The 72,089-nt window shown below is 41.1% G+C and overlaps 2 protein-coding genes across 2 annotated transcripts in view; one reads left to right on the top strand and one right to left on the bottom strand.

Annotated features, from left to right (window-relative positions):
• Nucleotides 1-21,179: 21,179 nt before the first annotated feature.
• actr2.S (ARP2 actin-related protein 2 homolog S homeolog) lies at nucleotides 21,180-48,097 on the bottom strand. Its single transcript, NM_001095724.1, is given in 9 exon segments — nucleotides 21,180-23,059; nucleotides 25,187-25,319; nucleotides 26,817-26,962; nucleotides 30,223-30,372; nucleotides 31,283-31,419; nucleotides 32,562-32,634; nucleotides 33,933-34,148; nucleotides 38,951-39,061; nucleotides 47,993-48,097. Coding segments are annotated over 9 exon segments (1,185 nt in total). The 5' UTR covers nucleotides 48,041-48,097; the 3' UTR covers nucleotides 21,180-22,888.
• Nucleotides 48,098-69,580: 21,483 nt separating this feature from the next.
• The window catches only part of rab1a.S (RAB1A, member RAS oncogene family S homeolog), a 26,889-nt gene continuing 24,380 nt past the window's right edge, over nucleotides 69,581-72,089 (top strand). Inside the window, exon 1 of the mRNA XM_018264838.2 lies at nucleotides 69,581-70,098. Within this exon, the coding sequence (XP_018120327.1) occupies nucleotides 70,076-70,098 (23 nt within the window). The 5' untranslated portion in view covers nucleotides 69,581-70,075. The remainder of the gene's footprint in view (nucleotides 70,099-72,089) is intronic.

Raw genomic sequence — 72,089 nt, 5'->3', positions numbered from 1 at the left:
TAACAGTGGATAATAGTCTCTGGGAAGGGAGTGTGACTGTGGGATAGCAGGTATAGTAGGGAGAGATGGTGTCTATAGTAACAGTGGGATAATAGTCTCTGGGAAGGGAGTGTGACTGTGGGATAGCAGGTATAGTAGGGAGAGATGGTGCCTATAGTAACAGTGGATAATAGTCTCTGGGAAGGGAGTGTGACTGTGGGATAGCAGGTATAGTAGGGAGAGATGGTGTCTATAGTAACAGTGGATAATAGTCACTGGGAAGGGAGTGTGACTGTGGGATAGCAGGTATAGTAGGGAGAGATGGTGTCTATAGTAACAGTGGATAATAGTCTCTAGGAAGGGAGTGTGACTGTGGGATAGCAGGTACTGTATAGTAGGGAGAGATGGTGTCTATAGTAACAGTGGATAATAGTCTCTGGGAAGGGAGTGTGACTGTGGGATAGCAGGTATAGTAGGGAGAGATGGTGCCTATAGTAACAATGGATAATAGTCTCTGGGAAGGGAGTGTGACTGTGGGATAGCAGGTATAGTAGGGAGAGATGGTGCCTATAGTAACAGTGGATAATAGTCTCTGGGAAGGGAGTGTGACTGTGGGATAGCAGGTATAGTAGGGAGAGATGTGTCTATAGTAACAGTGGATAATAGTCTCTGGGAAGGGAGTGTGACTGTGGGATAGCAGGTATAGTAGGGAGAGATGGTGTCTATAGTAACAGTGGATAATAGTCTCTGGGAAGGGAGTGTGACTGTGGGATAGCAGGTATAGTAGGGAGAGATGGTGTCTATAGTAACAGTGGATAATAGTCTCTGGGAAGGGAGTGTGACTGTGGGACAGCAGGTATAGTAGGGAGAGATGTGTCTATAGTAACAGTGGATAATAGTCTCTGGGAAGGGAGTGTGACTGTGGGATAGCAGGTATAGTAGGGAGAGATGTGTCTATAGTAACAGTGGATAATAGTCTCTGGGAAGGGAGTGTGACTGTGGGATAAGAGGTATAGTAGGAGAGATGGTGTCTATAGTTACAGTGGATAATAGTCTGCTGGGAAGGGAGTGTGACTGTGGGACAGCAAGGTATATGTCGGGAGAGATGTGTCTATCGTAACAGTGGATAATAGTTCTGGGGAAGGGGAGTGTGCTGGGTTTGGGGGGGGGGGGGGGGGGAAATAAAAGGCAACTATGGGTCTAGTAGGGAGAATGTGGTCTATAGTAACAGTGGATAATAGTCTCTGGGAAGGGAGTGTGACTGGTGGGACAGCAGGTATAGTAGGAGAGATGTGTCTATAGTAACAGTGGATTAATAGTTCTGGGCAGGGGAGTGTGACTGTGGGATAGCAGGTATACGTAGGGAGAGATGTGTCTATAGTAACAGTGGATATAGTCTCTGGAAGGGAGTGTGACTGTGGGATAGCAAGGTATAGTAGGGAGAAGTGTGTCTATCAGGTCAACAATGGCATAATAGTCTCTGGGAAGGGAGTTGTGATGTGGGATAGCAGGTATATAGGGAGAGATGGTGGTCTATAGTAACAGTGGGATAATAGTCTCTGGGAAGGAGTGTGACATGTGGGATAGAGGTATACGTAGGGAGAGATGGTGTTCTTAGTAACAGTGGATAAAATAGTCTCCTGGGAGGGAGTGTGACTGTGGGATAGCAAGGTATAAGAGGGAGAGATGTGTCTATAGTAACAGTGGATAATAGTCTCTGGGAAGGGAGTGTGACTGTGGGATAGCAAGGTATAGTAGGGAGAATGTGTCTATAGTAACAGTGGATAATAGTCTCTGGGAAGGGAGTGTGACTGTGGGATAGCAGGTATAGTAGGGAGAGATGGTGTCTATAGTAACAGTGGGATAATAGTCTCTGGGAGGGAGTGTGACTGTGGGATAGCAGGTATAGTAGGGAGAGATGGTGTCTATAGTAACAGTGGATAATAGTCCTCTGGGAAGGGAGTGTGACTGTGGGATAGCAGGTATAGTAGGGAGAAGATGGTGGGTCTATAGTAACAGTGGATAATAGTCTCTGGAAGGAGTGTGACTGTGGGATAGCAGGTATAGTAGGGAGAGATGTGTCTATAGTAACAGTGGATAATAGTCTCTGGGAAGGGAGTGTGACTGTGGGATAGCAGGTATAGTAGGGAGAGGATGGTGTCTATAGTAACAGTGGATAATAGTCTCTGGAAGGGAGTGTGACTGTGGGATAGCAGGTATAGTAGGGAGAGATGGTGTCTATAAGTAACAGTGGGATAATAGTCTCTGGAAGGGAGTGTGACTGTGGGATAGCAGGTCATAGTAGGGAGAGATGGTGCCTATAGTAACAGTGGATAATAGTCTCTGGGAAGGGAGTGTGACTGTGGGATAGCAGGTATAGTAGGGAGGAGATGGTGTCCTATAGTAACAGTGGATAATAGTCACTGGGAAGGGAGTGTGACTGTGGGATAGCAGGTATAGTAGGGAGAGATGGTGTCTATAGTAACAGTGGATAATAGTCTCTAGGAAGGGAGTGTGACTGTGGGATAGCAGGTACTGTATAGTAGGGAGAGATGGTGTCTATAGTAACAGTGGATAATAGTCTCTGGGAAGGGAGTGTGACTGTGGGATAGCAGGTATAGTAGGGAGAGATGGTGCCTATAGTAACAATGGATAATAGTCTCTGGGAAGGGAGTGTGACTGTGGGATAGCAGGTATAGTAGGGAGAGATGGTGCCTATAGTAACAGTGGATAATAGTCTCTGGGAAGGGAGTGTGACTGTGGGATAGCAGGTATAGTAGGGAGAGATGTGTCTATAGTAACAGTGGATAATAGTCTCTGGGAAGGGAGTGTGACTGTGGGATAGCAGGTATAGTAGGGAGAGATGGTGTCTATAGTAACAGTGGATAATAGTCTCTGGGAAGGGAGTGTGACTGTGGGATAGCAGGTATAGTAGGGAGAGATGGTGTCTATAGTAACAGTGGATAATAGTCTCTGGGAAGGGAGTGTGACTGTGGGATAGCAGGTATAGTAGGGAGAGATGGTGTCTATAGTAACAGTGGGATAATAATCTCTGGGAAGGGAGTGTGACTGTGGGATAGCAGGTATAGTAGGGAGAGATGGTGCCTATAGTAACAATGGATAATAGTCTCTGGGAAGGGAGTGTGACTGTGGGATAGCAGGTATAGTAGGGAGAGATGGTGCCTATAGTAACAGTGGATAATAGTCTCTGGGAAGGGAGTGTGACTGTGGGATAGCAGGTATAGTAGGGAGAGATGTGTCTATAGTAACAGTGGATAATAGTCTCTGGGAAGGGAGTGTGACTGTGGGATAGCAGGTATAGTAGGGAGAGATGGTGCCTATAGTAACAGTGGATAATAGTCTCTGGGAAGGGAGTGTGACTGTGGGATAGCAGGTATAGTAGGGAGAGATGGTGTCTATAGTAACAGTATAGTAGTATAGTCTCTGGGAAGGGACCCTGGCTATGAGATAGCAGGTATAGTAGGGAGTGATTGCAAGAGCTATTACTTCATATTGGTGTGACCCAGCCTGTCACCCATCAAGTTCTATTCAACTGCAGCTAAAATGTCATAATTGAGTTCCCAGCGGGATGGCACTTGTGTCGCTTTGTTTTCCGAAGTCGCCCGAAGTTTCTTCGTGAGGCGACTTTGGAAAACACGCCACAAGGGAGATTGTCGCCCTGAAGAAGAGGCGATTAGTCGGCAGGAGTTTGTACAGAACATTGCTACATTTATTCCTATGAGTGGAAGGTGCCATTGTGATTGACTCAGCAGCTCCACTAGTGGAAGGAGCAGAACAAGACATTGACCGATTTCTATGATGTCGATTCGATTAGATCCTGAGTCAGATTCCTATGGTGGATCTCAAGACGATACTTAGACAAACATTATGGCAGCTTTTAATCTCTTGAAGTAACAAGATGAATGTGATGTGAGCGCATAACCAGTGACGCAATTATAGAGGAAGCAGAGCGGCAGTTGCAGGGGGCCCGGAAAACTGGGGAGCTCCGACTGTGGGACCTGCTTCCTCTATAGCTAATAAAACCCCTCCTCCCCAGCCGCTCTCTTACCTGCAACGCGGGAGTGGGCGGAGACAGGATGTGGGTGGGGCTGACTCAGGACAGGAAGTGGGTGGGAGGATGGGGATTGGAGTGCGCCAGGCCCCTCTGAAGATTTTCTTGCACTGGCGCCCGGTGCTCTCTAGTTACACCACTGCCCATAACCCAAAGTTATAAACGAATAGCAGAGAACAGTAAGATACAAATAGGCTCTATCCTTACTAGGGACTTATATGTCACTGCCACAGGAAGTAGGAAGTTGTGTTGGTTTTAGGGTTAGTGGCAAAGCAGAGGACGTAGAGAGAATGGGGAGATCTGAAATATCTGTTCCCCCATTGGGGGCAGTTGTAGAAGAACCACAGCACTTGCTCATGTCTTTGATTTCTCGTTATCCCTCGATTCCTCCCTGATCTTCATGAAGACCCCCGTGTCCATCTTGTACCCTCCTCACTTTTCTACATGTCGTTGGATATTACATTCTCAGTTGGATTCCGTTTATATCCCCTTCTGTCCACAGTGAAATATGAGGGTGATTATTATTATTCTTTCTCTTTCAGTCGATACATTGGGATCTGACCCTTTTATTGTGCGTAGACCAAAACATAGAAGGTGAAAGGCATCAACCAATAAACAATATGGCAGCTCACATAATGGCTATGCAGAGATATATATATATATATAATAAGTGCAAGATAAACCCCTACAATGCGGTTGGTACTTGTTTTAACCCTTTTATTGTCTTCAAATCTGTTCTTTTAAAGCCGAACGCTAAGAAAGTTTCACCTCTAAACAGGAAGTGCTTTGATCATATTGATCCGCAATGGCAGGTCACTTCCTGCTGAGTGCAGAGGCGCAACTGTCCCCCGGCAACCTGAGAGTGGAGTGGGCCTCCCAGAGCTACTGCTTTTCCTATATAGCAATGGCCAGCCATCCTGTGCTGCTCAGTAACTGCCAGTTCTACTTCTCTTCGCCAGTTCTTTCCCCATCTCCAACCATTTCATCATTTAAATGGATATATCGCATTCCCCCGACTGGCAACCACCCGCCCCCTATGTATTGTTCCTTAATGTTAATTGCTAATGGGTTTAAAGGAGAAGCAAACCCTAAAGTTAAAAAACTCCTACCCTACATAGACCCTCCTCCCCCAGCCTAAGTGTTACCCCAGACAAATGCCCCTAAGTCTTTACTTACCCCTCTATGCAGATTCTGTCCAGTGGAGTTCAGGGGCGCCATCTTCTTCTTTTCGGTAATCTTCGGAATGAGACCAGCGAAGCGACGCATGCGCGGTTGGAGTGATTTTCTGTTTCACGACAACTGCGCATTCACCAAAACGCACAAAAATTGCCGAAGCGCCAGTCTCATTCCGAAGAAGACCGAAGCGGCTGAAGATGTCGCCCGTGAACTCCGCTGGACAGAATCTGCACTGAGGGGCAAGTAAAGACTTAGCGGCATTTGCCCAGGTTAACACTTAGCCTGTGGGTAGGAGGGAGGGGGGTCTATGTAGGGTAGGGTTTTTTTAATTTAAGGGTTTGCTTCTCCTTTAAGGCATGTGCTTTGATAGAGTCCTATAGCAAGTGGCCATTTACACGCAGGGGCTCCACAAACGTTCCTTGTGCCGGACATTAACAACCTGGAGAAACGATTTCAGATTTTATTTTTGTAACCGTAGTAAAGGGAAAGTTAACCTCTCGTTCTCCGTGTCATGGACATATAACCCTCTCCATTTTGTTTTCCAGCTCCAATTAACAAATGAAAGTGCCTAAACCATATATTCATTATGTACCTGTAAATTAAAAAAAAAAAAAAAGTAAACCATGTTGTAGTAATTTTTTATAAGCATTTTTACCTGTGTAAAAAAAGGAAAAGCAAAAAAAAAAACAATAAATATACATAAATGTGTAATGATGTACATTTCGGTTACCTTCTTTTTTTTATTGTTTTTAATATGTATGATCAATGTAGTTACTGCTTTCCAGAACATACCATGTAAATACAAATATATAATATGAAAAATACTCTCTGACTTTCAGCTCATTTTTTATTGTCCAGGTTCTAATCGTCGGTCGCGATTGGGGGGCAATGTGCCTATTCACTGCGTGGGATTTTTTGCATGCCATAGGCTATGTACCTTATGTATCATACAAAATGTGATGTAAACAGGGATATTCTGAAACTATTTACCATTGGTCTTTTTTTTTTTTTCTTTTTTTTTTAAAAGGGATACTGTTTTTTACTGTTTTTTTTTTTCCAAAATGTATCAAGTAATAGTGCTGCTCCAGCAGACATCTACACTGAATTTGTCTTTCAAATGAGCAAACGGAATTTTTTTATATTTAATTTTGAAATCTGACATGGAGCTAGACATATTGTCAGTTTCCCAGCTGCCCCCAGTCATGTGACTTGTGCTCTGATAAACTTCAGTCACTCTTTACTGCTGTACTGCAAGTTGGACTGATATCACTAATACGAATACAAACAATAATAATAATAATACAAACATCATGCCACCCTGTGGCCACTAGAGGCCGGATTTTGCTGAAGTCTATGGATGAGACTGAACTGGATGATGAGTTGAGTGTAGGTTAGTGGTGTGTGTGAAATGCACAACCGCATGTGATGAGCACGACTGATACAACCTCACACATTGTACTAATGCGACTGAACCATCAGCAGGTAAACACACGTGTGAGACTCTAAGCACCAACCCAATATCCCTGAGCCAATGGAAATGCACAGACTTGTGACTTACTGGGGTTACTCAGGGAAGCCCAATGGCAGGAATATCATGAAATTCCATCAAAACAAAGACCAATGGAAACAAACAGAAGGGACTCAGTAATCTAATGGCAGGTAGAAAAACAAGAGGGGAAGGTAAAAAAAGAGGAACCCAAAATAATAACCAACTAGGCCAATTAGATGTGACTTAGAAAGGCAAAAATAAAATAAACACCTTAACAATAGGCAAACTGAGTGGATAGACGAGATATGAAGCCAAGAATGGAAAAGCAAATAAGTGTCGAGGTAATTAAATAGAATGAGCGAGAATACGTTTTATTCAGACTGGAGCCATGTTTATTATGGGTGGCAGGTTGAATGCAGCGCCAGGACTGAGCGGTATTTAAACATTTGAACCAGTTGAAAGACACTGGGGTCATATGTGACCGTTGAATTAATAGGCACAATGGGGCAAATTCACTAAAGGGCGAAGTGACTAACGCTGGCGAGAATTCGCCAGCGTGAAGTCATTTTGCGACTTCGCAAATTTACTATCAGTCACCCTGGCGAAAATTCACCAGCGATGATAGCCTAGCGCAACTTTGCACCCTAACGCTGGCGAAGTTGCACTCTGGCGAAGGGGGCGAAAATACGCAAATTTACTAACATTGGTCTTTTTCTGAACGTGACGTTTACCTCGCCAGGTTAGAGCAGGCGAAGTGCAATAGAGTAGATAGGAGTCCCAAAAAACGCTGGCGTCTTTTCCTTTTTTAAGGGTGATAGGCTGAAAAAAAATCCAATTTTTTTTGGGGGCACCCTCCTTCCCCCCTACATTTCCTAACATATGGGACATAAACTATACAGTGGGCACATGTGTAGGGCAATATAACAACTTTATTTTATGAAGGTTTCCCAGGCTTGTGTAATGTAATGTATTGGCTGCTACATATACGTCCATTGTACTTTAACCTGGCGCCGTATTCAAATGAGGCATCGTTCGCGTAAAATCGCTTTGCTTGATGAATTATCGCTAGCGCAACTTCGCTACCATTCGCCTCCCTGAGCGCAAATTTGCATTTTAGTGAATTTGCGTAGCACTGGCGAAAATACGCCTGGCGAAGTGGGGCGAAGCTGGCGCAACTTCGGATCTTAGTGAATTTGCCCCAATGTTTGCACTGAAACAGCAAGATGGTAAATGCTACCTGCAATCTGGTTGCTATAGGTTACTAGAAATACACCACTTGTAGCCCTCATTAGCTCTCCAGGTATTAATTACAGATATTTGGTTGCTATGGGTCCAATTTACTAGTTAATAAAGGGACAGGTACACTGAAGGTCCACAGAAGCCCGACCATCAAAAAAGGAAGAAGTAATAAAAACTAAAAATCTGTTTACCATTATTATTATTGTTATTATTATTACGTTACACACAGCCCTGATTAAATGAAAAGTGTAGGCACAAAACATGTAAAGCTGCATTAATAATGGTATAAATAAAAGTTGTTTTTATTTTTTAACTACTTCATTACGTCTGGCTTTTGTGCTTATCCCTTTATTTTACAGTTTCATCCGCTCCCCTAATCTGAGGGTCTGGGACTGGAGCACCTGGACCACATTATGATACTGGTGAGTCAAGTAACTATGTGTTGTGTTTAGTGACTTTTCTGTTGGTTTTCTCTGCACCCGACCCATTATCAATATATATTAAAGAAAATTAAGTTTTATCAGAAAGGTCTATATAAATACACCAGTAATCCCTCAAAGTAATGCTGCTCTGAGTCCTCTGTCAAACAGCACATTTCTCTCCTTCTATTGTGTACTCATGGGCTTCTGTATCAGACTAACTGTTTTCAGCTTAAACCTCCAGGGCTAGGGCTTGAGCATGCTCAGTTTGCTCCTCTCTCCTCCCTGCTGTAATCTGAGCCCAGAGCTATGAGGGAACAGGGAGAGGCTCAGGCAGGAAGTGATGTCACACCAAGCTAATATGGCAGCTGCTATCCTAAACAAACAGAGTTTCTAGAGCTTTTTATGTAAAACATTCTACAGAATAAATATGCATTTTAGCTTGTACTATTTCAGCTGATCTATTGGCAATAAAATGCCTCCGTAGCTTTCCTTCTCCTTTAAGACATTTGGTGCATTCAGCTACTAAAAAATGTCCTTTAAATATACCCATCATGGGTGCTTAAGAGAAAGTAACTCTATGGAGCTGATATTCTTCTGGATAAGGGAAAGCCTATGAATGATCAGGAGCCTAAACACAAGTGAGTTCCCAGCCTCAGATTAATGAAAGAAATGAAACCTATGGAGGGACATTTACTATAAGAATAATGTAAATCAGGAGAAGACTCATAGGGGGGAATTCACAAAAGTGTCGGTAAAAAAAGTAACCTAGAAGTGGCGGTCGACAAATTTGTAAAATGTCGTATGAACGGCAAATTCACAAAGGCAGATGTTACCATCTCTGAATGTCTCGTAAGTCTGACAATTTTCTAAAATGACGTATATCTTTTCATCGTACAAACGACATTTACCAAGACTTTTTAAACGACAATTTGTCTGACATTTTTATTTTGGAGAGCCTAAAGTGTCTGAAAAATTGTCGGTAAAAAAAATGAGTTTACGAGTAATTCATAAAAATGTCGGGAAAAGGGGCGCCGAAAAAACCACGCCCACTTTTAACGACACTAATTCAAAAGTGTCGCACATGTCGGAAAATTGGCGGAGAAATGCTCTGTGAATTTGTCGGCTGTTGCTACGACCCTTTCTACGACATTTTAAAGACATTTTTTCATTCCCGACACTTTTGTGAATTCCCCCCATAGAGAAGCCCTAATGAAGGTTGTCCAATGAGCTGCTCTTCCCTGACTACCAGTTTAGATGTTATAACTGGGACAAGAACTGGATGGACAGCAGGACTGCTATGGGGAAATAAGAGAGAGAAAGGGCAGAAACCAGTGAAGGCCAAGAACAGCCCAGGGATATCAGAAACAGGGGTCGGCTAATAACATACCTCCCAACTGTCTCTTTTTCGGAGGGACAGTCCCTCTTTTGACAGCTCAACCCGCAGTCCCTCATTTGTACTGGAAAGTCCCTCTTTTCTCTGCACTGAACAGCCAGAAAAAGAAACAAAGTTTCTCACTTAATTGGCTTTTAGCAGAGAGCCCAGAACAGCTAACAGGTGCAAATAAGATACTTTGTAACAATTTTGAGACACAAAAACACAGTTTAGATAAGGAGAAATATTTTCAAACTTTCATAACCTGCCAAATTTTGTAAAACAAACATGGTAATTAGGGGGTGTGTCCACAGAAAGGGGTGTGGCCCAAAAAATTGCTGTTCTACGTGCGGAAAAAAATTTTTTGTCCCTCTTTTTACTTCCAAAATGTTGAGAGGTATGTAATAATGTCCCTAATTTCAACCTGCTCCATGTTGTTTGCTCATATTTCTACACCTTTTCGGCGCTATTTATCAGGGTTAGAAGTTTTACTGACTGTATCCAGGTTTTAAATGTAGAGACAGTTATAAAGAGCGAGTTACAAAGAGCAAAAAGCTCAGTTTTGACCCTTTTCGTGCCATATCCCCATTGAGAGATACAGTATTGCGCAACCTCCTGCATGGGGCACAATTAGGGATGATTATTGTATAGACTATTTAATACAATAATTCCAAGACCTACTTGGCTAAACTGAAAGCAATTTGTCTCTAACCTCCAATCAAAATCATTTCATTCGTTACCCAGTCTATGTACAGGGTAATCATAAGGGCTGGGACACACTGGGCAATTTGGGGAGATTTAGTCGCCTGGCGACTAATTGCCGCGACTTTCCACAACCAATCTTCCCTGAATGTCTCCCCTCGCTCTGCGCCTGGCTAAAATGAAAAATCGCTTGCGCTAATCACACGCGGCGATTCGTTTTCCGAAGTCGCCCGAAGTTTCCTCGTGAGGCAACTTCGGGCGACTTCGGAAAACGAATCTCCGTGTGTGATTAGCGCCGGCGACTTTTCATTTTATCCAGGCGCAGAGCGAGGGGAGGCATTCGGGGAGAAAAGTCGCTGCGATTAATCGCCAGGCGACTACATCTCCCCAAATCGCCCAGTGTGTCCCTACCCTAAAGGTACTAACGTGCTATTTTGAAAGGCAGCCCCACATTTGTAAATAAACACCCAGCCGGACTGTGATGTTTTTGTTGGAGCATCTTAATTGCCCATTCCCTCAATCATCTGATCCAAATTTCCTGGTGTGACTGCCTACAAAATTAGGATTTCTTTTGTTCTAGTCAAGAGTGAACGCTCCAGCTGTCTTGGCTTTCCCTTGTTGTGTCCATATATATATAGGGCTGGACTGTTGGGGAACGTGGGTGCCTATAATTTAGATGAATTCAATCAATGCAAATGCGTCTGCAGCCAAGTACACTGGTCCCTGTTAATTCACATTTCTGCCTAGACTAGTTCCAATGAGAAGGAGGGTCACATCTAATCAGAAGCAAAACAAGAAACAGGCAAACTTTTTTTAGCTGTTGCAGAACTACAACAACATCTAAACTGAACATTGCAGGGACTGGGGTAAAAGGAAACCAGACACCATGATCAGCTTCAGGCAAGAAAGAGTCAGGAAAGCTAATCACTAAAAAACATTTAAAATAATGCTGATTGGAACAGGTTAGTCTATAACATACAAAAAATGTATGTAAAGATGAACTTTGCCTTTAACATGCTTTTATCTCTGTATGACCCCCAAATACTGTGCAGGAAGCACTTGTAGCGCTATAGTAAACTGACTTGTGCTAGGGCCGTTTACTCTACTTTCCTTGGTGGGCTGAGACCACAGATGAGCTCTCTTTCTCAGGGGTAAGCCCTCACAGCGGGGTGGAGGCAAGGGTGTAGTGTAACTGTAACTGGGCGCGATAGCACAATGATGGGCGCCAGTAGTTCTTTAACAGTTGAACAAAGAACTGTATTTATTGAACAATAGCACATAGATCATTTAGCACATTGATCCACAATGGAGTATAAAACATACACAGCAGCATAAAGGAAGCATATACTCACAGCACGTATAGGCTGAATCCCCACAGGCTAGGGAATATACAGCAGAGAGTAAGTTGACAGCATGTGATGGGTATTGCCCAGTTTTCAGGATATCTTCCAGTGGCAGACTAGGGGAACTCCTGACATCCCTATCTCAACACTTGGTTCCCTACTCTGGGTCAGTAATACCCTGGGATCTTAATCCCTCTAATCTCCTCGGCGGAGCCTTGAGCTGCTCAACTAAATAACCTCTCTATCACTCCTAGAGCGATCTATTAAACGAGTATAGCTGTCTAATTACTAGGGCCAAGGCGCCTAGGGTCAGCATCACCCATTCCCTTCCAGCCTGCTTGGTTGGGCTAAAGCAATGGACCCAGAGCACATGGTTCCTAAACCTTTTATACTCTGGCACAGTGCCATCTGGTGTACACTGTGTGAACTGCAGGGGTTACATAAGCACAAGGTCCCCATAAGGACCCACTGAGGTGTCCATATTACTAGGGATGTGCCTGTCTGTAATGTGTAAGGGTGTCTAAGATTTTCACATCCCTACACACTTAAATAGTTTATTTATTTTCATAGTTTATTTACTTTATTTTTTTATGAATGATTAACCTCCCCTATTCAGACTCCATCCAGCCTTCAACTAACAATTGGGCCAGGGCGACTGACCCCGACAACCAAAATATAAATCGACTTTGAGAGTTCAGTTTTATTATTATGTTTAATTGTTTATATATATATTTTTTTTTTTTAGTGTTCTCCTTCTGCCCTTCTGTTCTGACTTACAAACTGTTGCCCCATTGCTGGGGTTCACTGGGCTGGGCAACTGCATTTACGAATAAGTGAATATTAACTTTGCAGCTGTTTTCTCCATTACTGAGAAAGTGGGGGGAAAGGAAAGTCTTTTTATTAGATTAAAATATCATCTTTCATTTCTTTGAGTGTAGAGCTCAGGGAACCCTGGAATAAGTCGCTCTGTTCTTCCATTGCCTTGATGCTAGGGTTGCCACCTTTTCTGGAAAAAAATACCAGCCTTCCTATATATTTATCTTTTTTCCTTAATAATAATATTGGGATCAACCATCACTTTTACTGGCCAGGCCAGTAAAATACCGGCTCGTGGCAACCTTAGCTGGGACTTAGGCTAATGGGACTGTGAATCGAGTTGCCACCTGGCCGGTATTTTACTGGCCTGGCCAATAAAAATGTTGCTTGATGCCAATGTTATTTATAAGGAAAACCCACAAAAACATAGAAAGTCCGGTAATTTTCTCCAAAAAAGGTGGCAATGCTGTGAAACAGCCGAGGGAAGGTGTCAGCCGCTAGGTACACGACAGCCAAGAAGTATTACACAGAAGCTACAAACAGCATCATTTATTTATATAGAATGAACATTATTTATTTATAAACATGAGAAGAATCATCCTGTCACCAGTAAAGACAGCACTAGAAATGGCTTCCTGTTTACTTCCTGTTTACTTCCTGACTTCTGGATCTTCCCAGCATCCTTCCTGCCTCTGTTATAAACTTCCTGTCTCCTGCACCTGTCGTGCTTCCTGCCCTTCTCCTGCCTCTGGAACATCTTGTTTTGCTTTTATTATTTTCCATGAAGTTGTTTTGCCTCCCTGTTATCCTTTTCTTTCCTCCTCCTTCTCTTCATAGGCCCGTATAGCAGCAGCTGCCTCTCGTAGGTGGATTTGGCTGAAGCTGCTCCTGTCTGTAGGATTTCCGGGGGCTGACGATGTCTCACACCAACGAGTTTCCATCAAATGCAGAGGTGGAGTGTCATGTGTTTCCATTGCTGCGCTTAACTCCTGTTCTGCTCCGCCCCTTGCGCCGCTCTCACTATAATGGATCTTAGAGGTTCATACAGGTATGGGATCCGTTATCCGCAAACCTATTATCCAGAAAGCTCAGAATTATGGAAAGGCCATCTCCCATAGACTCCATTTTATCCAATTAATCCAAATTTATAAAAATTATTTCCTTTTTCTGTGTAATAATAAAACAGTAACTTGTACTTGATCCCAACTGAGATATAATTAATCTTTATTGGAGGCAAAACCAGCCTATTATAAGATACAGAGATCCAAATGACAAAAAGTCCCCCTGATCTGGAAAACCCCTGATCCCAAGCATTCTGGATAAGAGGTCCCATAGAGGCAGGGTTGCCACCTCTCCGGTTTTTACACCTGGGAGAAATAGAAGGCGGTCTGGCTTTACAGCCGGAGACTCTTTGATAACTTAGATTGGATCAGACTCTTTCTTTTTGAAAGAGGACCATACTAAGTATAGGGAGCAGCATCATTTTAGAAAGCAGAGGGGAATTGATTTTACACCTAGGAAATTGCAATGTCTTCCATTTTACTTGAAAAAATGACAAACACCCAACAAGTCTTGGTTATGTGAAGCTTCAAAGGCAACGTGACCCTTCTGTGTCTCTCTTCAATAGCCAGAAAGCTCCAAATTCTCCCATAGACTCCATTTCAAATAATTCAAATTTTTAAAAACGATTTCCTTCTCCTCTGTAATAATAGATCAGTACCTTGTACTTGATCCCAGCTAAGAAATAATTAATCCTTATTGGAGGCAAAACCATTCTATTATGTTTAATGTTCAAATGATTTTTATTAAACATAATACATTTACAGAAAGACCCCCTAATCCAGAAAACCCCTGATCTTGAGCATTATGGATAAGAGGTCCCATAGAGGTCTACTCTTTTTTAAAATTCCTTGAGTATGTGAGTGTCAGTCTAACACTGGTGCTGACATTTGTATTTGCCATGAGCAGAGCCAATAACACAGGAGGTTAAATAGATGTTGGAGTGTGTGTGGATCTCATGTGGGAATAGCTGTGGATCCAAGAGCTTGCGGGAAACTGATACACAGCAGCTGTGGCTGATTTATTAAGCACTTAATGTAGAGAGCAGAAATCAAGGCTTATTTCCCAGATCTGCGGAACAATGAAGAGCTCTGTTGTTGGAGATTTCCATTGCCGCTCACATCTTTGGTGAGGCTGGAAGTAGAGAGAGATGAAGCTTTTCCCTGTCCTTGTGTTGCAGGAGTGGATGATTTGTGGCCAATCTGTCTTTAAAGCCTCCAGGGAGCCAAGGGGACTAAATGTGAAGGAAGGAAATGTTTTGAGAAGGATAAACAGTCTCAGGAACATAGTGCAGATACCAGTAAAGACTGGTAAATCCGTACACATGGGAGCGTTTCATTTCCACTAGAAGTAACTATGAATAGGACAGAGCTAATTGCAGTATCAGTAGTAGAATAAGGAAGGGAGGCAAGTCATGTTGGGAAGGTGCAATCCTTTTAATTATCCCTTTACCCAAAGCACCAACCAGGTCCGGACTGGCAATCTGTAGGTTCTGGCAAATGCCAGAGGGGCTGCTATAAGGTGCCATAGAAAGTCATTATTTAGTGGGCTGATGGGAGCTGTTTGGGCCTCTATGTGGGCTGATTGGGCCTCTGTGTATCTGAAATGCCAGGGCCTATTATAATTCTCAGTCCGGACCTGGCACCAACACCTGCAATTGAGTCTAGGGATGTCGCCAATCCATGATTTGGTTCAGATTTCGGCCAAATCCAAGCGCCTGGCTGATCCAAATCCTTTGAAGCAGAATTTTTTTCTCTTTGCTTATGGAAATGAGGGTTTGGATTCGGTTCGGTATTCACCAGAATCCTTCTTGTAGATTTTGGTTTCAGCAGTCTAACATGAGCTTTACTAACTCCTGGGCGATAGAATGGATAAACATTGGTGCATCAAAAATCATGTAGGCCCCTCAGTTATAGGGCCACTGACCCAGTTCTTTATAAATACTTCTATGTACATGGGCATGGTTAATAAAAGTTGCCGTCCTCCACGCGGCAAATCTTTTTGTCCCTCTTTCTATTTCCAGAATGTTGGGAGGAATGTATTCATATGTATCATAAATGGGGCAACACAGGTGTTTGTAACCAGAGGAGATGACGGGGGTCAGGGTGCAAAGTACAAAAAACAGGGATGGTGATTCCACTGGGAAAGAGTCCAATGAGGATTCCTAATGAAATGCGTAAATTCTCCAGATATCCCCCTGGGGAGAATATTTGTTCAGATACCCAGATGTCCTCTCCCCATCGCACCTCACCAGGGTCTTGTCTAATTCTCTACAATCTCTGACATTTTTTCTTACATTTTTTTGCAGTTTTTTTGCTTGTTTACCATTCTATGATGCAGTTTCCTTGGTTACATTGAACACATCTCAAGTCTGTGTAATTATACGGGCAAGATGCAACGAGAAGAAACAAAAAGCTGCCCCACTCGGCCAATTCTGCTGTTTTGGCCCAATCTGAACCAACTCTTATCTTATTTAGGTTCCTTCATGTTGAAGATTCACATGACTGTAATGTTATATTCTACATATTATGGATATAGAGGCATAAAAATATGGTCTGTGTTTTCTTTCTCTTCTTTCTCTCTGTATTTAAACACTTTTTCAAGTAACAGCCCCACCTTTGGTCAGGGCCCACTGTTAGCTCATAATAATAGGAACATATTGTTGTATCAGTCATTTACACACAGAACATCTTGGACAGCAAATACTTATTTAATCCATATATCACTACAAGCTGAGATTTCAGGTGGAAGTAGGAGAGTAAATGGCCATTCTTCTCATAGTTCATCCTCAGTGGCCTTCAGGCTGAGTCCCCACCAGCTCTAGTGGGCCAGACCTAGACTTTAACAACCCACTGCATTAGTTCCATGGTCCTTGATCTATTGAGCATGACTGACCTACCATGAGTTGGACTGACCTACAAGAAGATCTCTCAGTGGATCCCAGCCCAGAACAATTTCCATAAACTATTTCCACCATAGGCTGATATAAATCCCATTACATTTAGCAATGCCTACATCTAATTGTTCTACGAGTAGACCCTCAATGTTGACTTCTCTGATTGGCCCTAGGAGGCCTATTCTATATTATATATTGAAAACCATTGAATTCTCAGACTATGACCATCGTAAAGGCCGTTTAGTGGGTGCCTATGAAAAAAATGCAAGTTTTGCAACTGTTCCAATTTAATTGTCCACCATAGCTGTCAATTTAAGGGGAAATAAATAGGAAGCATAATTTCTGTGGGGGGGGACTGGCTTGATACAATGATATATTAGTTATTCATCAAGTTATTCCTATTGCAGATTTCTACTGTCTCTGAGTATTTATTTATATAGGCAGGACTTCCTAGATCACAATCACATCAGACTGCGTTTGTTAATGAGCAATTCAGGAAACAGCCATGAAAACAATGAGCAATTCAGGAAATCACTGGAAGAAATCCAGTAAAAAGCTGCTTTTTATAGAGACTGGGCAAAGCAACAAGCACAAGTCAAAATCTCTGGGGCAACAGACAGACTGAAATTGTTAGAGAGAGACAGTGGATATAGACTAGTGACTGTCAGAGATTCATCTAGACAGTAAGATATTGCTGATATTGCTACTGGAGCAGTTGCCCAAGGGAGGAACAAATGAGCTTGGAAGGAGCTTTGGAAGTTGCTGTGGCTTTGGATTTTAAAACTGGCCAATTTCTTAATGCTAATTGAAATGACATCAGAGTTTGAGTGATGACAGCTTCGCCCCCCCCCCCAAAGTCTGAAGTCCAAAGCCAGCCTGACGGTAAGGGCTAGTCCACACGGGGAGATAGCCCTGCGTTTGCGGTCGCGGCGACAAAGCGCCGCGCCAGTCGCCGCGACCGGCGCAGGCAACAGTTTTGTATGGGCGCCTATGTAAAAACGCCTGTGCTAACCACACGAGGCGATGCGCTTTTCAACAGTCGCCTGAAAAAGCCTGGCGAGGCATTTTCAGGCGACTGTTGAAAAGCGCATCGCCTCGTGTGGTTAGCACAGGCGTTTTTACATAGGCGCCCATACAAAACTGTCGCCTGCGCCGGTCGCGGCGACTGGCGCGGCGCTTTGTCGCCGCGACCGCAAACGCAAGGCTATCTCCCCGTGTGGAATAGCCCTAAGGCAGTTTGGGGAGATTAGTCCCACTGGTGATTAATCTCCTGAAATAGCAGTGTCTCTGCTCTTAGGGAGCTGCTATCTGGTTTCCTTCCCATTGTTCTGTTGTTAGGCTGCTGGGGGGAGGGGGGTGATATCAGTCCAACTTGCAGTACAGCAGTAAAGAGAGACTGAAGTTTATCAGAGCACAAGTCATGACTGGGGGCAGCTGGGAAACTGACAAAATGTCTAGCCCCATGTCAGATTTCAAAATTAAATATAACAAAAATCTGTTTGCGCTTTTGAGAAATGGATTTCAGTGCAGAATTCTGCTGGAGCAGCACTATTAACTGATGTGTTTTGGAAAGAAAACTTTTCCCATGACAGTATCCCTTTAACAGTGAATAAACGTTTGCTCACACATCACCTTCATATGTTCATATGTGCCACGTGTGTAGCAGGTGAGTCCCTTCTATTGGCAGAAGAAAAGGCTGATGAGCAAAGGGATTGTCAGGCTCCAGTCTGGGGCACAGAGAGAACAGGACTTTCTCGGCTACAGAGCTGATACTTTGTACAGTTGTTGCTCTAACATGAAGGACGGCCGTGTGTATGTGTACTTGTGTGTGTGTGTGTGTGTGTGTGTACATGTGTTCGCGTGTACGTGTGTGAGATGAAAAGTGCAATATTGTAAATATCTTCAGGAGCATCAAAGTGTGGGAACATTTTGGGATTCCCATAAGTAGTTTTCCGTTTTATACAACTTTACAGCATTTAGGAGTTTGGTTTCTTTACTGGGAATGTCATGTTCCCATAATGTCACTTTAATGATCTGTATTTGTCACTGGGACAAGGAATAATTTCAGTGCAATTTGAGGTTGACAAACTGAATATTTTAGACATTATTATTAGTTTTCCTGTTCTTTTCTGCTACAGTGACTTAAAGAGGCGGTTCACCTTTAAATTAACTTTTAGTATGTTAGAATTACTAAGCATCTTTTCAATTGGTCTTTATTATTATTTTTTTATGTAGTTTTTGAATTATTTACATTCTTCACCCGACACTTTCCATCTTTCAAATGGGGGTCACTGACCGCATCTAACAACAAATGCTCTGTAAGGCTACAAATTTATTGTTACTTTTTATTCCTCATCTTTCTATTCAGGCCTCTCCTATTCATATTCCAGTCTCTTATTCACATCAGTGCATGGTTGCTAGGGGAATTTAAACCCTAGCAACCAGAGGGCTGAAACTTCAAACTGTAGAACTGCTGAATAAAAAGCTAAATCAATAAATAAAACTACAGTTTCTTTTAAAGAGATACGGACACCAGAAATGTAACCCTTTTTACCATTTATCTTAAAATTCTCTTTGCATGCTATTTATAATTTTGTTAAGGTCACTTATCAAATACTAATATTTAATATTTTGAATTTTTTTTTTTTTTTTAGGGGCAGTATCCGCTGAATTAAACCTGCCAACAAAGATATATTTTGCCTTGGTATCCACTCTCCAGTGTACATATATCTGCCTCCATGCGAGAAGTACCTTTAAAGTCCTCCTTAGAAGAGCAGACTGCACATTAAAGGGGAACTCCACACAAACATAACTTAAGCTTTTTGAAAAGTAGACATAATTTCAAGTAACTTTGCAATATACATCAATTAAAAAATATACAGACTTTTCCTGATTTTTAATGGTTTCTGACAGTTCCCTAAGCCCAGCCCCCTGCTCTCCCGCTGATCTGTCTGACTACTTTGCTGAGCTGTCTGACTACTGTTACTTTGTATCAACAGCCATCTGTCCTCAGCCTGTATCCTCCAAACCCCACAATTCCCTGCACACGTGATTTCAATAAGGAACATCCCAGTGCAATGCATTGTGGGTTATGTAGTTCCTGCATGCTGTCTGTAAGTACAATATGTAACATCAGTGTTTAGTCCCTCCTTCCCTGCCAGGATTTCAAATGATACAGAAAGAGAAGAACTGTTACACAGCTGGATTTCAGCAGAGAAAATGCCATTTATTCAGACTTTTTCAAGAAACTGGTAACTGTGACGGGAATATTAGGGGTTTGTGTTATGTGGCCTCTTTATTAAAGGGGAACTCTGGCTTCCAAACCAAAATTTGATATTTATCCTCACCCACGGCTTATCCCAGATTGGATCAAGTGGCAGCACTAAGTGAGTTGTAGTTCCAGTCAATTAGCACTGGGAGTGCACTGATGCAGATGCTGCACAACTAGGGATGCACCGAATCCACTGGCGAATCCCCGAATCCTTCGCGAAAGATTTGGACGAATCCAAATTTTCATATGCAAATTAGTGGTTGGAAGGGTAAAACTGTTTTTGTTTTCTTATTAAATGCAGATACAGGTATTTAGTGCGCTGGTTGCCAGTATACTGTTCCCTAGGTTCCTAGATGGAAAAAAGAAGGCTATATAGTGTATTACAGTTTTTCAGGGATGGTATATGGTAAACACTATATAGCCTTCTTGTTTCCATCTAGGAACCTAGGGAACAGTATACTGGCAACCAGCTCACTAAATACCTATATCTGCAGGCACAAGTCACATGACTTGGGGCAGCTGGGAAATTGATAATATGTCTAGCCCCATGTCAGATTTCACAATTAAATATAAAAAATCTGTTTGCTCTTTTGAGAAATGGATTTCAGTGCAGAATTCTGCTGGAGCAGCTCTATTAATTGGCGCATTTTGAAAAAAAACATGCTTTCCGATGACAGGATCCCTTTAAGGTTGTGAGCAGCACCAAATGAATGTATGGACACCCATGACAGTACCCCTTTAAAATCGGACATAGCGCAGAGCTCACACTTTTTTTGTCAGTTTTTACTTTCTTCTTTTGTGACAAAAAGTCACGCGATTTCCCCTCCCCTAATTTGCATATGCAAATTAGGATTGAGTGCACCCCTATGTACAACACACACTAAATTCCACCAGCAGGTTAGAGAGCGCTGCAACCCTCTCGTCTAGAGAAATACAATCCCTATTAATCTATCATTAGGGATGCACAGAATCCAGGATTCGATTCGGGATTCGGCCAAATCCTTCTGCCCAGCCGAACCGAATCCAAATCCTAATTTGCATATGCAAATTAGGGACGGGAGGGAAATTACGTGTTTTTTTGTCAGAAAACAAGGAAGTAACATTTTTCCCCCTTCCCACCCTTAATTTGCATATGCAAATTAGGGTTCGGATTCGGTTCGGTATTCAGCCAAATCTTTTGCGGAGGATTCGGCCCAATTTCAAAATAGTGGATTCGGTGCATCCCTAATCATAGAATCGATTAGCACCAAAAACACATTTCCATAGATAAAAAACAAACCTTCTCCCCAGCAGCCGTTGCCTTGTAGAGAAGACAGACGGTGGCAGAGACGGTGGCTCAGATAAACCATTAGACGCCATTTATTTGTCTTGGGAACATTCCTCTTGGCACGGCCTTACAGCTCAATCTATTCCCGGCTCTTCTATAGGAACCAGCGCACAAAGGAAAAGAATAAAACAAAAGAAATTCATACATAGGAATTCTCTAGACTCATCACAAACACGTTCCGGTAATTGGGAGCTTATTCCTAGTGGAATGGGTCACCTGATCAAGTGCTTCGTTAATCGGGAAAAAAAAAGAAAGGGGACGGGCGGAAGGGAATGAAATAAATCCCGTGTTCCACGTTTGCAGGGCTGGAGGAGGCTCATGGCAAAGAAACCATTGAATTCAGGGATGTTCATCCATCAGACTCTCACTACTGATCAGCTACGTCCCAGCAAAACCCTGAGAGATCCCACAGTCAGTTGTGTTGTTGGGGGTTACAGTTCAGCAGCAGTAACGGAGTTAATATATGTAACGAATGCCTATGAATGATAATCACACAGGGACCTCCTCTCACACTAATGCTGCGCCCTAACAGATGCGACTGTCTGGAAGTGTATCGAATAAAAATTGGGGGAAAAAAATTAAAACAGAAATAACAACAAGTGACAGAAAAGCAGCAGCGGGATTTGTAAATTGCTGTACAAAAACACCAATAAAGGTTTTTTTTAAAAAAAAAAAAATCTTGAATTTCTTTTTTGTATGAGAATGCAAGAATAATGAGGGAAAGGGGGCAAAAACTTATGAGGATGCATCTCATGGATATTGCATTAAAGCTGCTTTTTAAAGGGATTGTGTCATGATTTTTATTGTGTAGTTTTTATCTCTAAATGACTGTTTACACTGCAAATAATTCACTGTACAATATAAAATGTCATTCCTGAAGCAGCAAGTGTATTTAGTTGTAATATTGGTGTGTAGGTGCATCTCAGCTCATTTTGCCTGGTCATGTGCTTTCACAGCACTTTAGGATGGAACTGCTTTCTGGCAGGCTGTTGTTTCTCCTACTCAATGTAACTGTGTCTCAGTGGGACCTGGATTTTACTATTGAGTGTTGTTCTTAGATCTACCAGGCAGCTGTTATCTTGTGTTAGGGAGCTGCTATCTGGTTACCTTCCCGTTCTGTTGTTAGGCTGCTGGGAAAGGGAGGGGTGAAATCACTCAAATTTGCAGTACAACTGAAGTTTATCAGAGCACAAGTCACATGACTGGGGGCAGCTAGGAAACTGACAATATGTCTAGCCCCATGTCAGATTTCAAAATTAAATATAAAAAAATCAGTTTGCTCTTTTGAGAAATGGATTTCAGTGCAGAAGTCTGCTGGAGCAGCACTATTAACTGATGTGTTTTGGAAAAACTGTCCCATGACAGTATCCCTTTAAGGATTCCCTTATGGAAACAAAGACAAGCCACCCAGTGGTGAGTAGAAGATAAAGCAGCTTTAGAGCAGGACACTAGAGGGAAAAGACCACTGTGACTAATGGCCAATGAGGAGGGGGTCGGCTCTGGGGCTGGAGCTTGGTGTTTGTAAAGACGTGTTACAGTCAAACGGAGTTACATTAACAAACAAACAAAACTCTCCTCAGGAAACCAGCACAAAAAACTTCCATCTTTAGGTCAAAAGGACAGACAGGCCTTTCCAAGAAAGTCATGGAAGTGAATGAGTTGAAAGATTGGCAATAAAGGAAATAAGGAAAGCTTTAGAGAAGCGACGGGCAATGGCAGTTGTGTTTATCGTACAGTCACGCCAAGCTTCTCCAGCACACGCGTGCCTTTCTCTTGGTACTCTTGGCGGGTCATCCAGAAGTTGTCTTTGTCTTTCATGATGTCGGCTAATACTGCTCCACCCAAAAACACCATGTGCTTGCGACGGGGAGGATCTTCAATACGGATCTTAAATTTCTGGAATAATAAAGAACGATAGTGAAGGAGAGAACACGAGATTTGCACTTCAACATAAGCGAATTCTTGAACATACGTTCCACGTGCACCTGATTTATTCTATCACTGAAGCCTTTGGAGCTTTTCATATACATACAATATTAGGTCTGATCTTAAAAGGGAACTATCACGAAAATGTCATATAAGCTTCCTCATACGGAAATAAGAAACTTTCTAAATACAATCAATTAAATATTCTGCATTGTTTCTTAAATAATCAAGTTTATCTTCACTATTCCTCTCTCAGCATCTGTTTCTCTTCATTCTCTCTTCATGCAGCAGTTGGGTGTCAGATATTCACTGACAGTTACATCCAATATATCTTATAGGGGGGCTCCTTTTGCCTAGAAGATGTATTAGAGCTCACTCTATTAAACTCACCAGACATCATGTCTCTCTACATGCAGGATTTGTGCAAAAGGCAGTTATTTTGTTACATTTTGTGTAGATGTGTCCGATAAATGATCCAATACATCTTATAGGGGGGCTCCTTTCCTAGCAGATGAATTAGAGCTCACTCAAATAACTGAGTCCAGTACAAACACAATGTAACAAAATAACTGCCTTTTGCACAAATCCTGCATGTAGAGAGACATGATGTCTGGTGAGTTTAATAGAGTGACCTCTAATACATCTTCTAGGCAAAAGGATTTGGTGAATCCCTATGGAGCGGAGGACATTACTGGGTTGTGTACAAATTTAGAATATGTTATGGTAATTCTGGATGTTATGTTAATTTGGTTGCCTATTAGAAAGCAGGTAAAGTGACCATTTTTTCTTAGAAATATCGGCACATTGCTATCATGTTCCAATGGAAAGATCAGGATCACTTAAGATGTAGTTATAGTTTGCTAAGCAAAACAAGCAACTTATAGGGGAGTATTCACAAAAGGGGAGAGAGACCATTTGTGAAGTAAAAGTGATGGTAAACTGGAGTAAAATACTTTCTCCATATTCACAAATGGTGTAAATTCCTACTATATTCTTAAATAGTGTAAATTTCCGCCTAAATTCCAACTCAACCACCACTTTTCAAATTTTAGTGAAAGAAAGAAAGTTTACTGACACTTTAATGAATTTGTCTTTCAAAATGGTACAAAAACAACATTTTCCCCCGACATTTTAAAAAGGGAGTAAAGCTCAGTGTAACTCGTCCCCGTGTGTCAGATCAATTCTAATATAATGTGATTTGGTTCAGCCAATCTTCACTTCACCCCTCTTGTAGGTGCCCCATTGGGGAATTATTCTCATATTCATAGGGATCAGCATTTTATAGTCAAGTTTGTGTCTAACCCTATAGGCGTTTTTGCGCCATTTTTATGTCATTTGAAAGACAAATTCATAAAAGTTTCTGTTTTTCTTTCATTAAATATGAAAAGTGTCGGTTGAGTCGGTATTTAGTTGGATTTCTGTTTGTGAATAAGGAGAAAGTATTTTACTCCAGTTTACCTCCACTTTTACTCCACAAATGGGGGGGAATTCACAAAAGTGTCGGGAACGAAAAAATGTCTTTAAAATGTCGTAGAAAGTGTCGTAGCAACAGCCGACAAATTCACAGAGCATTTCTCCGCCAGTTTTCCGACATGTACGACACTTTTGAATTAGTGTCGTTAAGAGTGGGCGTGGTTTTTTCGGCGCCACTTTTCCCGACATTTTTATGAATTACTCGTAAACATTTTTTTTACCGACAATTTTTCAGACACTTTAGGCTCTCCAAAATGAAAATGGCAGACAAATTGTCGTTTAAAAAGTCTTGGTAAATGTCGTTTGTACGATGAAAAGATATGACATTTTAGAAAATTGTCGGACTTACGAGACATTCAGAGATGGTAACATCTGCCTTTGTGAATTTGCCGTACGTACGACATTTTACAAATTTGTCGACCGCCACTTCTGGGTTACTTTTTTTACCGACACTTTTGTGAATTCCCCCCATGGTCTCTCTCCCCTTTTGTGAATTGCCCCCATAGTGTTGCTGCACAATGTGACCTGCGCAATGGAAACAGCCGAAATATGAAACATGAAGCAAGCGAATCGTCTCTTCCAATAAGAGGCCTTTAAAAAAAATAAATAAATTGGAAGCCTTACCGATAATTTTTCAACATCTCCTTTGAGGACTCGCTCCAAATAAAGCTGTTTCAGTTCTCGCTCTAAGCGGGAGGGCAACCCTGGATACATTGTGGAGCCCCCCGACAGCACGATGTGTTTATAGAACTCTGCCCTGAAAACAAGAGAGAACAGAGATCAGAATGTACTGTATAAGAATGAAAGATAGAACAAAAAAAGAATTTCATCTGTAATTAACAGCTACAGAAAAGCAAAGATATTACAGGCATGTGTGTTTATATTCAGTTGTGTAGCTGCTGTGTAGCCATGGCTGAAATTGAAAACAGATAACACCATTATGTTCTACAGAGCTTATCTGCTGTTTAACCTGAGCCCTTTCTCCTTTGAACGGCTGCCCCCATTGCTACACAGCAGCTTGTTTATATGAACTATAGTAGTACTTATCCGTTATCTACTGTGTATCCTGTGCTTGAATGGCTGCCCCCATGGCTACACAGCAGCTTGTTTATATAAACTATAGTAGTACTTATCTGTTATCTACTGTGTATCCTGTGCTTGAATGGCTGCCCCCATGGCTACACAGCAGCTTGTTTATATAAACTATAGTAGTACTTATCTGTTATCTACTGTGTATCCTGTGCTTGAATGGCTGCCCCCATGGCTACACAGCAGCTTGTTTATATAAACTATAGTAGTACTTATCCGTTATCTACTGTGTATCCTGTGCTTGAATGGCTGCCCCCATGGCTACACAGCAGCTTGTTTATATAAACTATAGTAGTACTTATCCGTTATCTACTGTGTATCCTGTGCTTGAATGGCTGCCCCCATGGCTACACAGCAGCTTGTTTATATAAACTATAGTAGTACTTATCCGTTATCTACTGTGTATCCTGTGCTTGAATGGCTGCCCCCATGGCTACACAGCAGCTTGTTTATATAAACTATAGTAGTAGTTATCTGTTATCTACTGTGTATCCTGTGCTTGAATGGTTGCCCCCATGGCTACACAGCAGCTTGTTTATATAAACTATAGTAGTATTTATCTGTTATCTACTGTGTATCCTGTGCTTGAATGGCTGCCCCCATGGCTACACAGCAGCTTGTTTATATAAACTATAGTAGTGTTTCTGAAGCAAATACACCAGTTTTACCAGTGCAGAGCAACACTATATTATAGTTGTATCTCTTTTAAAACACTTTAAATTTTTGATATTACTGTTCCTTTAAGGCAGGGATCCCCAACCTTTTGAAGCCGTGACCAACATTCAGAAGTAAAAGGAGTTGGGGAGCAACACTAGCATGAAAAATGTTGTTGGGGTGCCAAATAAGTGCTGTGATTGGCCATTTGGTAGCTCCTATATGGATTGTCAACCTACATTGAGACTCTGTTTGGCAGTACAGCTGGTTTTTATGAAACCAAAACTTGCCTCCAAGCCTGGAATTCAAAAATAATCTCCTGCTTTGAGGTTACTGGGAGCAACATCCAAGGGGTTGGGGAGCAACATGTTGCTCACGAGCTACTGGTTGGGGATCACTGCTTTAAGGTATGGTGATCCAAATTAGGGAAAGATCTGTTATCCAATAAATCCTGTATAACAGATGGCAGATGTGTATGAGCTGTACTAATGCACAAAGAGCAGAGACTCACCGAGTATCAATGTCGGCTGCCTGGATGGTGTTGAACAACAACTCCGCAACACCGACTCCTTCTACGTTGATAAGGTGAGGCTGGAACAAAGCTTCTGGTGCCTCAAAGCGCTCTCCCCCAACTTTAATAACCCTGCCATCTGGAAGCTGTGCAATACAAATACAAATGTAAACTTTCATCCCCCCAAGAAAAGGAAATTTATTAGGATTTCCGGTGCCAGAGGCCGTGCTCGGAGGGATCACAAAAAGTTTCCAATTTTAAAGGAATATAAACAAAATAAAGAGTTCTCTGCTTTTGCTACTGTGAAATTAGGGATACACCAAACCCAGGATTCGGTTCGGGATTCGGCCTTTTTTAGAAGGAGTCGGATTCGGCCAAATCCTTCGGCCCGGCCGAACAGAATCCGAATTCTAATTTGCATATGCAAATTAGGGGCGGGGAGGGAAATTGTGTGGCTTTTTGTCACAAAACAAGGAAGTAAAAAATGTTTTCCCCTTCCAACCCCTAATTTGCATATGCAAATTAGGATTCGGTTCGGTATTCGGCCAAATCCAAAATTGTGGATTCAGTGCATCCCTATGTGAAATGAAAGCAGTCAAGTGCTGTGCGCAGATACTCCTCTGGCACAATATGGAAAACGTTCAATTGATACAGAGCAGCCACTAACCATTCAAACTGGGAATAAAATCACCAACATATGAATTGTGTAGAGAAGAAGTAATGGGATATATACACAAGACTGGCTGCTGATTCTGCTACTCACTTACTAAAATAAATTGAGAAAATTAAAAGAAAACAGAGCTAGAAATGCAATGGGAGAATAGATCTTATTTAATATAAGCTTCCTCATAGGAAATGTTCTAAATATAATCAATGAAAAATTCTGAACCTTTTCTGAAATAATCAAGTTACTTTTCACAATCCCCCTCTCAGCATCTGTTTCTTTTCATGTAGGAATTGGGAGAAAGATTTTCATTGACAGATCCAATATATCTTATAGGGGGGCTCCTTTTGCCTAGAAGATGTATTAGAGGTCACTCTATTAAACTCACCAGACATCATGTCTCTCTACATGCAGGATTTGTGCAAAAGGCAGTTATTTTGTTTGTACTGGAATCAGTTATTTGAGTGACCTCTAATTCATCTGCTAGGAAAGGAGCCCCCCTATAAAATATATTGGATGTAACTGTCAGTGAATATCTGACACCCAACTGCTGCATGAAGAGAGAATGAAGAGAAACAGATGCTGAGAGAGGAATAGTGAACATAAACTTGATTATTTCAGAAACAATGCAGAATATTTAATTGATTGTATTTAGAAAGTTTCTTATTTCAGTATTACATTCATTACATTTTCATTTTCCAGATAGTTCCCCTTTAAGTATGGTTACATTCTATCACTTGCCCTTACACAGACTTTTGGTTCCAAGTATATTTAAAGCTATAACCATGAGTGGCTACTTGTACACTAGGAAATTGTTGAGTTTTCATTTACAAGAGCAGGGGTCCCCAACCTTTCTTACTCATGAGCCACATTCAAATGTAAAAAGAGTTGGGGAGCAACACAAGTAGGAAAAAGTCCCCGGTGGTGCCAAATAGGGGCTGTGATTGGTTATTTGATAGCCCCTTTGTGGACTGGCAGCTACAGGAGGCTCTACTTGTAACTATACTTAGTTTTTATACAATTAAAACTTTCTTCCAAGTCTGAAATTCAAAAATAATCTCCTGCTTTGAGGCCACAGAGAGCAACATCCAAGGGGTTGGAGAGGAACATGTTACTCACGAGCTACTGGTTGGGGATCACTGTACTAGAGTATGTGTAACCACAAATAAGTGCCGAGATACTACTACTACTACTCCTCCAACGCCTACTACTCTACTCCTCCTACTACTACTACACAGCACTCCCCAGTGGTCATAAAGAGATTTTCAGTTTAGTAGAAGTAGATTGTCCAGAAGTATTATTATTATTACAGGTATTGGACCGATTATCCAGAATGCTCGGGACATGGGGTTTTCTGGATAACAGATCTTTCTGCAATTCGGATCTTCATACATTAAGTCTACTAGAAAATCATATAAACATTAAATAAAGCCAATAGGCTGGTTTTGCCTCCAATAAGGATTAATTATATCTTAGTTGGGATCAAGTACAAGTTGCTGTTTTATTATTACACAGAAAAAAAAGTGGATTATTTCGATAAAATTGAGTCTATGAGAGATGGCCTTTCCATATTTCTGAGCTTTCTGGATAATGGGTTTCGGGATAACGGATCCCATACCTGTGCTATAAACAAGTATATAATAATAAAACAGTAGCTTGTATTTGATGGTAACTAAGCTGAATCCATATTGGTGGCAAAACAATCCTTTTGGTTTAATTGATTCACTTTTTTTTTTTATATAGAAGACTTAAAGTATCCAATTTATGGAAAAAACATTACCTGGAAAAAGCCAATTGCCAAGCACTCTGGGTAATAGACCTCATACCTGTATTTATAAAGCACCAGCATATTCTGCAGAGCTGTACAATAGAAAGTTGCAGATTTCAAAAACATACAAATTCGGGCAAACACAGGAGGTAAAAAGGACCCATTTCTGCATCATCCACCAATGTATAAAAGCAAAGGGAAAGGATGTGTTGTACAGAGAGTATCTTTAAAGGGAAACTATATCCCCAAAATGAATACTTAAGCAACAGATAGTTTATATCATATTAAGTGGCATATTAAAGAATCTTACCTAACTGGAATAAGTAAATATTGTCTTTTTACATCTCTTGCCTTGAACCCCCATTTAATGATGGTCTGTGTGCTGCCTCAGAGATCACCTGACCAGAAATACTGCAGCTCTAACTGTAACAGGAAGAGATCACCTGACCAGAAATACGGCAGCTCTAACTGTAACAGGAAGAGATCACCTGACCAGAAATACGGCAGCTCTAACTGTAACAGGAAGAGATCACCTGACCAGAAATACGGCAGCTCTAACTGTAACAGGAAGAGATCACCTGACCAGAAATACGGCAGCTCTAACTGTAACAGGAAGAGATCACCTGACCAGAAATACTGCAGCTCTAACTGTAACAGGAAGAAGTGAGGAAGCAAAATACAGAACTCTGTCTGTTAATTGGCTCAAGTGACCTTGCATGTATGGTTTGTTTGTGTGCACAGTGAATCGCAGGGGACGGCCCTTATTTTTTAAAATGTCAATTTTCTATTTATGATTACCCAATGGCACATACTAATAAAAAAAGTATATTATTATGAAAATGGTTTATTTACATGAAGCAGGGTTTTACATATGAGCTGTTTTATGCAATATCTTTATATAGAGACCTACATTGTTTGGGGGGTATAGTTTTCCTTTTTGTACATCACATACAGAAGAGGATTGTGGTACTCACTGTGTAAGACTCTACAAGGACTGTTGTCTCCAGTGCAAGTTTCTGCTCCTGTTCGATGTTGTATCCCACGTAGCAAAGCTTCTCCTTGATCATACGGACAGTCTCAAAATCAGCAGAGTGATTAAAAGCATAGCCTCGCAGCAACAGCAACTGCAGGAGATACAATTCTTAATGTAAAGTTTATACAAGTTTATCTACAAGTTGCTCACGAGTGAAAGCGTTTGGCACTGGACATATGAAAGAAAACTTAAAGGGTGGTTCACATTGGAGTTAACTTTTAGTATGTTTTATAGAACAGCTAATTGTAAGCAGCATTTCAGTTGGCCTGCGTTTTTTTTTTATTTGCCTTCTTCTGACCCCATCTAAAAAACAAATGCTCTGTAAGGCTCAGATGTATTGTTATTGATACTTTTTTTATGGTTGTATTAAAATGTGGCAGCAGTTTCACTCTGGGCTAAAAATGATTATCTTTAGAAATTGCCCCATACTGGAGCTCCCTATCTGCTATAGTCCCTGTTCGTGTTTCAAATGAGGGGTAAATGGCTCTAACAGTGGCTGCCAGAAGCTCAGTAACAGAACACTACTTCCTGCTTTTCAGCTCTCTAACTCTGAGTTAGTCAGTGACTATAAGGGGGGCCACATGGGACATAACTGTTCAGTGAGTTTGTAATTGATCCTCAGCATTCAGCTCAGATTCAAAAGCAACAGTTATGTCCCATGTGACCTCTCCTCAAGTCTCTGATTGGTTACTGCCTGGTTACCAATCAGTGGAAAGCAAGAGAGCTGAAAAGCAGGAAGAAGTGTTCTGGCTATTATGTTACACATCCACTCACTCAAGCCTTTATACATTACATTTTTGCCTAACTAACTATATCAGATACATTATTTATTTTGCACAGTCTGTCTATTTACCCAGTTTTTATTTTTATACTGAACTGTTCCTTTAAACACTGCACTGGCAGAAACAAAAATCATTTGGGTTGCAGTACATATAAAATGGATCAGACATTTTTAGAACAATGAAAAGCAAGTATGAAAAATTGAAAGCCCCTTATTTTACCTTTATAAGGTATCGGGTGATATCCCTGCCGGCTATATCTAGTCTCCTGGTGAGGTGCGGCAAAGAAAAGCCTTCGTACACAGGACAGATGTGAGTGACACCATCTCCAGAATCAACCACAACACCAGTCAACAGACCTAGAAAGAAGTGAACAAACATGCAACATTCATAAACCAGATTCAGATTCAGTTGCACCTCCAGATCCAATTGGTGACGGTCGCATTACTGGCAACAGGTCTCCAGTGTCACTCATTGTTCAAGCAAACTTACTCTGTGTAAAGACAACAAGCAGGGGTTGTTCCTATACTATGGGTTACATTAAAGCAGAATGAAAAGCTACCAAGGCAGTTTATTGCCAATAGATTAGCCACAATAGTACAAGCTATACGACTATATTTATTCTGCAGAATGCTTTACCATACCTGAGTAACCAGCTCTAGAAGCTCTGTTTGTTTAGGATAGCAGCTGCCATATTAGCTTGGTGTGACATCACTTCCTGCCTGAGTCTCTCCCTGCTCACTCCTATCTCTGGACTCAGATAACAGCAGGGAGGGAGAGAGGAGCAAACTGAGCATGCTCAAGCCCTAGCCCTGTAGGTTTAAGCTGAAAACAGGAAGTCTGATACAGAAGCCCATGAGTACACAATAGAAGGAAAGAAATGTGCTGTTTGACAGAGGACTCAGAGCAGCATTACTTTGAGGGGTTACTGGTGTATTTATATAGACTTTTCTGATAAAGCTTACTTACTTTTAACCTTTCCTTCTCCTTTAACTACACGTCTGCAGTAGATCAAACAAACTGATCCAACATCCAAGAATTAACTTTGATTGGCCAAAGGTATATTTATAGTTATAATACACAAAAGCCATGAATATCTTGTAAATTATATCCTTATAAACGGTGAGTACCAGTGTCTGACTGGCCCGGCGGGATACCGGGAAAAAACCCGGTGGGCCCGACCCCTAATGGGCCCGGCCGGGCCAGTCCCCCATCCCGATCATACTTGAAAGAAAAAAAGGTTTTTCTATGTGCCGCGCAGCGCCAATTGCGCATGCGCGCTGCACCTTTCAGTCAGTAATGTGTATTATGCTTCTTTAACCCATTATTCTCACTTGAATTCTCATTTCCCAGTAAAATCAGTTACAAACTGCAGCTTTTCCAGGGTACAAAATGGCTAATCAGTGAATGTGAAGTAAACGCTGCCTGTAGCTCATTTAAAAAACTGTAAGGGGAACACATTGTGGCAGCAATATTTCATACATACAGATAAATGACCCACCTTGTGCATATAATGTGAGAACAGCCTGTATTGCAACATAAACGCCGGAGAACTGGTAGGTCTCAAACATTACCTGAAAACAGAATATTTATACACGTGTTATTATACTGCTGATATGTAACATTTGATTAGTCACCTACCTACCCTAGCGAAACATAAGTCATTATACGATTAGTTGGTATCAGGAGAACTTTCATACTAAATTCTATGAAGACCTGAGTGTGAGCTCAGTCATAAACATTCCTAATGCCCAGGACACGGACACATTCCCACTGGTCACCACAAGTTCAAGTCAAGTGATGAATAAACACACCTGCACATTAAATAATAACACTGAGTAGTGGCTGCAGTCATAACCCCCTTATTCATTATTTAAAGGGATACTGGAACATATTTTTTTTCAAAACGCATCTAATGATGCTCCAGCAGAATTCTGCACTGAAATACATTTTTAAAACAGCAGATTATTTAAATTTGAAATCTGACATGGGGTTAGACATAGTGTCAGTTTCCCAGCTGCCCCCAGTCATGTGACTTGTGCTCTGATAAACTTCAGTCACTCTTTACTGCTGTACTGCAAGTTGGAGTGATATCACCCTCAGCAGCCTAACAACAGAACAATGGGAAGGTAACCAGATAGCAGCTCCCTAACACAAGATAACAGCTGCCTGGTAGATATAAGAACAGCACTCAATAGTAAAAACCCATGTCTTACTGAGACACATTCAGTTACATTGAGTAGGAGAAACAACAGGCTGCCAGAAAGCAGTTCCATCCTAAAGTGCTGGCTCTTTCTGAAATCACATGACCAGGCAAAATGAGCTGAGATGCACCTACACACCAATATTACAACTAAATACACCTGCTGCTTCAGGAATGACATTTTATATTGTACAGTGAATTATTTGCAGTGTAAACAGTGTCATTTAGAAATAAAAGTGATGACAGAATCCCTTTATCATATAAATTTTAGGGACCAACCTACAGTGAAAATGTGTGTTCCAACTGTATGTATTAACAGTAAGCTTACTCCATTCCCATCCAACAACAAATGGGAGGAAGCTTTTGTCACCAAGCCTGACCCTAAACCAAAGCGTAAGCAAAATAGAGGGAAAAGCATTTTTTTTTTTAATTTTTTGCAAGTTTAGCTTTCCATTATGTTGCACCTGAAACCCTGAAACCCAGCCAAAGAGAAGAAAGAAATGGAAGAAGATAATGAACAAGCCCACAGGCCGGTGCAATTTTTAGTGAACAGAAGCAACAGTCCTGGGTGTCAGGTAAGTAGTATAAATACTAGATTGTGCCCCCCAGTGATTGCACCTTTCCCTCTCCACTAAATTTATATCCCTCAGTTGTCAAGTGGTAACATACCTCTACAATCTTTTCCCGGTTTTTCGTTGGATTCATGGGGGGCTCTGTGAGCAGGATTTTACAGTCTCTGGTGTCTATGTTCAGTTTTTCTGGTCCAAAGGTGTAGTCCCAAAGGTGCTTCATATCATCCCAATTCCGCACTATCCCATTCTCCATAGGGTAGTTTACTTCCAGCATAGAACGTAACTCGCTGGCTTCATCACCGACCATCAGATCCTAAAAATGACAACAAACAAAGCTCTGAAATGTGTGTATAAATACAAGCAGGATGATCATGAAATTACAGAACAGCCCAGCAAGGGCACAAAAGTTTATCATATTATATGTAAATGGGTAGCAAATAGCCACATTTAGATACTGGTGGGTTTATATGTGCATAGTATTTTTTGAATTTTTAAATATAGATCAATCTAATGCATTACCAACCTTATCAGCTACTGGAACTGAACAAGAGAACAATCCTTAGGACACCTACAGCCAATCAGTAAATGGTAACAATTCACTGTGTTCCAGGATTAGGGGTAGAGCTGTTGAAGGGTTTATTTGACTTTAAATTTACTTTTAGTATAATATAAAGCTAATTTAATGCAACAATCTGCAACTGCACTTTATTTTTAATGCTCAGCAGCTTTGTAGTTGCTAGGGTCCACTTGCAACTAGGAACTGATTTGAACGAGTTACTAGAATATGAATAGGAGAGACTGGAAAGGAAAGATGAGTAATAAAAAATGATAATAAAAATGTAGCCTTACAAAGCAAGTAGTTTATGGGCTGCCAGGGTCAGTGACCCCCATTTGAAACTTGAAGGCAGAAGGCGGCAACGAATTCAAAAACTATATTTAAAAAATGCTATTAAAACAGTTGGAAAGTTGCAAAGAACTGGCCATTTTTTATCCTATTAAAAATTAACTTGAAGGTGAACTACCCCTTTAATAACCACCCGCCAGGGCCAGAACTAGAGGTCCGCAGAAGAGGCAGCTACCCATAGGCCACAATGAGAAGGGATGCTGGGCAGCTACCACTAAAATGGTCTTCTGCCAACTCCTAGTCTGCGTTCGCACCCCTCAGTCTTAATACCCTTCCTTCCCTCTGTCACCCTCCCTTCCTTCTGTCACCCCTCTCCTCCATCGCTCACCCCTCACTCCCCTCCGTTGCTCATCCCTGCCTCCATTGCTCCCCCCTCCCCTCCGTCGCTCCCCCCTCTCCTCTGTCACTCACCCCTCCCCTCCCTTGCTCACTCCTCCTCTCTCCTCCGGTGCTCACCCCTCCCTCCCCTCTGTCGCTCCCCTCCATCGCTCACCACTCCCCTCTGTCGCTCCCCCTCCCTCCCCTCCATTGCTCACCGGTCCGTTGCTCAGAGACAAGACGGAGTGCAGTGGAGCCTACATCTGTGCCGCCATGGCCTTAGTCTAGAGCAGGGGTCCCCAACCTTTTTTACCCGTGAGCCACATTCAGATGTAAAAAGAGTTGGGGAGCAACACAAGCATGAAAAGTCCCTTGGGTGCCAAATAAGGGCTGTGATTGGCTATTTGGTAGCCCCTATGTGGACTGGCAGCTACATGAGACTCTACTTGGCATTATACTTCGTTTTTATGCAATTAAGCCTAGAATTCAAAAATAATCCCCTGCTTTGAGGACACTGAGAGCAACATCCAAGGGGTTGGAGAGCAACATGTTACTCACGAGCTACTGGTTGGGGATCACTGCTCTAGAGTGTGAGTCAGTGCAACTTGTAAGAGAAGTCTTAAAGATTATTTAACAGTACCCTGTCAGTGTAACTCAACTAATTACCCTATCCCATCACTCATTGAAATGAGGGATGCACCAATCAGTATTTAGCCAGAATTCGTCCATTTTCAGCAGGATTTGGATTCAAACCGAATCCTTAAAATCATGTAACTTTTCATCACAAAACAAGGAAGTAAAAAAAGTTCTCTTTCTCCCTCCCCCTCGCTGATTTGCATATGCAAATTAGGGTTCAGATTTGGTTCGGGACTCTGCCGAATCTTTCACTAAATCACCTTTTCCTTGGTAAGGTCTTCAGTACACCCATTCATTTGCTTAGATCCCAGTTCCTCCTACTCCTTCACAAAGCAAACTTTTCAGCAGATCTATGTGGGTGGAAAACGCTGATATTTTAAGCTCTGGTTTAAGATTAGAATTTAACATTAAATGAGCACATTTCTCTGAATAGCAAAGGGCAGATAAAGACTGGCAGCAGAACTCGACAGCAGAGATGTTAGAGATGTCCTCTTAACCACTAAACACGACATTATGTATATTGTGTTGTGCTCCGTTCAACACAACTTGTTCCAACAATATGGCCAGGCATATTAGTAACATTTAGACAATATTAGGTGTTGCAAAGAATCCATGCATATTAATGGATCAAGAACAACAGTACAGCAGCAGTTAAAATCGTTTATAATCACGCCTACGAATGTACAACACACAATCATGAACAGTGAGAATCTGTAGGTAGTGAATGTCGTTCTTTTGTGCTAAAGTGCCGTCATTATGTGAGTAGCACAGCTCTGTGGGCTCAGGGAAAAGACTATTAATGGCACATTTGTCTTTGTGCTAACGAGGGAACTCGCTTGTCTCCACAGATGCCATTACGTTTACATAGAAAATCAGAACCTCATATAGAACATACCTACTTCTTTAGTTCGGCTTTAGTTCTCCTTTAACAGTACAAATAATATGAAGGAATACATTTTCCCCACAAGGGAGTCTGAATGGATACAAATCATAAAACAGAATTAAGGACTGAAGTAGGATATACAGTATAACTTCATTTATCCATGACAGAAGCACTTCCCTATGTAATACAAGAGATGCTGCTGAGCAATATTTGAGATGTGTTTCCCCATCAGCAGGACCAATCACAGGCAAATAAAGTTAAAACATATTGATGCACCTCTGGCTATAATTCTACAGCTCCATCCATTCCACTCATTATGAATAATTAAAGTAGGGATGCACCAAATCCACTATTATGGATTTAGCCGAACCCCTGAATGCTTTGCGAAAGATTCGGCTGAATACCAATCCGAATCCTAATTTGCACATGCAAATTAGGGGTGGGAAGGGGAAAACAAAAATCACGGGATTTTCCATCCATGCCCCTAATTTGCATATGCAAATTAGGATTCAGATTCCGTTCAGATTTGGCCGAATCCTGCTGAAAAAGCCCAAATCCTGCCTGAACCCCGAACCGAATCCTGGATTCAGTGCATCCCTAAATTAAAGCAAATTGCTTACAATACATTAGAAACGGTAGACAAAGCACTGGCAACTGCTGTTTGTATGTTATAAACTGTGCACAAATGATCTGGTGTTTGTATAAAGTGCAACACCCTAATGCAAGACCGCATGAATTGTGTGCAAATTAATCACGTAACATGCTGATCCCTATTCCCAAACGTGCAGGAACAGGTAGGATATCACAAAACACCCAAACCTTTCAGTTAGAGAAGAAGCTATGTATCATTGAACCAAAAAGATGCGCAAATATGACAAACGTCATCACAAAGCACCGTGTGCAAAGGCCCAAAAAGGCTCCACTTACCATCTTTTTCTTATCCTACTTGGTAAGGAGTCAATATTTGAGGGAAAAAAAGGTAAAGGGAATGCTGTCAGCAGAATGCAAGATTACCGGTACACTAAAATGTGTAATGGCACAAGCACAGAAAAAAGGGGCTACATTATATATAAATATATATCTATAGAACTATAACAATGAAAGTGCACAAGTTTATAAAGATACAAGTGGTTGCTAGGAACTTACCCAGCAAACGCCGCAAATGCTTTATAAACACAACAGTGACACAAAGATATGAAAAGTGTCACTATTGTGTTATATATATATATATATATATATATATATATATATATATATATATATTTATTCGTTGCCGGGGTCAATTTATGGCAACGGTATGTGCTTTAAAGACGCTGCATACGCTGACACTCCTTTCCTTGATGAATTGGGGTGAAACCTCTTAGGGTAAGTCCAGACGAGGAGATTCGGGGAGATTTTGTCGCCTGGCGACTTATTGCCACGTCTTTTGCGCGACTATCTCCCCGAACTGCCTCAGCGTTTTTTCCCCATAGGCTACAGCGCAAAATCGCCTGCGCCAATACACACGCCGTGATGCGTTTTCAATAGTCGCCCAAAGTTGCCTCACTCTTAAAAGTGGGAAGTTAGGAGCGGTCAGCGTCTTCTCCTTTGATATTTCTGTTTGTACTTTTATCCACTTTGTGAGTAGATATTTGTTTTTCCTGTTTATACATCATTAACATTTCATCTTCTATTGTTTTCTCACACACTGACTGAATGGGTTGCCATTGCTGAAACACTAAGGGTAAGGCCAGACGAGGAGATTCGGGGAGATTTTGTCGCCTTATATAGTATATAGTAGTGAGGGGAAGCCCATTCCAGATACATGTTACAGGGCAATCCCTTTGAAATAAAAAATAACAAAAGTGGCATAAAACATTCCCTGCTAAGTGGTAAGAGGATTTTGAAACCTTGCAGCTATACCATTGGTGATACACTATAGGAGTTTTCCTTCTTCTCTTTTTCTTTTTAAGCAATTTCTGGTTGGTGTGTATGAAGCGGAGGATTGTCACTACTGAGAGCGGCCTCCATTTGGATTTGAGTTCAGCGTGAAACCTTTTATACCTGTGATAACAGACATGGCTTTAGCATTTAACATCAGGTCCTTCAGCTGGATTCTGGTGGTTGTTATCCATTAGCTGTACACATTCAAGATTTATACAACTGAATTTATCTTCATGCAGATGAATCAACTTGGATCGCTTCTTTTTCCTGAGTCGGCCGAAGTCGAGGAAACTTCATGCGACTTCGAAAAATGAAGCGATTTGGGGCTAGACTACTAATCTCCCGAAATAGCAGTGTGTGTCCTGGCCCCTATATGCCTAAAACAATGAATGCTTACTAACATAACAGCTGCTAGGAGGAAAAGGAAATGTGTGTTTAAATATATAGTTACCTTAATCTCAATGTTTCCCACTTTGGCAGTAGATCGGATCACAGGTCGCCCAACCAAAGCCGGGAAGATGTGCTCTGGAAAGTTTGAGCCGGCATATCCACATTTCACAAACTAATATATAAAAAAAGAAAAAAGGTACCAATTAAACACAGTCCATGACAAGGTACAGGTATGGGACCCGTTATCCAGAATGCTCAGGAGCTGGGGATTTCTAGATAACAGGGCAAATTAAGAAACAAAGTATTCCATGTTTGGTCCTTGTGAGGCAAATAATTAGATAATAAACAGATAATGCCCTTGTATAATGGACAACAGGAGTCACAAAATGGGGAAGGGGGTCATATACTGGCAATATAGTGATCTACCTGACAAGGACCAAAATGAGAGTCGCTTTAATCTCCCTATGTGGCCGATGTTTTTTGAGGCACATGAGGAAAACTGATGGCTGGAGCCTCAAGGCCTAGATAAGTACTTTTAATGGAACAGTTCAGTATAAAAATAAAAACTGGGTAAATAAATAGGCTGTGCAAAATAAACAATGTATCTAATATAGTGAGTTAGACAAAAATGTAATGTATAAAGGCTGGAGTGAGTGGATGTGTAACATAATAGCCAGAACACTACTTCCTGCTTTTCAGCTCTCTAACTCTGAGTTAGTCAGTGACTATAAGGGGGGCCACATGGGACATAACTGTTCAGTGAGTTTGTAATTGATCCTCAGCATTCAGCTCAGATTCAAAAGCAACAGTTATGACCCCCTAAAGTCACTGATTGGTTACTGGCAGGTAACCAATCAGTGGAAAGCAAGAGAGCTGAAAAGCAGGAAGTAGTGTTCTGGCTATTATGTTACACATCCACTCACTCCAGCCTTTATACATTACATTTTTGCCTAAGTAACTATATTAGATACATTGTTTATTTTGCACAGCTATCGTTTACCCAGTTTTTATTTTTACACTGAACAATTCCTTTAATTCAGCAAGCTAAACTTGTGATCACAATTTAATCAGAGAATAAGGGGGGGGGGTATATTAGTTTGTACTGTGAATTTGATAACTGATTAATAAAAGGGGATGTTGCCTTAACACTTCTTTATGAAACCACAAAGCAAACGTTCAGTTTATATATTAGTTTATATATAGTTGAGCAGTAAAACGCATGTCTGCCATCCTTTTCCAGTGGAACATTGATATAATTACTGCAACGTGTAATATAGATCATTAGCATTTGTCTCTTTCCTATGTACAGATAGCGGACTAGATAACCATAACTTGCTAGCGAGTAGGCACAAAGGGTTCGGCACGTTGCAGCTATTTACCATATATAGACTTTACAAAATTGTGGTTTGACTTCCTATTGAGTCACGCTCGGCTACAGCACAAGAAACACGGCTACTGCATACATTTCACTCTAAAACCCTTATTTCACAGGCAACGAGGGACTGCGAGGGACAAAAGTGGCCTATTAGGTCTCATAGTTTGCAATCTGCCAGAAATAATCCAAAGGTTGAGCAAATTGACAGATTATGTGCATTCAGCAGATGAATTACAAGGCATTGGGAAAGTACTAGCAGCTATACAGCTAATATCAAATAAAACATTATTACACTTGGCTTTGATGAGCCATATGTACTCCATGAGCTTGCTGAACTATTCCACATACAGTGACACTGCATCTAACAATATATAAGGCTACTGTACGTGAAGAATCACATGGAAACCCTATGCACAAAAAGCTAAATCTGAAGAACTTTTATTTTGTATGTTTTTTCCTTTATAATGACCATAGCTAGCTTCTAGTAATAGCATTATAACACAAAAAAAGGGGGGCTATGGCAGGCAGTGAAGAAGGTTTTTATTATTTGTGATCTTTCAGTTATTTAGCTTTATTTCCCACAGCTCTACAGTTTGCAATTGAAGCAATCTAGTTGCTAAGGCCCAGATTTTTTTTTGAAGAGGATCAAGAGGCAAACAAAGCGGATATAGTAGTAGCCAAAGCTAAACATAAACATGTGGGAAATCCTTTATAGGGTGGAAAACATTAGCATCATGTACAGCACACGTGTGTATAAAGTGACAGCAATAGATCCAGATGTGCACATCTGACCACTCTCAAAAGAATGTTTGTGGTCTGTAAATGTAGAAAAATACACATTCCCCAAAATAAACCAGCCCAGGCTATTTAGTCACTATCCACCTCTTTCTGCTCAATACTAACTGCAAAGTGAGAAAATGTACAGAAATATGGGGGCTCCCGCAATAAGCCATCAGTATAAAGACTAACCATCATTATTCAGTTATTTCCAGTTTTTAACAAATAACCTTTTAATGGGAATCAAAAACAACGTAAAGCTGTCCATACACTGGTAAATTGAAGCGCTTGATCTGACCCTTTCAGACTGGGTCGGCTACTTACCTGCCCATGTATTGGCCCTCGCAGACATACTGTATCTGGCCAAATATTTAGGGGCCCATTTACTTAGTTCGAGTGAAGGAATAGAGGAAAAATAGTTCGAATTTTGAATGTTAGAATATGGCTACTTCGACCATCAAATGGGCTACTTCGACTACGACCTTCGAATCGAACGATTCGAACTAAAAATCGTTCGACTATTCGATAGCCGAAGTACTGTCTCTTTAAAAAATTCTTCGACCCCCTAGTTCGCCAGCTAAAAGCTACTAAGGCCAATGTTAGCCTATGGGGAAGGTCCCCATAGGCTTCCTAACAATTTCCTGATATCGAAGTCGAAGGATTTTGCGCTATTCCTACGATCGAACGATGAAAGGAATATCCTTCGATCGATGGATTAAAATCCTTCGAATCGTTCGATTCGAAGGATTTAATCGCTAGATTTAACTATTATTCCTTCGATCGTAGGAATAGTGCAAAATCCTTCGACTTCGATATTCAAAGTCGAAGGATTTTACTTCGATGGTCAAATATCGAGGGTTAATTAAACCTTGATATTCGACCCTAGGTGAATGTGCCCCTAAGTATTGAGAGGACTTGAAAATTGCCGGGCAAGGAAGATAAAGATGCGATGCTCTACTGTTTGGCATCCACAGGCACCATAATGATCTGATCCCGGAGCAAAAACTATTGTATAATTGGCCTGTTTTGTGGAGGGTCAAATTGAACAGATTCACTTGTTTAGCGACCTCAACAAACTACTAGATCTTCATTGGGTATATCCAGTTTAAAGGAGAAGGAAAGGCATTTTCTACTTGGGGGTTCCAAAAGTTAGGCACCCCAAATGATTGTATTGACTTACCTGAAATCCAGGGCCGGTGCTCCTATCAGCAGAAAACGACACCGGCCCGCGTTACACCACCGAGCGATCCTCTTCCGTCTTCTTCACGCAGCTGCACATGCGCAGTGGAACGAAAAGCAAAACTTTAACGAAAAAGTCGCTATTTCATTCTACTGCGCATGCGTCTGCCCTGGGAAATTTGAAGAAGAAGCAGGAAAGTGATTGCTCCATGGGCGGGTGCAGTTTTCTGCTGATAGGAGGTGTCAGGTAAGTAGACAATCACTTGGGTGCCTAACTTTTGGCACCCCCAAGTAAAAACACCTTTGCTTCTCCTTTAACATTCTGGAGCAGAGACAAAGAAGAATTCAAGGGATATTTACTAAACTAGGAACATTTCTACATCCCAATGAGATTATAAATAAAATTCAGTCCTGACGGTTTATGAACATTACAGGTGCACCTGAGAACCTGCTTAGGGCTAATGACATTACAATTACGATCTTTCCTGGAAAAGATGTTTCAAAGAAAGATTGTTCATTTAAATACACACGTGTAGATCTGAATTATCACATACAGAGGTAAAAACAATAGAATTCTACCTGTATGATCATTCGGCACTAACAATGGCTAATGTTAAGGTGCCTTTAAAGGAGCCTGATCAAAATTTTCCCTCCAGCCCAATCGATGAGCCGAACAATATCCAAGTCTTCTGCTGATATCGGTCGGCTCATTTCCCACCATACACGCACTGAATATCATAGGAATATTCATTTTGTAAGATATTATAAGTGCGTCTATGGCCACCTTAAAGGAACAGTTCAGTATAAAATAAAAACTGGGTAAATAGAATAAAAAATGTATCAAATATAGTTAGTTAGCCAAAAATGTAATTAGGGATGCACCGAATCCAGGATTCGGTTCGGGATTCGGCTTTTTTCAGCAGGATTCGGATTCATCCAAATCCTTCTGCCGGCCCGAACCGAATCCTAATCTGCATATGCAAATTAGGGGCAGGGGCAAATCACATGACTGTCACAAAACAAGGTAAAAAATGTTTTCCACTTCCCACCCCTAATTTGCATATGCAAATTAGGATTCTGATTCAGTATTCGGATGAAACTTTCACCAAGGAGTCGGGGGTATGGCCGAAACCAAAAAAGTGAATTTGGTGCATCCCTAAATGTAATGTATAAAGGCTGGAGTGAGTGGATGTGTAACATAATAGCCAGAACACTACTTCCTACTTTTCAGCTCTCTAACTCTGAGTTAGTCAGTGACTATAAGGGGGGCCACATGGGACATAACTGTTCAGTGAGTTTGTAATTGATCCTCAGCATTCAGCTCAGATTCAAAAGCAACAGATATGTCCCATGTGCCCCCCTTATAGTCACTGACTGGTTACTGCCTGGTAACCAATCAGTGGAAAGCAAGAGAGCAGAAAAGCAGGAAGTAGTGTTCTGGCTATTATGTTACACATCCAGTCACTACTATAGTAGATACATTGTTTATTTTGCACAGCCTATTTATTTACCCAGTTTTATTTTTATACTGAACTGTTCCTTTAAGGCACACGGAGCAATCCACGCACTCTAAACAAAGTGTTTATAAGTAGCCTAAACAAGCTGCTTCAGGTACCCTGAAACTGCCCATGGAGTTCTAGAGGAGATCAAAATGCATTTTCCCTAGATTTGGACAAACCACCTCAAACCCCTTATATGATTGACATAGGATTTGAATACTTATTATTTCAAATTTGATGGATTTGGGTAGATTTGGTTTCAGTACAATCTTTGTGGAGGAACTGGCATTTGGGCAACAGAAACCTGTCCAAATTCACCTTCTGTATCATTGGCTGTAGCGTGTCTGTGGTCCAGTTGCAAGTAACTAGAGAGATGGAAGTACAGGTATCGTACCTGTTATCCAGAATGCTCGGGACCTGGGTTTTTCCGGTTAATGGATCTTTCCATAAAAAAAATAAATCACGTAAACATGAAATAAAGCCAATAGTTTTGCTTCCAATAAGGATTAATTATATCTTAGTTGGGATCAGGTACAAGCTACTGTTTTATTATTACACAGAAAAGGGAAATCATATTAAAAAATGTGGATTATTTGATTATAATGGAGTCTAAAGGAGACAGCCTTTCCGTAATTTGGAGCTTTCTGGATAACGGGTTTACGGAAGTGAAGATGGAAGACATGGAATTATTAGCAGGTCTTGTTTTCTAACAGGACGGAAACTGAAAATGTCCTGTTTTAATCCCACTTTGCTCAACAATGGGCATGATTTCTGGGTAGAAAAGTGTCAATTTTAATCTTAGGTCACACCATGATATTTGATATTAGCCATCATTACTATTCTGGAGTCCAAATTCTTTGTTTTTTCGCTATATTGGTATCTTCATTAATGGTTGCAAAACAAATGACTTCCCAAAAATATTGCTGGGAGACCAACTGATCTATTATTGCTTTAACTTGTCTACATTGTGAAATATTGTTGGGTGGTACCTACTTGTATGACATCAGATTAATAGGGAAGTCAGGAGCTTTCTTATCAAAGACTAGTAAAATACACACCTTTGCTCTAATCTGAATATGTCACACCCCACAATACCTGGCTGGGAGTGAAAGAAGCAGCTACAGACACTTCAGAACAGAAGCTGCACTTTCAAGTTATTGTTCAGAGCAGCATTTACCCTCAGCACCACCAAAACATGAGCCACTTGTGCTGCAATGTAGAACAAATCCAGGATAAAATCAAACTACTCTTCATAGATATGTGTGTAGCCCCCGAACAACGCAAACCTACTTCCCCCTCCCCTGTTGCAAAACCACAGAAACAGTTGGTGGGAAAGTAGAACTTTGCATTTTGCTCACTTTGCTCGGCAGGGCATTAGCAAAGCAATCTTTAAAGGGGTTGTACACCTTTAAATTAACTGTTAGTATGATGAAGAGAGTGATATTCTGAGAATTTGCTTAGGTTTTTTATTATTTGTGGTTTTTGAGTTATTTAGCTTTTTATTCAGAAGCTCTCCAGTTTGCAATTTCAGCAATCTGGTTGCTAGGCTCCAAATGACCCTAGTAACCATGCACTGATTTGAATAAGAGGCTGGAATATGAATAGAAAGAGGAGTCAAAAAAGTAGCAGTAACAATATATGTTTAGTCTTAAAGAGTATTTGCTTTTAGATGGGCTCAGAAGAAGGTAAATAATTCAAAAACTAATGAAAATAATGAAGAACAATTGAAAAGTTGCTTAGAAATGGCCATAAAAAAGTAACATACTAAAAGTTTACTTAAAGGTGAACCACCCCTTAAAGGCACTTTTATTTATAAGAGACAATGAGCCAGTTGAAAAGCAGTAACCCAATGAATGCATGAGATCATTTACATGAGGAGAGCCCATAGTTTAGTGATATTGTCCCACTATGATCGACATCGATAAAAGCATTGTTACAACTCTGCACCATGGAAATATTACTTAAAGGAGAAGCAAATGCTAAAAGTCAGTAAGCTTTATCAGAAAGGTCTATATAAATACACCAGTAACCCCTCAAAGTAATGCTGCTCTGAGTCCTCTGTCAAAACAAACAGCACATTTCTTTCCTTCTATTGTGTACTCATGGGCTTCTGTATCAGACTAACTGTTTTCAGCTTAAACCTCCAGGGCTAGGGCTTGAGCATGCTCAGTTTGCTCCTCTCTCCCTCCCTGCTGTAATCTGAGCCCAGAGCTATGAGTGAGCAGGGAGAGACTCAGGCAGGAAGTGATGTCACACCAAGCTAATATGGCAGCTGCTATCCTAAACAAACAGAGAGGTTCTAGAGCGGATTACTGGGGTATGGTAAAGCATTCTGCTGAATAAATATAGTGTTATAGCTTGTACTATTGCAGCTAATCAATTGGCAATAAACTGCCTCCGTAGCTTTCCTTCTCCTTTAAATATTAATGTATGAGAAAATGTATATTGCTAACAAACAACTTTTTCTTATGTAAACTGTTTGATGACAGTGTATTGAGATCTACTGATCACCAGCTAAAGATCTTCTGGTACATCCCCATGTACCTTATATGCACCCCTGATTTATATAGCGCTGCAGAGATCAGTGAAGCCTTAGTCTGAATCAACCTGGAAAATACTATACAATCTATAATGAAAACCCCATTTAGAGACATCTCTGAGTAATTCTGAGATCACCATCGTCTGGCTGAAGAGTAGATCCCAAAGACTAAAAGTAGTGGTTCAGCCTTAAGATACATTTTAGTATACTATAGAATGGCCAATTTCAACTAACTTTTCAATTGGTCTTAATTGTTTTGGTTTTTTTTAGTTTTTAAATTATTTGCTTTTTTAAAAAAAAAAATCTTTCCAGCTTTCAAATGGGGGGTCACTGACCCCATCTAAATACAACAAATGCTCTGTAAGGCTACAAATGAATTGTTGTTGCTACTTTGTATGACTCATCTTTCTATTCAGGCCTCTCCTACTCATATCAATGCATGGTTGCTAGGGGAATTTCCACTCTAGCAACCAGATGGCTGAAACTGCCAACTGAAAAGCTGCTGAATAAAAAGCTAAATAAGTCAAAAAGCAGAAATAATAAAAAATGAAAACCTATTGCAAGTTGTTTCAGAATATAAGTCTGTACACCATAATAGAAGTTAATTTAAAGGTGTACAACCCCTTATAAAGCAGAATATGGTGAGTTATAGTTCAAGGATGTCCATGACTGCGGCACAAGTATAAAAGGAATAAAAAATCTCTTGTTGCAGCAGTAAATGTGAAGGGTAATGTATAATGTGTATAATGAATAGTGTATAATGTATAGTGTATAGAGCATAGTGTATAATGAATAGTGTATAATATATAGTGTATAATATATAGTGTATAATATATAGTGTATAATATATAGTGTATAATATATAGTGTATAATGAATAGTGTATAATATATAGTGTATGTGTAGTGTATAATATATAGTGTATAATGTATAATATAATAGTGTATAATGAATAGTGTATAATATATAGTGTATAATGAATAGTGTATAATATATAATATAGTGTATAATATATAGTGTATAATATATAGTGTATAATGAATAGTGTATAATATATAGTGTATAATATATAGTGTATAATGTATAATATATAGTGTATAATGAATAGTGTATAATATATAGTGTATAATATATAATATATAGTGTATAATGTATAATATATAGTGTATAATGAATAGTGTATAATATATAGTGTATAATGAATAGTGTATAATATATAGTGTATAATATAGTGTATAATGAATAGTGTATAATATATAGTGTATAATATATAGTGTATAATGAAGTGTATAATATAATATAGTGTATAATATATAGTGTATAATGAATAGTGTATAATATATAGTGTATAATGTATAATATATAGTGTATAATATAAATATATATATATATATATATATATATTGAGCATCCCCTGGTCCTGCAGCTCCTCCAGCACAAGGAATGTGTATGGCAACTCCCACTCATACGTCACATAATGGATTGTGAGCTCTGCTACATTACTTCTCTCTTATTATAACCAAAGAAAATGTATGGCCTAACAAATGAATAAAAGCTCAGGTGAGAAGCAGACGGCGAGTTATAGTTGAAGATCAAGTGACCGAGGCGCTAATTCCGCGCTAATCCGGCGCAGCAGTAAATAGTTCCGGGCCCGGTCGCTCCTGCGCTTTATACGGTAACAGGAAGTGACAAGAAGCAACTCCCTGTGTATAAATGGGCGGGTGTAAGAACTCACCCCGGTGCCGTTGTCGCACACCACGACCTTCTTGCCTTGACTGTCCATTATGTTGTTTCCCTCCTCCGCCGGCACCGGAGCCTGTGATCGTTCAGTCAGTCAGTCAATAGACCGGAAGTGAGCCCACCGCCCAAGCACCACCACTTCTGCTTCTCCTACGAAAAGAGGCAGCACGTGACTCGTCGCCTCACTGGTTAGCCAATAAGCGAGAAGATGGGCGGTACCCCAAGTAAACGTAACTTGTGGGCTGTTCAAGCCTATAGCCCATTCAAGGACAGCACCGCGGATTTTTTTTATGGGAAGAGACGCTAATTAACTAGAACAGAGTCGGCTAAATGGCCATTTTTGTTTAGGGCAAATTATTTTGTTGGACTAGGGACATTTCCGTTTTAGGCGAGTGCTTTTTTCCTCCTAATGTTTACAAGTCTTATACTATGAGCAGTGACGAGATACATCAGATGTGGAATTCCCCAATCAGAGTGAGGGGATCGATTCCCACATCAATAATGGCCGCACCTTCTATTTGGGCGTGACTTTACTCTCGCGATTAGACGAGAGTTTTTTCTTAAAGGAACAGTTCAGTATAAAAATAAAACTGGGTAAATAGATAGAGTGTGCAAAATAAACAATGTATCTAATATAGTTAGTTAGGCAAAAATGTAATGTATAAAGGCTGGAGTGAGTGGATGTGTAACATAATAGCCAGAACACTACTTCCTGCTTTTCAGCTCTCTAACTCTGAGTTAGTCAGTGACTATAAGGGGGGCCACATGGGACATAACTGTTGCTTTTGAATCTGAGCTGAATGTGCAGGATCAATTACAAAATCACTGAACAGAAATGTCCCGTGTGGGCCCTAGGGTTGCCACCTTTTAAAAAAAAATTACCGGGCAGTGGTGGGGGCGTGTACTAAAGGGGCGGACCGTGATGCAAAAAGGGGCGGAGCCGGCAGTGACAATCTTAAACACAGCCCGCAGTCCAGAATCACTACAACACCTTCCACGTCACGTAAGCGCCGTGACAGGCGCTGCGTAGCTGGGGAATTTCAAGCAGGGAGGGAGGAGGGAGCAGCGAAGCTGCTTAAAACTAAGTGGTGGTGCCTCCCCTCAGAAGTTTACCTGCAATTAGGGTTGCCACCTTTTAAAATAATCTATACCGGCAGGTGGAGGGGGCGGTGTTAAAAGGGCGGGGCCGTGATGATAAAGGGGACGGGACCGTGACGCGCTATTGGCTGGCCGGGTTGTGACGTCAAAGGGGGCGGAGCCATACGCATGAATTTGGCAAAAAGCTCAGATAAAAGGTAAGTTTGGAGCAGGCTGGGGGCAGGCCACGGGCTTTTTTTAGGTGTATTACAAATTTACCGGCAGCTACATTGCCGCTAAATTTGTAATACCGGCCCCAGCCTTGGCTGGTGTTTTACCGGCTAGGCCGGTAAAATACCGGCCGAGTGGCAACACTACCTGCAATGTAATTGACAGTATTTTTTTTAATACCGGCACCGGCCTTGAGACCATTTTTTCCGGCTGGGCCGGTTAAATACCAGCTGGGTGGCAACCCTAGTGGGCTCCCTTATAGTCACTGACTAACTCAGAGTTAGAGAGCTGAAAAGCAGGAAGTAGTGTTCTGGCTATTATGTTACACATCCACTCACTGCAGCCTTTATACATTACATTTTTGCCTAACTAACTATATTAGATACATTATTTATTTTGCACAGACTATTTATTTACCCAGTTTTTATTTTTATACTGAACAATTCCTTTAAGATCAAGTGTAGCATCTCCAGAGCTCAGTGGCATTGTAGCTAAGGGATGCCTAGTAGGAGCCTACACTGTTGTACAGAAACCCACAATCCTCTGACAGGCTTGTCACATCTAATTGTCAAAACCAGCCAAAGTCGGCTACAAAACCAGCCCAAAAATAGCACAATGTGTGCAGTGAAAAAATAGTCTTAAAAATAAATATATATGTGAAAATACACCTTTTGTCAAATTTTCACTTTACCAAGTTTTTTCATGAAGTAAAATGGGACCGATTCGCCCGTCACAGGGACACATAAGGCCCTATACATATACAATTTCAATAAATATTGGTAAAACAAGTCTGAAATTCAGGAAAATAATCGTAAAATGCAAGAATGCTTAATCGGGACAAGAAACTGGAGTACAGACAGTGGCCGAACTACCGGGGGAGCAGGGGGTGCGAGCGGGCCAGGTCCCGCACCCCCTCAGGCCCCCTGGCAGCCCGCCCGCCACTGAAAATGCGGGCCGTATGGAGGGGGCGGGGCCCGGCTGCGCGTCACGCACCAGGGCCCGCCCCCCTCTAGTTACGCTACTGGGTACAGAGCCCAAAATCTGGTAACTCCTGACCTCAACACAATTCAGTCCCATTGCATGCTGGGTATTGTGTTCTTGCATTAAACCTGGCAGTTGGAATTGCTAAACAAAAACTACATTACCCAACATGCATTGGGAGACAGAGTTTCCAAGGAGTTCTCCTCAAAAGCTTGGGTTACTTTTCCGCTGTAATAATATGCTTTAAAGGCAAAGCTGGAGGATGGTGAGCTTCATATCCCGTTATTCAAGAAAGTAATTGGTTGGCTTGGAGGGCAGCTTGGGAGTGGATGCACCCAAAGAGAAGTAAGTGGTGTACTGAAGAAAAAAGTGTATTGGACTGCCCCCATGGATATACAGCAGCTTGTTTATATAAACTATAGTAGTACTTATCTGTTATCTACTGTGTATCCTGTGCTTGAATGGCTGCCCCCATGGCTACACAGCAGCTTGTTTATATAAACTATAGTAGTACTTATCTGTTATCTACTGTGTATCCTGTGCTTGAATGGCTGCCCCCATGGCTACACAGCAGCTTGTTTATATAAACTATAGTAGTACTTATCTGTTATCTACTGTGTATCCTGTGCTTGAATGGCTGCCCCCATGACTACACAGCAGCTTGTTTATATAAACTATAGTAGTACTTATCTGTTATCTACTGTGTATCCTGTGCTTGAATGGCTGTACCCATGGCTACACAGCAGCTTGTTTATATAAACTATAGTAGTACTTATCTGTTATCTACTGTGTATCCTGTGCTTGAATTTGCGGAATACCGATAGTTCGACAGAGTGAAAAGTCGCCTGGCGATAGAGTGCAAACGAATGGTAGCGACGGTCCCGTTTGTTAGCGAATAGGTGGTGGTTAGTGAATTGCCGATGTCCCTGCAGATGGCAACTCTGGTGAAAAGTCGCTAGCCTTAGCCCTTTAGTGAATCTGCCCCTTGGAGTTTTGGAGGAATTAAAAAACCCCAAATGTGATTCATAAAAAAAAAACCCTAGAAATTCCAGTGATAATAACTAGGCTCCTATTTGTCATTTACATTAAAATTCTTTGTGTTACTGTTCTTTAAAGGGTGAACATGTAAATAAAAGATGCATTCAGGGAAACAGAACATTGTGGAATATCTTCCAAAATATCTGATTTTGTCACATCACATAAAAATGTCTGTGTTGTTGCATATATTAGCAGAGAAAATCAGTAGGACTTAACTCTTGTAGTTCTGTCCTTTGTTTGGGATGAGGGGGGAGGGGTCCGGAAAGATCAGGGGACTTTATAGGAACTTTGGTCTAACACAATGTCACACACAAAATAATAATCTGATCGAAAAGCTGAACCCACTGATGTCATTGAAGCTTTTGAGTTAATATGAACCTTTCCAGACATTATAAAGAGATCTTTATGTTACTGACGTCATTCTTTATGTAACGTGACGGCATTACGGTACTTCGCTGATTTACTAGCGTTCGCCGGCGTAACTTCGCTAGCGAAGGAGATAGACTCTAGCGGTATTTCTCCCCCTAACGCCTGGTGAATTTGTGCTCTGGCGAATGGACGTAACTCCACAAATTGACTAAGATGTGGATTTTACTGAACGTTAGCTCCTGCGCCAAATTTGCCACCTCAGACCAGGTGAAGTGCAATAGAGTAGATAGGACTTCCTAGAAAATAGTTGAACATTTTTCTAAGTTCCAAAAAATGCTGGCGACTTTTCCTTTTTCAGGGTGATAGGCTGCAAAAGAGCGTAAATTTTTTTGGGGTAACAGGCTTCCCCCCTACATTTCCTAACATATGGGACATAAACTATACAGTGGTCTCATGTGTAGGGCAATATAACAACTTTATTTTATTTTATTAAGCTTCCCTGGCCTTGTGTAATGTAATGTATTTGCTGCAACATATACGTTCATTCAACTTTAATTTAATTTTGGGTATCCAGACCAGACTGCTTTGCACCCAACCTACAAGGTTAAATAAGGTGGTTGAAGCGCACACAATATTGTCTATTCTGAAAACAAATCATAATTAACAATAACAGGGAGACCGCTAATTGCAGATATAGTAAAGTCTCCTGATCTTAAAGGGATACTGTCATGGGAAAAAACATTTTTTTCAAAATGAATCAGTTAATAGTGCTGCTCCAGCAGAATTCTGCACTGAAATCCATTTCTCAAAAGAGCAAACAGATTTTTTTTATATTCAATTTTGAAATCTGACATGGGGCTAGACATATTGTCATTTTCCCAGCTGCCCCCAGTCATGTGACTTGTGCTTTGATAAACTTCAGTCACTCTTTACTGCTGTACTGCAAGTTGGACTGATATCACCCCCTCCCTTCCCCCCCCCCAGCAGCCAAACAAAAGAACAATGGGAAGGTAACCAGATAGCAGCTCCCTAACACAAGATAACAGCTGCCTGGTAGATCTAAGAACAACACTCAATAGTAAAATCCAGGTCCCACTGAGACACATTCAGTTACATTGAAAAGGAAAAACAGCAGCCTGCCAGAAAGCATTTCTCTCCTAAAGTGCAGGCACAAGTCACATGACCTGAGGCAGCTGGGAAATTGACAAAATGTCTAGCCCCATGTCAGATTTCAAAATTGAATATAAAAAAATCGGTTTGCTCTTTTGAGAAATGGATTTCAGTGCAGAATTCTGCTGGAGCAGCACTATTAACTGATTCATTTTGAAAAAAAAATTTCCCCATGACAGTATCCCTTTAAGTTTCCCCGCACTTTACATTTTTTATTTGTGGTCCCACACATTCATTTCAATGGGTGCATTTCCCCGATTTTAAGTAATGTTTTTCCGTATTTAACATCAAAATTTTGTCCTGGTGTTCCCAAAAACTGCTTTTTTTCTTCTATGAATGTTATTATTTGTGAAATAAAGATAAGATACTAAACAGATGAATATTTTGCCCTGGTTCTGCCTGTAAATGGTCGATTGCAATGAGTTTTCCCCTGAAAAACATAAAACGGGGGTTCTACTGTACTCTATTTAACTACAAGAAATGTAGGGCTAGACGAGCTTCTAATGAATGTAATACATGTAAGTACAATTGAAAGCAGTATCTTTGTCATTTTCCTCTAGGTGCACTGCTGGTTTTGACTACCGAACCAATGTAGCAAAAGCCAATTTGATTAAAAGACCTGTGAAGGAGCACAGGAGACAATGTGAGATTGTGCAGGTTTCTGTTACAGTCAAGACCAGCAGTACAATTTGACAATTATAAATAACATTATAAGTTATTCATTAAAAAAATATTATAAGTGGGTTTCTGTGTTGCTTATTATTATTATTATTATTATTATTGTTGCTACATTATCTACCCCAGAAAAGGAATGTATTTGATTAAATACCCCATGTAAAAGTGCAGGACAACAATGAATTATATATAAAACATATTAGGAGTTATTTCTTTAAAAAGTGACCTGAGATGTCCCACTGATATCAGCTGATTGAGGAATAAGGAGATTACACTGAAATTCACCACTTGGGGGCAGCACAGGACAACTGAAGATGATGTAAAGGCTTTACTCTTCCAGGGGAAGGAGAGAAAATAAAACCAATTTATATTGATATATAAAGCAAAGATTGACTGACATGTGTTTGGAAGAAGGAGGTCCTTTCCCTGTGAAGCTAAGGGACATATTTATTAGGGATGCACCGAATCCACTATTTTGGATTCGGCTGAATCCCCGAATCCATCTTGGAAGATTTGGCCGAATACCGAACCGAATCCTAATTTGCATATGCAAATCGAATCGCATTTGGACTATTCCCCAGTTAAAGTACACAAAAATAGCTCAAAATTCTAATTATTTTCATTCGAAAATTCACCTCGACCTTTGATTTGCATATGCAAATTAGGGACGGGAAAGGAAAAAGTGGAAAAAAATTGGTTTACTTCCTTGTTTTGTAACAAAAAGTCATGTGAAATCCCGCCCTCCCCACAATTTGCATATGCAAATCAGGATTCTGATTCGGTTCGGCCAGGCACAAGGATTCAGCCAAATCTGAATCCTGCTGAAAAAGGCCGAATCTTGGCCGAATCCTAGATTCGGTGCATCCCTGATATTTATCAAGGGTCGAATTTTGAATTGAAGAAACGTAGAAATTCGAATTCAAAAAGACCAATGGAAATTAAGTTGAAGGTTTTTTTTGCTCGTACAGGTCCGTTTTCGATTGAATAGGTCCATATTCGGCCGAATACGAATTGTACGAATTGACTAGTGCATTCGATTGAATTCAATTCAAAGTCCACCAATTGGCTCCAAGTAGGTTATAGGAGGTCCCCCATAGGCTAAATCAGCAATTCGGCAGGTTTTAGATGGCGAATGGTTGAAGCAGAATTTTTAAAGAGACAGTACATGATCAATTTCGATATTCACATTTTTTTCAAATTCGAATTGAATTTGGACTATTCCCTAGTTGAAGTACACAAAAATAGCTCGAAATTCAAATTATTTTCATTCGAAAATTCACCTCGACCTTTGATAAATCTGTGTCACAGACACTTTCCAAGATGGTGACCCCCTGTGACAAGTTTGAAGTCCTGGATCATTGCTGCTATTGACAAGCTCAAACTTTAGCCTCATGCAATAAGTTCACTATATAAAATAGGACATTTTTAACTATATTCATGTTAAGGGTTTAGTTCTCCTTTAAACGACCCTCTCGATTGGTTTACACTAGGAACTTTTTTGAAATCAATCACCAGTCTAGTATAAAACGTAGTATAAAATGTCTAACCTCCCAGAACTGGAAGTGAATGTCACTGGTGAGGCTGATCTCCCAGTCTGAGAAGCCTGAGCTTATAAAGTCATTAGTACTGGGCCCGTAAAGTTTCACTAAACGTTTTAAGCTATGTATTAAAGGGGACCTGTCACCCAGACACAAAAATCTGTATAATAAAAGTCCTTTTCAAATTAAACATGAAATCCAATTTCTATTTTTTATTAAATCATTCATAGTTGGTGTAAACTCATTTAAACATCTCAGCTGTCAATCAACAGTCTGCCCCTCCTCTATGCCTTAGGCAATTACTTTCACTTTCCATTCAGCACTTCCTGTCACTGCTCTCCCCACATTCCCCCCAATCTCTAATTATCATTTAATTGTGTAACTTCTTTCGAGAAGCCTCCCCTCACTCTGCTTAACTACCAAACGCAACACCACATACAGTACCACATTTCTCACCCACTTAATTCCATCTTGCCCACTCCCACACCTTGTGTATTACTCCCTTCCCTTTAGAGTGTAAGCTCTTTCTGCATAGGGCCGTCCTCACCTTTTTGTACCGGTATTGATTGTGATGTATGTAACTCCATATGTTCTATGTATGTAATTTATGTGATGTAGTTGTATAATCACAGTTACTTTACAGTGCTACGCAATATGTTGGCGCTATATAAATACATGTTAATAATCATCTTTCTACGTCATCCATTTATTCTTGTCTCCGGTGAAGCCTCAAACTCCCTCTCAGGAAGTAAATAAACGTCTGACATTTCCTGCAGGAAATAAACGTGATGGAAAAATACTCCCCATCTTCCTTCTCCTACGCCTACAAGAGAATCGTAACAAGGCTTCATTTTCTAATCATCTCTATTGCCTGTGTCTCTGATGAAAAATATTGTATTTGGGATTTTTATAAGAGAAATAATCCAGGGGAATCACTCACAAACATATTCAGATATAGAATTAGACAGAGAAAATATGAGACAAACAGGTGATCAGTGTCTTCATTCACCTTCTACCTGCAAAACCAGCCTATTCTATTATATATCTATTCTATTATATATCTATTCTATTATATGTCTATTTTATTATAGATCTATTCTATTATATATCTCATCTATTATGTCTATTCTATTATAGATCTATTCTATTATATATCTATTCTATTATATATCTATTCTATTATAGATCTATTCTATTATATGTCTATTTTATTATAGATCTATTCTATTATATATCTATTCTATTATAGATTTATTCTATGATAGATCTATTCTATTCTATTATAGATCTATTCTATTATATATCTATTCAGCAATTGATCTATTCTATTATAGATCTATTCTATTATAGATCTATTCTATTATATATCTATTCTATTATATATCTCATCTATTATGTCTATTCTATTATAGATCTATTCTATTATATATCTATTCTATTATATATCTATTCTAATATAGATCTATTCTATTATAGATCTATTCTATTATATATCTATTCAGCAATTGATCTATTCTATTATATATCTATTCTATTATAGATTTATTCTATTATATATCTATTCAATTATATATCTCATCTATTATGTCTATTCTAATATAGATCTATTCTATTATAGATCTATTCTATGATATATCTATTCTATTATAGATCTATTCTATTATATATCTATTCTATTATATATCTATTCTATTATAGATCTATTCTATTATATGTCTATTTTATTATAGATCTATTCTATTATATATCTATTCTATTATAGATTTATTCTATTATAGATCTATTCTATTATATATCTATTCTATTATATGTCTATTCTATTATATATCTATTCTATTATATATCTATTCAACAATAGATTTGTCTGGCATCTTTATAAAACCAGATCAGTCTTTACTACCATCTCCCATTTTCACAATGATGTTTCAACAATGACTTAGGGGCACATTTACTAAAGGGCGAAGTGACTAACGCCAGTGACATCATTTTGGAACTTTGCCGATTCCCTAACGGGCGCAGGCGTCATTTCGCTAGCGAAGGAGATAGACTCTAGCGCTGCTTCGCACTCTAACGCCTGGCGAATTTTCACTCTGTTGAACGGATGTAACTACACAAATTCACTAAGATGCGGATTTTACTGAACGTTACCTCTTGCGCCTGACTTGCCTTCACCACCTCAGACCAGGCCAAGTGTAATAGAGTAGATAAGACTCCTTCAATTTTTAGTGACTGATTTTTTCAGAGTGATAGGCTGCAAAAGTCCATAAAAAATTTTTTGGGTACCCGGGTTCCCCTCTACATTTTCTAACATATGGAAAATAAACTATACACTGGGCTCATGTGTAGGGCAATATAACAACTTTTTTATTAAGGTTCCCTGGACTTGTGTAATGTTATGTATTTGCTGCAACATATACTTTCATTCAACTTTATCATTTCCCTCCATATGCAAATTAGGCAATGCTAGCGCATTTTCACTTTGATTGCCGAAGTAACGCTAGCGAAAATTCGCCAGCATTCTGCGCCCTGGACGCAGCTTTGCACTTTAAGGAATTGATGTTGTCCTATCTAATTTACGCCTGGCGAAGTGTTGCGATGGCTGCGAAGCCGCCGCTGGTGGATTTTCGCCGCTAGACTTAATTCTATGACTTTCTATCCACAACCTTATTTCATTTCTTATCTCACCAGCAGTGTTGCAATTACTGTACAATAAGTCAGCATGGGGCATTGGCCTCACAGCACAAGTTACACACATTATATAATCAGGGAACCAGGAAAAATGATGTAAAATCGGGGGAAAATGTAAAATCAGGGAAATGTGTGAAAGTAACTTTTTCTTCAAGTACTGAAAGGATATAAGCACAGGAGTCAGTTTTAGATACAATATTTACTGGTTAATAACAAGGGTTAAACATTGCAGTGTTGATGTTACACTATGGGGGTCACATACACAACCTAAAGTAGGACTCCTCACATTTTTTAAACAGGGGCCAGTGCACGGTCTCTCATAAAACAAGAAAACAAAAAAAAAAGAACAAATTTCCAGGCACACTGCACTTATCTTATTTGTAGTGCAAAAAAACATGAAAGAACAATACAATCAGGGCAGCCATCAGGGGGGGACAGGGGGGAGAGTTGTAGGGGGCCCCGAGGCTAAGGGGGGCCCCAGGCCACGCCACACTTACTTGATTAGCTGGGCCCCCCGATCTTTCTGAGAGCTGCTGACTTCGGGAAGGCATGGACGTTTAAGGGGCCCTGGCCACCAATTTTCTTATAATGTGGGGGGGCCCTGGCCACTATTTTTTTTTCTCCTAGCCACCAATATTTTTTAATGGGGGGGGGCCCTGGCCACAAATGGTTTTTTATGGGGGGCCCTGACCACCAATATCTTTTTATTTTTTATTAACATGTGGGAACCCTAGCCATCAATATTTTTTTGTTTTTTTACTGTGTGGTGGGGAGGGCTGACCTGTAGGTGGGCCTTGTGGTGGGCGCAGCTCAGGGGCCCCAGGAAATTTTGTAGTATGGGGCCCTGCTATTTTTGATGGCGGTCCTGAATACAATATACAACTACTTCACCGCAACTTGGCTCCTACTTTGGCACAATTTGGCTCCTTCTTCGGCGCAACTCGGCTCCTACTTCGGTGCGATTCGGCTCCTACTTTGCCGCAACTCGGCTCCTACTTTGCCGCAACTCGGCTCCTTCTTCAGTGCAACTTGGCTCCTACTTTACCGCAATTTGGCTCATACTTCAGCTCAACTCGGCTCCCAGTTCGGCACAACTCTGCTCCGACCTCAGTGCACCCAACTACGTATCTGTCTCTCCCTGAGAGCGAGGATTTGGTTGACATGTACATGTACATGACATGTTGGAGAGTGAGTGCAAGAGGAGTACATGGACTGGGTGAGTGGCAATCTTCTACTAAGCTGCTGCTCGCAGATCCTCTCTTTTCCTCGGCCTAAAGGCGTCATGTACTTACATGTATTAGAAGCTCACCTACCCCTACATTTCTTGTAGCTAAATAGAGTACAGTAGAACCCCCATTTTATGTTTTTCAGGGGAAAACTCATTGCAATTGACCATTTACAGGCAGAACCAGGGCAAAATATACATCTGGTTAGTATTTTATCTTTATTTCACAAATAACATCCGTAGAGGAGAAAAAAGCAGTTTTTGGGTAAATCAAAACAAAATTTTGATGTAAAATCTGGGAAAATATTACTTAAAATCTGGGAAATGAACCCATTCAAATTTATAAATTGGTGGGACCACAAATAAAAAATGTAAAATGTGGGAAAACTTAAAATCAGGGGACTTTAAATCGAGGTTTCACTGTATAGGCGCATGTCTCTTTAAAGGAGAAGGAAAGTCTTCTTCCACTTGGGGGTCCCAAATGTTACTTAGGTATTTACTTACCTGAAACCCCAGGCCGGTGCTCCTATCAGCAGAAAACTGCACCGGCCCAGGGTTATACCAGTGAGCACCACGGAGTGATCTTCTTCCGGCTTCTCCTTCTTCAAATTTCCCAGGGCAGACGCATGCGCAGTAGAACGAAATAGCGACTTTTTAGTTAAAGTTCAGCTTTTCATTCTAATGTGGATGCGCAGCCACGTGAAGAAATCGCAAGACGGAAGTGGATCTCTCCGTGGTGCTCACTGGAAGAGCCCCGGGCCGGTGCAGTTTTCTGCTGATAGGAGCATCGGCCTGGGGTTTCAGGTAAGTAAATACATTGGGGGTGAACAACATTTGGCACCCCAAGCAGTGTCAGACTGGCCCACCGGAATACCAGGAAAACTCACGGTGGGCCCAGGTGTCAGGGGGCCCTTAAGCTGCTAAAAATTTGACCTATTTCATGGCTATTTTCTATTTCTTTGAGAACAAAGAGGCTAAATAGATGGAATAATAGATTATAGTCTGTAAAGAATAGAGATTTGGAGAATAGAGGTTGAGTGAGGAGAAGAATAATAATAGTACTGAGAGTGGCCCCTGGTCTATGGTTCTTTGGTGGGCCCCTGGTCTAAGGTTTTAGGGTGGGCCCCTGGTGTCCCAGTCTGACACTGCCCCCAAGTGCTAAACGACTTTCCTTCTCCTTTAAGGTTCAGCCAGAAATTCAATGTTCAAAGTAAACAGAGGCCCCAGCAGCCCAATAAATAGTGAGTGGCTATTGCATCTTACAGCAGCCTCTGTGCCAAAACCATAGATTGCCAGTCCAGGCCTGATCTCTCTGAAGATATTTCCTACATAAGTTTAGTAGCACAAACACCTACCTTTGCCTGTAAATATCTGTTGTACGTCGCTGCTACAGGGGCTCATGTGAAAGCTGCTCTGACACTGGGCAGGGAGGTGGGAAATGGCTACAGGAGCGATTCTAAAATATCAATTCTTGGCTCAATTTCTATTGGTTGGAGGAACGTGGAGGATCCCATGCGCTGGCGCTGAGCTGAGCACCAACGTAACCCTACGGCATATTCATACTATAGACATAAATCTATTAAATAATGAAACTCATGAACATATTGCTAATGTATATCATGTCATCAATGTACCCACAACATCTACTTTTACTTTCTTTATTACACACCCTCACTATCATTTTCATTCTTACTCCTCCACTATAATAAAGTCATCTAATAGTTTAATATCTGCTTTACAAATCGCTTTGCGGATGAAATGTAAAGCTTTGGTGCCCTGTGTTTTACCAGAGGACAATGGGGAGGTGGCGGAAGCTTTTGGGGTTTTCCACGATTTTAGTATGTTATAAAATGATCAATTGGTCTTTAGTATTTATTTTTTATAGTTTTTTTAAAACTTCTGACACTTCAAGTGGGGTCACTGACCCCATCTAAAAAGCAAATGCTCTGTAAAGCTGCACATTTAGGGGCAGATTTATCGAAGGTCAAAGTGAAAATTTAAATTTAAAAAATTCAAATTTCAAGCTAATTTTTGTTTACTTAGACTAAGGAATAGTCCAGATTTGATTCAAATTTGAACATTCAAATATTGAAATATATCATGTACTGTCTCTTTAAACCTTCGACTTGGACCATTCGCCATTTAAAACTTGCCGAATTGCTGTTTTAGCCTATGGGGGACCTCCTAGAACCTATTTGGAGTCAATTGGTGGGAAAAAAACTTTGAACCTAATTTGATCAAATACGATGTTACTTCGATTTGTACGATTCGAACGAAAACGGCCTATTCACCCGCAAAAAGAAACATGTTTTTTTTTGATAAATTTCGTTTGGTCTTTTTTCATTCGAATTTCGAAGTTATGGGAGTTAAAAAAAACTGATTACTTTGAAATTCGACCCTCGATTAATCTGCCCTCTGTTTTTATCGCTACTTTTTATTCCTCATCTTTCTATTCAGGCCTCTCCTATTCATATTCCAGTCTCTTATTCACATCAATGCATGGTTGCTAGGGGAATATGGACCCTAACAACCATATTGCTGAAATTGCAAACTGGAGAGCTGCTGAATAAAAAGCTAAATAACTCAAAAAACACAAATAAAAAACAAATGCAAATTGTCTCAGAATATCCCTCTCTACATTATACTGAGGGGCAGATTTATCAAGGGTCGAATTTAGAGTTCATGGGAGTTTTGAAAAACTCCCATAAACTTGAAATTCGACCAAAATTCGACCAACTGAAATTTATTATAAAATTTGAATTTTTCATACTCGGGTGATTGTAATCAACCCGCAAACTTAAATCGAATTCTAATTGAATTCAAATCAAATTCGATTTGAGTTTTTTCCCCCAAAAAATTTGAAAGCACTGAATCCACTATTCTGGATATGACTGAACCCACGAATCCTTAGCGAAATATTCGGCCGAATACCAAACCGAATCCTAATTTGCATATGCAAATTAGGGGTGGGAAGGGGAAACCATTTTTACTTCCTTGTTTTGTGACAAAAAGTCACAAGATTTCTCTCCCCACAAGTAATTTGCATATGCAAATTAGGATTCAGATTCGGTTCGGCTGGGCAGAAGGATTCGTGTGTCCTGCTGAAAAGGCCGTATCCTGAACCGAAACCTGAATTCGGTTTAAGGTGGCGAATAGTTGAATTTGAATTCTTAAAGGGCTAGTATATGATACATTTTGAAAATCAAATTCTCTAGTCGAATTTCACTAAAAAAAACTCGAAAATTAGAATTTCAAAATTCGAATTCACACTTCAACCCTTGATAAATCTGCCCCAAGTAAAAGATTTTAAAAAAATGTAAAGGTGAACAACCCCTTTGAAGAAGAACAAAACCCTATAAATATATATTGCTACAAATGCTGTATTTTATGTACAGGTATGGGATATGGGATCTGGAAATCTGTTATCCAGAAAGCTCCGAATTACAGAAAGGCCGTCTCCCATAGACTCCATTTTATCCACATAATTAAAAAATTTTAAAACGATTTTATTTTTCTCTGTAATAATAAAACAGTACCTTGTACTTGATCCAGCTGAAATGCTGTATTATTTAGGCTTATTGGAAGAAAAACAAGCCTACTGGGTTTATTTAATGTTTAAATAATTTTTTGTAGACTTAAGGCAGACTCTTTGTCAAGAGCTAAGCTCGAAACATGTAGGGGCAGATTTATCAAGGGTTGAAGTGAATTAGAATTAAAAAAATTCGAAGTAAAAAAATTTGAAATTCGAAAGTAATTTTTTGGATACTTCGACCATCGAATAGAATACAATGACTTAGACTTCGATTCAAAGTAAAATACTTCGAATATTCGACCATTCGATAATTGAAGTACTGTCTCTTTAAAAAAAACTTTGATTTCAATACTTTGCCAAATCAAACCTGTCGAAGTGCTATGTTAGCCTATGGGGACCTTCTAGAGCAGTTTTCTACGTTTTTTGAAGTCGAAGTAAAATCGTTCGATCGATCGCTAAAATCCTTCGAATCGTTCGATTCGAAGTATTTAATCGTTTGATTTTACTTCGACCTTAGGATATCCAAATTCGATGAAAAAAAGTTCGAATTCGATATTCGAAGTATTTTAATTCCATGGTCGAATTTCGAAGTATTTTAACTTCAAAATTCGACCCTTGATAAATCTGCCCCGTAGTGTTTAATAAACAGCACAACATTTGCAGCAGTTTTCTGCACTCAATTATTGTTAAGGGGGCTGTACTAGGGTTTAACTGACCTGGACGGTAAAAATTATGGTTTATCCCAATGTTATTAATAGGGAATAAAGATAAATATATAGGAAGGTCAGTGATCCCAATGTTATTAATAGGGAATAAAGATAAATATATAGGAAGGTCAGTGATCCCAATGTTATTAATAGGGAATAAAGATAAATATATAGGAAGGTCAGTGATCCCAATGTTATTAATAGGGAATAAAGATAAATATATAGGAAGTGATATGATCCCAATGTTATTAATAGGAAATAAAGATAAATATATAGGAAGGCCAGTATTTTTTTCCAGAAAAGGTGGCAACCCTAGGCTGTACTCACACAGACACATGTAAGTACCAAACGCAGGTGGGACGCAGTATGTTGTATTCCACCTGTGTTTGGAGTTTACTTGCGTCTGTGTGAGTACAGCCCCCTTGACAGTAATTGAGTGCGTTTACTCATGCGATAACCTGCGACTGAACGGAAGAAAGTGGAAGAGCGCAGCAAAAAACGCCCCTGTGTAAGAGCCCTAGGGACAGTGGGGTAACTAGAGTGCGCCAGGCCTCCCTGCAAAAACCTATTTAAAGGAGCCCAGCGCACTCCGATCCACATCCTCCCGCCACTTCCTGTCCAGCCTCCACCCAGCCCCTGCCCTGACTCCACCCACTCAGTGCCAACTTGAGTCCCCCTTCCTTGTCACAGGTAAGAGGAGGGCTGGGGAGGAGGGAGTTTTCTTATTGGCTATAGAGGAAGCAGACCCTGAAGTCCAGGCCCCCTTTTTCCTGGGCCCCCCTGTGACTGCTTTCTCTATGGTCACTGCATAAGGAATATTTAGGGGTTGGATGGTGTTTAGCAAGTGAGGGAATACAGGGATATGGGAGAGAGCTCATAGTACAAGTTGATAAAGGGACTGGTCCCATTGCCATTTTGGAGCCAAGAACGAATTTTTTCCCCCCTGAGGCAAATTGGAGAGACTTCAGATGGGGGATTTTGCCTTCCTCTGGATCAACTGGCAGTTAGGCAGGTTAAAAAAAAAAGTAAAAAGGTTGACCTTGATGGACATGTGTCTTTTTTCAACCTAACTTACTATGTTACTATGTTACTATGTTATAAGAGCAGTAACTAGACGGGGAGCCCAGGAGGGAAAGCTTCAAAAACAAGAGCCGCTCTGTCTCTCCACTGTAGAACTTGACCTCACACCAACCAAATTCCTCAACAGCTCAGGAGCTTTATAGAAAAAGACAAGAGGATTTTTGTACTTATTGTTAAATCCTTTTTAATTCAGTCTCCTGGGGGGAGAGGGAAACCGAGGCGTCTGTTTACTGAAGATCATTAAAATTGTCTATAACATATTTCCTATTAACGATGCAAATTGTTTTAGCAACATGTTAACTGCGATGCTCCTAATATCACAGCTACTGCAAAACACTATTTATTATTAATTCATATTCTAATACAGGTAATAAGCATCCAGTATCAGGAAATCCGTTCTTCAGAAAGCTCAGAACTACGGCAAAGCCATCTCCCATAGACTCCATTTCTATCAAATAATTCAAATTGTTAAAACATTTCCATTTTCTCTGTAACAATAAAACAGAACCTTGTATTTGATCCTAATAAAGAAATTCAATTCTCATTGGCGGCAAAACAATCCGATTGGGTTTAATTAATCTTTAATTAACATTGAATCCAAATGGTATAAGTATGGGATCCGTTATCCAGGAACCTGTTATCCAGAATTATGGAATGGCCACGTCCCATAGACCATTTTATCCAAATGATCCAAATATTTAAAGGATAAGTAAACAAATCGCTTCTTCTACGTGCAACTAATCTCCCCAAACTGCCTCCCCATCGACTAGAATCTAAATCACTGACGAGATGGCACTCGGAACACTTCATTTTCAGAAGTCGCCTGAGGTTGCTTCACGAGGAAACTTCGAGCGACTACAGAAAACGAAGCCCTCCGAGTGCCATCCCACTGGTGATTTAGATTCTGATAGAATGGATCATTTTGAAACTGCCAAATCTCCAGGTCCTTACATTTAAACAAACAGACTTTAATAATTCTATTGCCCCCAATGCAATAAATAAGGTTGTAAAGAAGGTTATGGCCACAGAGCTGGTAAGCGAGTCTTCTGCATGTTTAAAGCCGCAGGTATGTGGAAAAGAATTAGACATTATGGGGCAGATTTATCAAGGGTCGAATTGAAAATTGAAAATTAGAATTTTTTTATGGCCAAAACTGTCAAATTCGACTAGAGATTTATTCAAATTCGATTCAAGTTTTTCAAAAAAATTTAATTCTGTTTTCGAGATTTCTCATACTCTGGCCCTTTAAGAACTCAAATTCGACTATTCATCACCTAAAACCAGTCCAATTGCTTTTTAAGTCAATGGGGGGAGATCAATTTGGAGTTGTTTGCAGACTTCCTGACATTCAGTTTTTTTCAGGGGAATTGAGTTTTTAAAATTCGAATCGAGTTTAAAGAATTTGATTTTATCAATACATTTCGATTGGTCTAATTTCAAATTTAAAGGAGAAGGAAACCCAGTCGGTGCAAAAACCCTTCCCCCCTCCCCTGTGTTGCCCACCCTCCCTCCTCCCCCCTGGCCTACCCGTCCCGCTGGGCAAATGCCCCTAACTTGTTACTTACCCTTCTGCGCAGGTCCAGTCCAGGGAGTTCTCAGGCACCATCTTCTTCCACGTGATCTTCTTCCTGCTTTGACTGGCATTTTGGCGCATGCGCAGTAGGAGCATTTCACCGGTACGGATCTACTGCGCATGCGCCAAAAGTCACGAAGTTTTCCAATTTCACTTTGTGACTTTTGGAGCATGTGCAGTAGATCTGTACCGGCGAAATTCTCCTACTGCGCATGCGCTGTTCAAAGCAGGAAGAAGATCGCTTGGAAGAAGATGGCGTCGGTGAACTCCGTAGACTGGATCTGCGCAGAAGGGTAAGTAACAAGTTAGGGGCATTTGCCCAGCAGGACGGGTAGGCCAGGGGGGAGGAGGGAGGGTGGGCAACACAGGGGAGAGGGGGAGGGTTTTTGCGCCGACTGGGTTTCTTTCTCCTTTAAGGGAGTTTAGGGGCGTTTTTGAAAACTCACATGAATTCGAAATTAGTTTTCATGAATTTTCTGGGAGAATACGTACACCTGTTGCACGGCCCGAGGGCTTTAGCTTAACATTTTGCCACTGAGCAGGATCTTAGCAGACACCACAGTCCCTAAAGCAAGGGTGTAGCTTTGAAGACACCCCTAATTAGATGCTTTAATGTTATCCCAATTTAAAAGCACATGAATACATGAATACCAACCTATCTAGGGCTATTAACTCAGTTTTTTTCCATAAAAAAACACACTTACCCACACCAGGTTGCTTTCCATTGTATTCATGTCAGTGAATAACACATAGAACTTTATAAAAGGGAAAATATACTGTCTGAATAAGGGAGGAACTCCACAGGCGATTTCGGTGCAAATACGCCGAACTGCGCAAAAACGCAGGGGTCTGCAACGGAAAAAAGGTTAGAAACAGGAATGTCGGATAGTGTTGCAGTGTTCGTCTGACGCGACTGTTGGATGCAGACGCTGCATCCAACAGTCGTGTCGCATCGGATGATCGCATCGACTTCATCCGACATTTCCATCTTTTACCTTATTACCATCACATCCGACGTGACGCCTGTATTTTTGCGCAGCGAGTCAGATCGCACTGATATCGCTGGTGGAGTTCCTCCCTATGTGACTGGGTATTCTATTTATTCATTTATAACCAAGGGGTATATTTACCAAAGAGTAAAGTTAAAGATCACAAAAGTGCTCGAGGCAGCTTATTATATGGGGCTGAATCAAAGGTGAAGAAACTGTTGATGTAACATTAGATTTAAGTTGGCCATAGATGCAAAAATTTGATTGTACGAATCTTGTTTTCGCACAATTTTCAGGCGTGTGTGGAGTTTCCTGACATTTTTCGTGCCATGGAGGTAGGTCATTCAGACGATTGGACAGATTAGAAGATTTCTGTCGGCTGCCGATAATATCTCTACATGTATTGCCGATCTGATAATTTCAGTGGGAGACTGTCACCAGCTTTTGTCAGACATAACTTTCATACGATTGTTGTCAGGGGCAGAACATCGGCTCATCTGTTCTTTTACTGAACGATTGTTCATCCGATATGAAGGTAAATCTGCACGTCTATGGCCACCATTAGCCTACCCAAACAAAAAAAAAACACCCTCCGGCCGCCGCCTCTGTTTGCCACGTTGTTTCACTTATAAGAAGGAGAGCTGAAAGATAAATACTGCTCTAGTCAAGTGGCTTCTTCCGTTCAAGTCAGTTGAACCGAAGAAGTGGTGACATTTTCAAAAAGATCTCAGATACTCCAGTTACTTTAGACTTATTTCTACTAGATACTGTAATATGTCATGAACTGAATGAATAAAAATGTTCATAGATTTAAATACTGCCTTCAGTTACAGTTACATTTTCCAAATAATTATAAAACACTGACAGTTTGTAATGAATGTATACTGGCAAAGTTTGATTTTTGTGGGGTTTACTTCCCATTTAGAAATGTTTATGATCCCATAGGCAGGTTAGTGATTGTAGGACACGCAGACTGACGAGATCTGGGCTTTTATCGGAAAAATGATCCCTTCAAGCAAGTGGCCAGATTCACCAATAATTTATTCATTGACCTGTTGGATCAAAAAAAAATAAAAAAAAAATTATATATATATATATATATATATATATATATATATATATATATATATAGTTCAACAATTGTTTCAGCACTCTGCTCAGAACAAGTTTCTACCTGGGTGCAACCTAAATCTGCTTTTCATATAAAAATTGTTTGGAGTATAGATGCACACCAGGATTTGGAAAAAGTTACAAAATAATACTTTTCTTTAATACATTGTTAAAACATAGAACCGATCAACGTTTCGGTTTCCATTTAACACCAAGACCTAGGTCTTGACAATGGTCTTAAATGGAGACTGAAACATTGATCTGTTCTATGTTTTAACAATGTATTAAAGAAAAGTATTATTTTGTAACTTTTTCCAAATCCTGGTGTGCATCTATACTCCAAACAATGTGTGTGTGTGTGTGTGTGTGTGTGTATGTCACGGAGGTTAACCTAAAGATTTCCAACGTCCAAGGTTTGGGCAGGAGCCCGCTGTTAGCCAAGAATACCTTTAGGCCATAGGCACATAGAGCATAAGCTTCGCTGCTCAGCATGCATATTTTTTGAAGGCTGAGAAAAGCGGATCCGGTCCATGCCTCATGCACCTGTATTTTAGCTCAAGCTAAACACACAAAAGGAGGCATGTTTGGGCCAACCTGTGTAAGGGGCCCGGAGGCTCTGGTAAATTTGTGGAGGAAACACCAGTCACAATTGGAGGTCTCCGACAAGGGGTGAGGCAGAAGAATAGTCAAGTCCAGGCAGAAGGGTCAATGAAGGCAGAAAAGGTTCACAGACGAATAAACAGGCCAAGGTCAAACACTGGAATCAGTATTAATGAAGAGTAAAGCGCACCCAGGAACACACGAGGTAGAACCTATACTTGGGCAATGACAGGAATGTTCAGGCGTCTTATATAGGTCTCTTTGGCGCCAAACAGGCTTAATGATGTCATGACACTGGCGTCCTGTCGTTGCGTCCATTCTGACGCGCTGGAATAGAGACGCTGCGCACGTTTGACGCATTGTCGTCAGGATATGCCACGTGGGATCGCTGGACGCCGCCATCTTGTCTCACAGGAGCGGAGGTGAGTGACCCTTACAACCTGCTCCGCTGAGTGTGACTACATACAAGTGACAAGTGCCGCCATTACAAATCACTGGCCCCGCCCACAGCACAGTAAAAAGTCCACACAGATATCAGCGCCTGTCAGGGCCCCCTATTAAACAAAACATTGGTGGTCAGGGGTTTAATAAAATTAAAATGAATTTGTTTTGCTGTGGGGGGGTCAGTATTTAGTTGATATTTGGGAGGAGCCATAAAATAATAATAATCAGGTTATAACTGAGGAACAGGAAGTAGAGAGAAAGCTTGAGTTTATCAGTCAGGTTTCAGCAACATCCCACAGTCCCACATCCGGTTCATTCCTGACTGGATATAAAGTGAGTGACATACTGGGATCTCTGCCCTCACTTCCCTCGCTCTACAACTCGTCACCAGCACTTCCCCCCGGCGTCTCCTCCCCTTTCCCCGTGACTGGCCGACTTATCCCTGGACCAGCCCCGCAGCTGCCACGTTTCAGTGGTGACGTCAACGCAACCTCCCACATCCGCTAGAGGGAGCCGGACTAACCCCAGGAACAAGGAGCAAGGGAGAGGCGGGGCGGTGTCCAGTGGCAAAGGCGAGGGGCGGTCCTAAGGGAATGCGCAAGCGCCAGTGTAAATGGAATCCTGGGAATTGTAGTTTATTCCACTCTCACCAGTGCTCGTAAGTCAGCGGTTGTCGCGGGCGCCGGCGGACTTCATTTCCCAGAATGCCCCTGGCGGCCGGCCTCCTGTCGGCAGTACGAAGTCTTCCTGAGTTGGACGATTCACTATTTCCTGGTTTCAGCCGGCAGCCATTTTGGGGGTTACAGAGAGCTGGGCTTGTGTTGGCTTTGCTGGATACAGGGGGTTAATCTCGGGTTTTCTGGGGGGAATTAGGACTTGTTCATATTTTTTTTACTTTATTTCTAGATCTATTTTGGTCTTTCTTTTAAGTTGTTCCCCCGGCGCTTGTTCCGGCCGCTGCTGCTCGTGAGGAGGTCGGACTGTGCTTTTTCTTCTTGTTTGTCCCTCAGTCTGTGAGAGTTTTGTGCAGAAGCGGCGGCAGCTCAGTGACATGTCCAGCATGAATCCCGAGTAGTGAGTATCAACAGCGAGGGGTCGGGAGGGGTCGGGGGCGACTGAGGCCAGGGGAGGGACACAATGGCCTGAGAGGGAACATATCGGCCAGTGTCAGTGACATTCCTGCTGTAGTTCAACTACATCTCTCAGCCTCACAATGACAGGGTGCCGGGAGTTTCAGTTTAACAACAGCTGGGAGGGTTACACATTGGACATCCCTGATATTCCTACTAAATAACTCATACAACTTGCCCTTTGTACTTCTTTTACTGACCCTGTGATACTGAGCCCCTGGGCTAGTGCCCTGCCTGTTATAACTCACTGAGTCCCTGGGCTAGTGCCTGCCTGTTATAACTCTCTGTCCCTGTGATACTGAGTCCCTGGGCTAGTGCCCTGTCTGTTATAACTCTCTGTCCCTGTGATACTGAGTCCCTGGGCTAGTGCCCTGTCTGTTATAACTCACTGAGTCCCTGGGCTAGTGCCCTGTCTGTTATAACTCTCTGTCCCTGTGATACTGAGTCCCTGGGCTAGTGCCCTGTCTGTTATAACTCTCTGTCCCTGTGATACTGAGTCCCTGGGCTAGTGCCCTGTCTGTTATAACTCTCTGTCCCTGTGATACTGAGTCCCTGGGCTAGTGCCCTGTCTGTTATAACTCTCTGTCCCTGTGATACTGATTCCCTGGGCTAGTGCCCTGTCTGTTATAACTCTCTGTCCCTGTGATACTGAGTCCCTGGGCTAGTGCCCTGTCTGTTATAACTCTCTGTCCCTGTGATACTGAGTCCCTGGGCTAGTGCCCTGCCTGTTATAACTCTCTGTCCCTGTGATACTGATTCCCTGGGCTAGTGCCCTGTCTGTTATAACTCTCTGTCCCTGTGATACTGAGTCCCTGGGCTAGTGCCCTGTCTGTTATAACTCTCTGTCCCTGTGATACTGAGTCCCTGGGCTAGTGCCCTGTCTGTTATAACTCTCTGTCCCTGTGATACTGATTCCCTGGGCTAGTGCCCTGTCTGTTATAACTCTCTGTCCCTGTGATACTGAGTCCCTGGGCTAGTGCCCTGTCTGTTATAACTCTCTGTCCCTGTGATACTGAGTCTCTGGGCTAGTGCCCTGTCTGTTATAACTCTCTGTCCCTGTGATACTGAGTCCCTGGGCTAGTGCCCTGTCTGTTATAACTCTCTGTCCCTGTGATACTGAGTCCCTGGGCTAGTGCCCTGTCTGTTATAACTCTCTGTCCCTGTGATACTGAGTCCCTGGGCTAGTGCCCTGTCTGTTATAACTCTCTGTCCCTGTGATACTGAGTCCCTGGGCTAGTGCCCTGTCTGTTATAACTCTCTGTCCCTGTGATACTGAGTCCCTGGGCTAGTGCCCTGCCTGTTATAACTCTCTGTCCCTGTGATACTGAGTCCCTGGGCTAGTGCTGTCCCTGTGATACTGAGTCCCTGGGCTAGTGCCCTGTCTGTTATAACTCTCTGTCCCTGTGATACTGAGTCCCTGGGCTAGTGCCCTGTCTGTTATAACTCTCTGTCCCTGTGATACTGAGTCCCTGGGCTAGTGCCCTGTCTGTTATAACTCTCCGTCCTGTGATACTGAGTCCCTGGGCTAGTGCCCTGCCTGTTATAACTCTCTGTCCCTGTGATACTGAGTCTCTGGGCTAGTGCCCTGCCTGTTATAACTCTCTGTCCCTGTGATACTGAGTCCCTGGGCTAGTGCCCTGTCTGTTATAACTCTCTGTCCCTGTGATACTGAGTCCCTGGGCTAGTGCCCTGTCTGTTATAACTCTCTGTCCCTGTGATACTGAGTCCCTGGGCTAGTGCCCTGCCTGTTATAACTCTCTGTCCCTGTGATACTGAGTCCCTGGGCTAGTGCCCTGTCTGTTATAACTCTCTGTCCCTGTGATACTGAGTCCCTGGGCTAGTGCCCTGTCTGTTATAACTCTCTGTCCCTGTGATACTGAGTCCCTGGGCTAGTGCCCTGTCTGTTATAACTCTCTGTCCCTGTGATACTGAGTC

Source organism: Xenopus laevis, chromosome 5S, assembly GCF_017654675.1.
Source record: "Xenopus laevis strain J_2021 chromosome 5S, Xenopus_laevis_v10.1, whole genome shotgun sequence".
Lineage (NCBI taxonomy): Eukaryota > Metazoa > Chordata > Amphibia > Anura > Pipidae > Xenopus > Xenopus laevis.
The sequence above is the reverse complement of the archived record's forward strand: the minus strand, read 5'-3'. Positions and strand labels throughout refer to the sequence as shown.